Raw genomic sequence first — 63,458 nt, 5'->3', positions numbered from 1 at the left:
TATTGCGTGAACAAACATTCCAAATAAACAGCACTGACCGATCTAAGTTTGTAAAAATTTCAAATTTGACAACGGTAGAGTAATTACAACAGAGGCTGCGTATTTAAACATCCCAAATAAATAGCAGTTAAAAAATATAATAATAAATTTCGACTAAGGTTAAATAGTTGAACGTGACTGGGTACTTTTACATCCCTCCAAGATGAATAGAACCAAGCAATTTAAACTAATATAATTACAAAAATTTTTAGAGTTGAGAAAGGTAATGAAATAGAAGCAGAGACTGTAGTAATAAGTAATATAACCCAAATGTAAAGCACTGCGCGAATTCGAACTACATCTTTTCATTTTCACGTAGATGTGCTGGACAATTTAGATTCCGCTATATCTTGTATTGAGAAGAAACGTCAGAATAAAGCCATTTCGTACTTAGAAGATTCCAAAGAGCTACTGAACAAACGGAATAAGCATATAAGGATCGCGGATAAGTCCGAAGGGGGTTGGCAGACGGTCAGTGAATACTTATCTGACGAGCTAGCGAGTGATTCGGAAGATGAGAAACGCATTAGGGCCGCGGATAGCAGGGCAGTCAAGAAAATGTGACGCTAGCGATATAGGTGCAGGAGGTTTTATACAAAACTCAACGCATGTAATGTATAAATCCTGGACGAATTCAGAAAAAGTCAAAAGCTCCACATGGAGAGAGGTAAAAGCAATCGAGCTGTGCTTAGTATCATTTGCACATTTAGTATGCAACAGTGCGGTTGTTTTTTATACAGACAATCAGAACGCAGTGAGCGTTATTGAAAAAGGTAGCAAGATATTAGAACTTCAAAACTTGACTCTTTCAATTTTTAATACTTGTATTGTGAATTGTATTTCTATAAATGTAAAATGGATTCCACGAGAAGAAAACGAGCAAGCAGATTATTTAAGTCGAATCGTTGATATCGACGATTGGGGGACTTCAGATGAATTTTTTGAGTTTGTAGATAATTTATGGGGTCCTCACTCCATTGACAGGTTTGCCAATATGGAAAATAGAAAATTGTCTAGATTTAATGCTTTATATTGGAATCCGGGTTCAGAAAGTATAGATTCATTTACATGTAACTGGCATGAAGAAAATAACTGGTTAGTACCACCAGTAACACTGGCAGCTAAAGTCATTAATCATTTAGTCAAATGTAGAGCTGTTGGAAGTCTGATAGTTCCAAAGTGGTCCTCATCGCCGTTTTGGCCGTTACTGTTTGAGGAAGGTTTACATTACAAACCATATGTTGAAGATGTTATTGAGTTTTTTGAGGCAAATAGAATATTTGTTGCCGGACATAATATAAATTCTATTTTTGCTCAAGGTGATTTTAAAGGAACTGTTTTAGCAGTGAGATTAAATGCTTCAGATATGTAATATTATATATATATTTTACAGATTATACATGTTGGTCACTGGACAACCGTTTTTTACTTGGTAATGATGGTCACTGGACTGTTAATGAATTGGCATAGGAACGTCACTGGACTCGCACTTGTTTATTGTTTTATGTTTGTCACTGGACATATGATTTGTAATGGTCACTGGACCAAGAGTATTGTAGTCACTGGACTACGCAAGTAAGGTCACTGGACCGCTTAAATGGATTAGGAATTTATAAGGTAAATATAGATTTATTGTATTATTACTGTTTAATTACTATTTCATTACAGAAAATTTTTACAACTGGTTTTTGGAGACAGAGTCACATTATTTCTCACCCACAGTTGAAAATACTTTTTCAAAAACTTTCATCAACAGTACTAGATTCAAGGGCTAACGCTACAGTATCAAAGTACATTGGGTATTTCAAAAGATTTGTATTATGGACACGCAAATATTCAGAGATAACTTCGATACTTCCGTGTAATGAATTACATGTCAGTTTATATATGCAACATCTAATAGATACCAGTAGCCATTGCAGCGTCGTTGAGGCCGCATTTTACGGTATTAAGTGGGCGCATCATATTGCAGGCGTAAAGAATCCTTGTGATTCAGATTTTGTAAGAAGTATACTCGATGCATCTAAACGTATGTTATCTAGACCGATTCAGAAAAAGACACCAGTAGATCCAGATATTATGAAAAAACTTTTTAATCTTTATAACAAGAAGTCGAGATCACTTAAAGATTTGCGTTTACTGTGCATGTGTGATTTAGCTTACACTGGGTTTTTCAGACATAATGAACTATGTAATATTAAGGCCAAACATATTTCTTTTACTGTCGAATATGCAGACATTTTTATAGAAAAGAGTAAAACTGATTGTTATAGAAAAGGAAAGAATATTTATATTGCTAAATTAGATAGTCCTCTGTGTCCTGTAAAAATGTTAAAGTCCTATTTGGCGGAAGCTAAAATAGAGATGAATTCTGATATGTACATTTTTAGGTCATTAACATTTTTTAGAAAATCCAATATATTTATGTTACGCTCTAAGAATGAGAAATTATCATATACACGAGCAAGAGAAGTGATAAAAGAGGCTCTTCATAGTATCGGATGTTCCGAAAAAGAGTTTGGCTTACATAGCTTTCGTTCAGGTGGGGCTACCATGGCAGCTAGAAACGGTATATCAGATAGACTTTTTAAGATACACGGCCGCTGGAAATCAGACTTGGCAAAAGATGGTTATGTGTCTGAAGATATGACAAAGCGTTTATCTGTTACAAAAAATCTCGGTTTATAACCACTGCTTTCTTTGTGCATCGACATGGTCACCGTGCTGGACAAAATCAGAAATGTGTTTCTTATTTTATACCAAGAATTATATAGTATACAGTTTGGGTTTGAAGTAGGTTTCAGAAATTAAGTAGCGATGTGCACATAAATACTTTATGTTCGTTTGAACAAGTGAATTAGAACATAAATATATTTATGTGCTCTACGCGTAGTTATTTTTAGTCGCGTAGTACCTAGGGTAAGAACCGGTTTGGATTTCGCGGGTAGTATATAAGAAAAGGATCACGTTTTTTCAGTTATCGAGGTTAGGCGGTGACCACGTTGATTACTACTACAGTGTAGACATATTTACAGTAGTGTAGAATTGTAATGTAATTCAGAGATCAATTAGATGTGTACTAATTATGATAATTGTTTATTTTTAGATATTCTGTAAGGCCAGTGTACCATAAACATTTTTATTTAGTGGACGTTACGTATTTACATTCAGTGAATCCAATGTTTTTGTGGACAGTGAAAGGATGATTTAGCTTGTATAATGTTTAATAAAATGACATGGTCACCGTGCTGGACAAAATCAGGAATGTGTTTCTTATTTTATACCAAGAATGATATAGTATACAGTTTGGGTTTGAAGTAGGTTTCAGAAATTAAGTAGCGATGTGCACATAAATACTTTATGTTCGTTTGAACAAGTGAATTAGAACATAAAAGTAGATTGATATGATTCATTTGACATCCATGATCATAATCATACTGATGAAGGATATCTGTTATCCGAAAAAAATTATAAATAATTACATTTATAGTTTTCTTTTTTTGTTATTGGTGTTGTTTTGTACACTTTTCAGGCGTTTATACAATTTATTTATTGTGTACATGTATCGTTACTCGTAACGACCAGCGCTCTCGTGGGAAAGATCGTTGACTATTATTCAGACGTTTTATATATATATATATATATACAAGTCTAAATTGAAAACAACGTTCAAACCTATGATTGCGTTGGATAAAAATCACAATTTTTATACGTGTGCATGCAAAACAAATTTCTTGGTAGAGGGGTCTAAATACAGCACAAACAACATTTCCAAAAGACCAAAAGAGTGAAAAAGTATATTTTAACAAAATGCATTTGACTAGCAGGTCGAAAAACGAATGTTCTTAAACCCTGCTGACTGCCATGGCGATTGCCAAATAAACTGATCAACAGATGTAACAAAATGGATCTTAATATTTAATTTAATAACAAACAGAAAACAATAAACTTGCAGAAAAGATGGTATATCGCAAACTTGAGGTGCAAAAATTTGTTCACCATATCCGGATTTCGACAATTAATGTCTCTTCAGTGATGTTAGGAATCGAAACGGTATTTGGAAGGCCATATAATTTACCTCAATTTAGGATTGACTCTTGAATTTTGAAGAGTCGAAATAGGATGAACGTATTATATAAACCCGAATGCAAACATAATACAAGCCCAAACGAAAAAATATAAACAAGTCTAAATTGAAAACAACGTTCAAACCTGTGATTGCGTTGGATAAAAATCGCAATTTTTATACGTGTATATAATACAATAGCAAATAAATTCGCATCAATCTACGTACTGTACAAAGCATCACATGCTATACAAGCTCTAAAGTGCTGAGTTAAGCTCTGCTAAGTTTTATATACGTACTGCAATTATTTATGTTACAATATTCCCATCTCGTGTCTTTGTTGGTCGTGTAACACCAGGGTCGATCAGAATCCTGAGCAGTTCGGCAGTAATTTTCCGGCATCGTCCGATCTGGAAAATTTGCCTCTGTATAAAAATGAAATTCGTTTACCCATTTCTGACAGGTGTAATTATTGTAAGTCACTGCTACTGTTCCCATATAATTGTCTGCTTGTCCATTATAAAAGCAGTTGTTTGCTGTTAGTAAATGTAGAAAAATAACAAGGTTTATGTTGCAGGTTTTATAAGTAGTATATGTAACATGAAATATCAGTTATATAACTTAATTACTTACAAAATTTTTATCATAATTCTATTCGAAAAGGTAGCTTTCACATTTCGGCATACGATTTTAAATTTCTTTGTTGGTCACACAAGGGTATATGCAATTAATAAATATGCTGTTTAAAAAACCCTGAAAATCCTGCTGTATATATAGATGATTTGATTGCAATTTTAAAACAACATATAAGTTACAATTTAGGTGTATGATAGCAGTACACACTGTGTTTTCATTGCTAAATGCTCATGAAATTTCCCTATTTTTCTTTTAAATTTCTTTGATTTTCTATTCAAATCTTCGTTAAAGACCCCTTTTGGTTTGATATTCAATTAATTTTGAAGCTTTGTAAAATGAAAGTGTCTCATATTTCGTTTTCTTAGATTATTTATTTGTTACTGAAAAGAAATTTGAAGTCATTTTTTGACTATTGACAGATTACCATGATGAAAAAGAAATGATGAATTTGCACCATGGTGTAATGCATTTATTATATGGTATCAAAATCGATTCTCATACTAACTAAATGTTAACGACATGATTTGAAATGTATATCGATGATGAGCTTACCATTTGGACTCCATACCAAAAAGGTTGAGGCGTCATGCGAATGATTTTCATTTACCATCATTAATTTACAACAGAAACTACTTACAAAGCTGACATCGTGGTCCCCAAAATCCCTCCGCACATCTTCCACTATGGCATTCTCCCGTCTTCTTATTGCATGCTTGGTCCTCATGACATCGACATCGGAAAATACATCTATAACCAAACGTTCCATTCAAACATTCTTCTGACAAGCGGGGCAAGTCGAATTCTGTCGAATTAAATATAAAAACTATTACACACAAGACTATATAAGATATGGTGTGCTGTATTACTGTTTAACTAAAACAATGCTAGTAAAAATATATATACATATGTGTGTGTGGGGCGGGGGGGGGGGGGGTTATATAGCTCCGCGTGTATTCAAGTATTTATCCATCCTTGATTCGGCTTTCAATATTTCGTTCCTTGGGGAAGGTAAATCCAGAAAAAAGCTCCGGACGTATCAAAAATGTGTTATTTTCATTTATTTATAAACAACAAAAGATTATTCAGTGGGAAATCTAATGTCAAAATATTACCTCCCCTGTAAACACTAGAAACCTCATCTTTTCAATGTTTATTCCGTTTTAGCAAGGACGCTATAATTATAAATACACAAGAAAACGTTCTGGTAAGTAATTATAATGACAATAAAAATGAATTGAAATAAAAACAAAATTTCCATATAATATTATCATTTCCCTCCTAAAAAAGCAAACGACGAGTACAGCAGGTTATAGGAGCTATGTGTAAAATTGGTTAAAATGTTGCTATGGTAATAAATTCCTGGAATTTCAATTTGATTTTCTACTGTCTGTATACCTTTTTGGAGCATGCCAACTATCCGTATATGTATGCAGCTAGATCAGTGAAGTTAAGGAGAAAATTCTAAAGGAACCGATTGATATGCAGCAAAGATTAACACTTTTGAAATTAAGTTAAGCAAATTCAAACGGACCCTATCCCGATGGAACTATTGAATATGATAAGGTTGAAAAGACCGGAAAATTATGTAAAGAAATCGAGACAACCTTTTCTCAAAAAAAATTAGTTAAATTCTTTTAACGTATATCCTAATTTGGAAAAATGCTTACCTTTATTTTTTTTTTTGCCTGCAGAGATACAGGCATTTTTTAGACATTGGGCTAGATGTAATGCTATGTCAACAGATAGAGTGAATTATAAAGTATTTCAATGGGCTTTTAGAAATGCTATTGATCGAAAGAAAAACTGGTGTAACAGAATTATGAAAAAATTTAGAGAATGTAATTTAGATTTATACACTAATTTGGATAATGCGTTGCATAAAAATGTTATAACACAGTTAGAAGATTTTTTGTTTGAAAATTATAAGGTAAATTGGCATAATAGAATATTGTCATAAAATGTTGGGAAAAAAATAACGGACTTAAAAATTACTGAAATTCTTTTTGAAACAAAGATTACTTGAGGAAGAACATTACAAGTCGATACAGAAGTGCATTTGCAAAATTTAGGTGTGGTGTTGCCCCATTGCGAATAGAAACAGGTCGCTATGAAAACAAAACTGTAAATGAAAGAGTTTGCTTTGTATGTAATGATAAAATTGAAGATGAGAAACCTGTTTTATTAGACTGGCTTTTATATGCAGATTTGCGTGAAAATGTATTTAACAAAGTTAAAAGAAGTAATGGTGATTTTAATATTTTTTTCTGATGATGATAAGTTTATGTATATTTTTAAAAGTACTGATTGTTACTGGTACTGGTTGCCAAGACCTGCTTTAATATTTTGAGTAGAAGAAATGGTTTTTTATATGCTTGATTGATAGTTATCTTTTTACAGAACTGAAACATTTTATAGATATGAAAATTGATGACCTTAAAGATCCTTCGATTTTGTATGTACATGAAATATATCTAATAACCCACTTTTTCAAATAATTTCTTTGAAATGTACGATTGTTGTTTAGAAATGACTTTTAATCAGTATCGCCACAAACATTGTTTTACTATTAATTGTCTCGTCATTTTCATAAGAAGAGTGACTTTTCTATTGTTCTCGACTCATCGGTTTTGCTACTGTATTGCTCGTCGACTTAAGGTCACAACATCGGTTACAACATAGATAAGTCCGTTTAGTGTAGGTTTTGGTTAGAACATTTGGATTATAAAACTGCCATTAACATGCTATCGATATAAGAAGATGTGGTATGAGTGCCAATGAGACAACTCTCCATCTAAGTCAAAATTTATAAAAGTAAACCATTATAGGTCACAGTACGGTCTTTAACACGGAGCCTTGGCTCACACCGAACAGTTAGCTATAAAGGGCCCCAAAAATTACTAGTGTAAAACCATTCAAACGGGAAAAACCAACGGTCTAATCTATATAAAAAACGAGAAACGAGAAACACTTATGAACCACATCAACAAACGACAACTACTGAACATCAGATTCCTGACTTAGGACAGGTGCAAACAAATGCAGCGGGTTTAAACGTTTTAATGGTACCAAACCTTCACCCTTTTTCTGAAACAATAGTGTAACATCACAACATAGAAAGACACACTATAAAATATCAACTGAAATAGCTTAACTCAATCAAAGGACATATTAACACCATTGAACATACACTGAACGAATAAATTTGACCTATGATACAATGTAAATACAAAATAAATAAACTAAGGGAAGAATAATAAAAGGAACATGTTATATCGGTAAGAAATGTTAAACAATTAAAGAAAAACAACATGCTCGAACAAAAATATCAGCCATTTGCAATAACTTTAAACACAGGTAAATGAAAATAATTTTGTTGTTAGGTATACGTGTACAGTACCAGTAGAGAAAGGAAATATTTTTACAAAATAAATAATTTTGATGTTCATAGTACGAAGTTAAAATTTATAGTAATACCAAACACTTATCAAAGCTGGTATATTGACCAGATATAACCCTGAATAACATTAAATAACAAAAAAGCAATACAATTAGTATCAACAGGTCAAATAAACAAGAAAGTACGATTTGAGAGTACTCGCAGTTACTAACATGAATTAGATCTATTGATGTAAAGAATATATGTGTAGGAATATCAACAGCCAAATCCATTCAAAGACTATATTTTTGCTAAACAGTTAAAACACCTTCTATACAAGGCAAGCCTTCAAGTGCTGACAATGATTGCAATATTTGATTATCCGAATAAACAATACTTTTCTACAAACTTGTTTCTACCAAAAACAGAATAGTTTCCTTTTACTTAAATTAACTAAATGAAAATTGATATCAACGAAAATGAGTCTCAAACAACCGAAAGATAAATGTTTACACAAAATAAAAGAAAATAAGAAAGTAAAGCTGTATAAAATAGATTTATTTCCATGTTTTAATAATTACATATTTCGGACCATACAAACTGTTCACCTAATTATCAAACTTTCAGGAATTTCGTCCTTTAATATTAGATGGTCTTTTATGAAACCGTAATAGGCTGTAATATTGCTGATTGGACGTTAAAATCCAAGAAACAACGACCAATTATATTGTTAGTCCCGAAATTGTTTGTAAATAGCTCAAATCTTATGTTTCTGATATAACAAACAATAATTGTTTGCCAAAAAGGAATCTATGATACCAAAAGCAAATGTCAATCAGCAACGAAATGATCTTCAAATTGTCGATCAGTCCTTCATCTTTAGATTCTTTCAGAAAATGGCCTGTTTTCTTCAAAACACAACATGGTATACTTTTAACTCATATCTGGAATCAAATGGTATTTGTTTTCAGCCTTCTATATTCTAAGTAAAAAGTAAAATGACAAAAATACCGAACTCCGAGGAAAAGTCAAAACGGAAAGTCCGTAATCGATTGGAAAAATCAAAAGCTTAAACACATCAAACGAATGGAGTACACCATTCTCAGTTTAAATCAGTTTTACTGTCATTACATAGCATTAGCTATGAACGAGTAAAAGATTGGTTTCTATGAAATTATAATGAAACATCCGAACATTATATTGATGTTTTATATATATATATATATATATATATGTATATTACTTTATCTATGTATCCAAAATGAAACGTACACAACAAGCTGCGGTGATTAACACAGCGCGATTTGAACTACATATTTTCATTCATCCCATTTTGGTGACAACGTTTTTTATTTTCTTATCCAAAATCTTTCCAGAGCGATTCTCTCCTCCCTAGACCAAGCAGTGTTGTGGTCTATGATGGTAATAGTCAGTTGATTCAAATCTGCTTTAGTGTGGTAAAATCTCAAATCACGACTGAGAGGATGGTCTGGATTACATTCATAGTCACAACGGTGGCCGTTCAATCAATTGTGAAATGGCTGTTCTGCCTCACCAACATACTGATAACACATTTACACTGTAGGAGATACACAGTATTTATGTCTTGCAAGTAACATGCAAAATATGGTGTATATCGTACCCGTGGAGTGACTGTAAGAAGTAGAGTGTTCAGTATATTATTGCAAATCAGACATTGTTTGTTCTCACCACCCTTTCAAGAGCCCGAAGACAAAGAGTATGGTTTAGAGAATAACTCAGCTCTCAGTATCTAAGGCTTTTGGGCCTATAGAAAGCCAGTACGGGTTGCTGGTGTAAGATCTTTGATATTTTATGATGTTTTTTATTTCTTTCCAAATTTTGCGGATAAGGTGTGATAATTTGTCAAATTTAAGATGGTAAGTCAGCACAAACACGGCTTTTTTGCTGACCTTTTTGCAAATATGATAAGCTAGAGAGAAACCTCTATCAATGTATTTTCTTCTGTAACCCCGATTTTTTTAAGCGACCGCGAAGTTCTTGTAATCGCCTATTTATAGTATCATTGGTGGAGCAAATCCGCTTTATTCTGATAATATATACATGTATGTCTTCAAACTACGATACCGCACACACAAGAAAAATCACAAAAGTCAAGAGATGTGTGCAATGATATAAAAACAGGATGAATAGTACTAATTCGTTTATTTAGCGTCTTAAGTTAAACACAATAGGACACTCTGGCGACAGTTCACTGATTTTTGGATCCAAACTATAAGATAATAGCAGTGTCTTGGTGTCACGGCGTCAATAAGGAAATACAAAGAACAGTCGTGGTCTATAACCAGTTCCACGGCAATAATGATAACAAATGTCAGTATCAACCAAGCACTAGGACATTAAATTAAAGTTCAATGAATTTGGTGCGTCCGATGCACTTTTCTGGATTTATTTTCATCAGGAGCGCTTCCTCCCAAACTTTTTTAATCGAAAACTATGACAACTTGAATATTTGAGAAGCTATATAACTGAACCATTGACTACTGTATACGCTGATGATACCCTCGATGAATAGGAGTCCATCAGTAATTTGAGACCTGCGTTTTTTTAAATACACTCACTTTTTGAAATGCCTTCATATAGCGCGATATCTGTACTTTGACGAACAATTATGATCTGTTGCAGTACTGACTAGGCGCGAAAAATGTCTTATACACAACTGTCATCCAGTTTTTGCATTAGGCATATAATAAAATGTCTATAAGAGGTTATGAGAGTTCTGATTCCCTACTATTCCTCGCTGCGCCAGTTTCATATTTTCATTATTTATTATTAATTGCAGAAGTATTTCACAGGCAAATGACAACCTGATTCAACGTTCAAGGTGTATTTGAAACTTTAAAAAATACAAAACATTTTTTGGCAAACTATTCAAAGTTAGATTTTAGCTTTAAGGGTATCTCAATAATTATGGCACTTAAAAAGATGAACAAACCCGTTTTATAATCAAGTGATGGACAGTAAATTCTGTGGGTTCCGTCATTCTTTAAAACACAACATGAATTATGTGCCTTTTATTCCTTGCACTTTTCATAAAAAAGAATGGGTTTTAAACAGCAACTTTTTTTTTCTTTCTTCCTTACTCTTTTTTCCTATAGTACTTTCTGATGTTTTATATAAAAAATTGTGACATAAAACAGTTGTTCGTCAATTTTACTGATATCATACTTATAATCGTTATGCACAGTACTTTGAGTTAGATAGACAGGCTTGGGGTTTTTTTTTCGTAGTTATTTCCTTGTCTGTTGTTTTTATTTTCTAGATTTATTTTTTTTTACTTGCAACTTACATTTTACCTTTCGTATCCCTTAAAAACTGGAACAAATTCTTTTTGATTTAAAATAACCTTGAGAACATCAATCTCCTAGCATTATGGATATTTTTGTCAATTTCCTATTTTCTTTAAACACATTGTGTTTATAATATGTTTATCCTTATAATGATTAAGAAAAGAGTTCTTTGGAATTATAACGATGAAACCTGAGTGAAGACATATTGCCTTTTTGTCTACTTCAACTTTTATCAAATATTAGATTACGAATTTTTAAGACAAAAGCACAACAAGCTTGACTAAATACAATGTGTTGAATAGAACAAACAAAACAACTGTCAAAACTAGTTTATTTAATGTCTTTGGTCAGTACCAAAACTTCCAAATGACATACAATGTACAGACTCCTGTCAAAATCACGTGATCGCGGAACCAGGACATGGACTGTTACATCAAGTCTTTTGTACTGGCATACCAGTATGACATCATATGTTTTGTTCCGGCAACAAAATTTAACATCAGACATTTTAAAACTTTTGAACGCTTCAAAAATAAAGTTTGATAAAAAGAAGATTGTAGATAAAAAGTGTGAGCGTTTTTGTATGTTATTGGAGAAATCGCATATCTCCATGAGCAAAATATATATCGTCTTAACCAATGGCAATGTCGCAATATCGTCTCATGATGCTGAATAACCCAATCAAATTAAACTCATTTTTCGTACCACTTTTTCCTTTCACACTCCTGGAAAATTGATACGAGAAATATCTCAACATGCGTGAAATAAATAACAGGCCACAACCATAAGAGTATCCGTCCTTTTATTATTGTGGAGAAAATAAACAATTCTTTGTTATTATAGTGAATATGATACCAATTTGACGTGTATTTTGCTTTCAGGTATACTTATCTCTTTGTGATTGGTATTGATAGCAGTATAATTGAAAAGTAAACAGAAAAACAACCTGTTAAAATGAAATTTAAATCTGTTGGTAGAAAAAACATCTACTCTCTATTTCGTATTAATTGAAAAAAAAAGAAAAGTTGCTGATGAAAAGTGCAAAAAATTTAATTACATAACATATGAAATGAATCCCAAAAGTCCTGACAAATAGATATAAGAAGATATGGTATGAGTGCCAATGAAACAACTCTCTATCCAAGTCACAATTTGTAAAAAGTAAACCATTATAGGTCAAAGTACGGCCTTCAATACCTATTTTTAATCACATAGACATGGAACTTAAATTGCTCAGTTTAGCTTTGTTCTATAATAAAATTCCTTTAAACAAATGCTTTTTAAAAAACAAAGAAAGCAACTTGTGGCATGAATTTGTTCCTTCTTGGTTTAACTATTATAATCGGGTTTTTTTTCAAGAAAGGAATACATAAATATGATGATAAAACATAGATTTTTCAATGTTAACGTCTTTGTAGTAAGTTTGACAAGTTTCATCGAATCATATTTTTTAGTTAGACTCCATGTTAGCCTCAGCACTGACAGTATAGAATTTCTTTTCTTAGAATCTAATTTGTGTATTTCAGCTTAAGATATTATTACACAGTTTACATCGACGTGTGTGACGAAAAAAAACGTGATGTCTTAAGAAGGGTAACAAAAACCTCAGAAAATATTGTAGACTTGAAATATTTACTCCCACAGCAAGTAAAAATCAGAAAACAGAAAACTTTCAAAAAGTCTGACGCCAGTTTCTTTTTCCGCGAGTGTAAATTAATCTTGCCCCAGAATGGCTATCTCATCTTTGTGGCCTATTATTGTCGTTAAAACATTTTTATGTGCTTGTGATGGCCATTTGAATTCTGTTGACAGTTATGACTTTTCGACTCTGCACACTTCACTTCCACACAATTTTATCAAAAAAGTTTCTTATTTATCAAATGGTTTGAAAAATCTGATTGAAGATCTGATCTATTTGCTGCAAGTCATATAAGGCCTTCGTCTTTAATGAAAAAGGGAAATATGCTAGATGCTAATATACACATATAGTATCCAAAGTTTAAGACATAGTGCACGACACGCAGGAAAGTGCACCGTCTGTATACATACGTTAAAGATACCAATTCTGGCTTTTATCCAACGGGTGAGAGAGACACCTATTGACGGTGTTGGAGAGCTGCACCATGTCATCAACTGAGGATTCTTTTTCGCTATGTCAATGCTATAAAACATGATTCTTTTTATCATACTGACTGTCAACTTTTGACCTAAAAAGTTTAGAAATGTTTTTAAAATATCCTTTATTTGAAATAAATTAAGAAACCGAAGAAATATTTATAAAAACCTTGCAATGATTTTTTTTTAATTCCAAGCGTACAATACGTCAAGTATTTTACACCGGATTTAACTGCAATTCTTCTTTGGATAAAGCGTTTTGAGGAAGCTGTCAACAATTTCGCTTAGGTACGCCTACTCACGTGAGCATACTACTGATTGACGGATCGACCATTTACTGTACAAAAAACAGCTATACTTACTTTAAATGAATCAAACGATTCTTATTTTCATTTTTTATTTCGTCCCTAATAGAGTCTTACCATCATATAAAAACATGGAAAATATCGGAAAAAACAGAGGTATTTAGTTATTAATTAAAACTTTTTTTGAATTTTATGACCGTCTCATATTTTTTGTGTGTGCAGCAAATCAAGTACAAAGTCTAATCTTCCTTTGGAAAATAATTATTAACCACTTTAAAACATACGGAATCCTTCATTTTAAATGATACTAAATTTTAAACTTTTATGAAAACAGTCAATAATCAGTACCGAAATAGTTGCACAAAAAAAACCGCCTTCTGCAGAAGGGAAAACAATTTAGTTGCATTATATTACAAAAAATGTATGAAGTCAATACTGATTTAAAAAATCAAAAAAGTACATGGCTTTAAAATGGCTAAAAAGGGCGGATACACGTCAGTTCTTTCTTTTACTTAGTAATGGCTCATTGTAGCTATTTTGATATACAATATAAACAAGTGTTTTGTACTTTTTCAGTAAATTTCCATTCTTCATGTGAAATAAGGAAGTATATACCCTTTGACCAAATAGTTTAAACTTCCTTCTAACAGGATTTCTTTCTATTTTGAATTATATTGTTATTCATACCCATCCCTGATTAAGTAAATCTAATATGTTGCCTTAAAATGCCTAAAATCGTCTTAGTTTTCATGTTGTTCTTTGTGCTTTTTATTTTTCAATGTCTGTGTTATTGCTACCGGATCTGTTAACCGTTTCAGGGCACCTGAGACCACCCCCTGTTTTAGTTGGTTCGTGTTGCTCAGTCTTATGTTGTTTTTTTTTTTTTTTTTTTTGTTTTTTTTTTTTTTTTGTCGCCTTTTGTTTTAAGCAATGCCTTTGCCAGTTTTTTCGACTTAGCAAAACTTAGACTGGTTAGCATTAAATATTGCAATTGCTTTTGGTCTTAACACTTTTTCCACATATTTAGATCCACTTTTACTGGAAGATAGACTTTTTCCCTCATTTTTTGTGTCTACATCTACTTCATTATACTCCTTTTTTTTTTACCAGCCTTTTTCTGTTTTCACGAAAATCGTGTGGAAATTGTGACTTTTTAAGTATGTCTTTTTTTTTCTTTGCTTATTTGTAGTCGTGGAATTTTGCAACTATAGGACGGGTGCTATTTGGATTTGTCTGAGTCCCATATTCTCTGGGCTCAGTCAAGTTTAATGTTTTCATTTATTTTCAAAACAATCTTAAAAATCATTTTTAATTCCACTTTTACATTTTCGTTTTTTCGTTCATGAACTATTACAATAACATTTTCCCTCATGCTACGTACAACCAGGTTTGCTATTTGAATTTGTTGACAATCAAGTCTAGTTTCTAAATGTACCACGTATGATTTCATTAAATTCGATTCCGTAGACAGTTTTGAATTTTGATTTCTGACTTCGGCTATCACTTTTGTTTGATCAATAGTTTCTGTAGAAAAGGCTTGAAGTATGTCTTCAATGCCACCTTTGGCGAAAATCATTATCATTTTTGATACTATTCATATCTTCATTTTAGGTTTCTAATTTTATTGCAAGACTATTAAGTGTATGTTGTATGCCTATTATACCACTGAGAAGTTTGTTATTGAATGTTTTTATCATCCGAGTATTCACCGAGGTTTGGTTCGAGGGAGCTCTTGGTCTCCGTCATATTAGTATCCGCCATTTGCATTATACTTGTGTTTTGTTTACAATTTTTTAGTTTCTATTTCTCTTTAAGTTTTTGGTTTTCCCTCATTACCATGATAACCTTCACTTAATTCATATCAGAGTAAGTATGTCGTGTGTTGATTCCGGAAAAATATCAATTTTTTATGGTTTATAAGTGTCTGTGAATAATGCTGTTGTTCATTAAACAAGGGGAAACGCATGAATTGGCACATAGAGGATTCAGGTATGTAACTTTTATAACTAATGTTTGCATACAAGTATAACAAAAATCAAGAAACTATAGAGGAAAATGAAGTGTTCATTCCCTACCTATAATAGTTCCATTACTGAGAGGAATTTTTATGTATCACATCAATGGATTTGTTCATATAGTTTATTCAATTACGGGGTGACTAGAGACCCGGTCTAGATAGTCAGACGCTTCACGTCACAATGTGGTAAATCTGTTAAGGGATTCTCATTGGTAAATATTACCTTATTCCGTATGAAAAAAAATGCGTTCTTAGTGTCTGATTGGGTCATTTTGGGGTGCATCTGTTATATGTGAACGTATCCGTAAGTGAGACCGGAAACAAATTATGATAGTAGGTCATGAAAATGACAGTGAAGTGTTCAGTCAAGTCGATCGTCACGGAAGTGTTGAATCGATATTCTGTACCAAGTCAGGAATATGACAGTTGTTTTCCATTCGTTTGATGTGTTTGAGCTTTTGATGTTGCCATTTGATAGAGGACTTTTCGTTTCGAATTTTCATTGGAGTTCGGTGTTTTTGTTATTTTACGTTTTAATGTCGCAAGGTCAAACGCTAAAGTGATTCAAATTAATTAAGTTTTGTTCTGGGTTTATTTTTCAGTTGTGTTTAAAATCAGATTTAAATATTATTTTAACTTTCTTATTCATAATTGACTTATTGATATATTTAAAATCAGTTCTGGAGTTACAAAGCATAAATAAAATTATTATCACTGATGCGTATCGTTAAACAGGATAGTAATACTACACGCTTATCTAGAAATAGTCGAGTCTTGAGCGATTTTGTTTTGTATCAAATGCACCTGTAGTGATTTAACTTGGTAATGCTATGTTAAGAAACACACTGTCGTGATTGTGCAGATCCATTTACAAATGTTACGCTTATTAAAACATATATAGGAATGGTCGCATATGCTGTATATATGTGTGTTTTTGCTGTGCATGTACTGATTTTGTGAAAAATTGATTCATAAAAAAGCTTACCGAAATAAGTACAGGCGAAAACGCAAGTGATTTAGAAATTATACTCTTTCCAGGGGTTTAAAATTACCAAGCACAAAAAGAAAATTCCACTTTTTCCCTCCCTATCACAATTTATATGCAGCGTAATATTCTAAATTTCTAAAACAAACAAAAAAAACAATTTTCAACATAATAAGCTAAAAAAAACGGCAATCATTTTATAAAAGCTATTACTTGTCGTAATTTCCGATCATTTTATATTATTCGGAATTAAATCTGCACTTTACCGTATTCTATTTTATTGTAAACATGGCTTTTGTAATCTACCTTGTTGTAAGATACATTAAAAGAGGAAAATCTGTCATAGAAATTGTCTTCTTGGAAATAGTTTGTGGCTAACTACAGCGGAGTATCAATGAATACATAATGTTTGAACTGTTTATCGTCGTTTGAATGGACATTTCACTATATATATAAGAGCGAACTCCATGTTCACATTCCGGACTGTGCTATAACTTCATTCCATTACATATTGGTATAAGCATCAACAATCATTTAACATATAGTTAAACTGGATTTATATTTTTATTTTCATTTTATTCACCATTTGATAGATTGGTTCAAGGAATATATAAACAAGGAATAAACATTTGCACATAAAAGTCTTGTTCTGTCTAGACCTAGACAATTGTCGGCTACACATAGAGGATTTATGTACTGATTTTCATTCTGCGTTTTAGAGTGCCCTTGTTATTGCCCTTATTGAGGTCAGAGGAACCGTGTCTGGCTCAAATTATAAATCTCTGCAATGTTTTCGTTATTTCATAAGTTTGTCCACTTGGAAATTTTTGGTTTATTACAGATGTTTGCAAATATGTTTAACTCATGCACTTGTCTGCACACATTAAGAGGTTAAACCTTATGTTTTATCATTGTTCTATTTATTTATTGTTTGATTATTCAGCACTGTTGGCTATTTTGCAGCGGCCAGTTTTTACTGGTGGAGGAAGCCGGAGTGCCCGGAGAGAACCTTATGTTTAATGAATACTTGTCTATAATTGAGGACCGTATGTTGACGGCTAAATTTCAAATCTACACTAATATATAAATTGATATAATCCAACTGTTTGGTTCGGACAAATGACGTCATCCTAACCCATCATTCTCTTATTACTGGAACTATGTGAATTAGAGATAGGTTACTCAAGATATGACCTCGACACTAATTTCAAAGGACAAAACCACTAATATACATGTGCATGTATTTACAATAGCGACCACTATAAAACCTTTATAGGAAAATTCTAGTTCAAATTAAAGAACTGTGTTTGCCACCCTTCAGGCAATGGTTGCATGTATCTCAATACGGACTACTTAATCCAAAAGAAGTTGTCTTAAAGTCTATTGATAGAAAAAAAAATTGAATTTACGGTGTCTTCTGGCGGTTCATTCAACCTATGCCAACATTTTGAAATTTAGGTATAAAATTGTATGAAAAAATGTTGGCATAGGTTGAATAAAATATAACAGATTAAGTGTTATAAAAACAAAAAATAATTAGAGGCCAATCAATTTACAACCAGTTTAAAATTGGCGTTTAAGTGTACCCAAAACTATTTTTGTTACTTGTAATAGTCAAAATGAAGGCAACTCTATGTGTTGTTGATCTCTTTTGTATTAGGAATTAACATAATAAAACAATTGATGATTGAAGGTTGCTTAATGTCCAGTGGCAAATATTTCATGCATGTTCAGGATATACCAGTATCATGTGAATATCATACAATATATGATAAAAATATTTGATGATATTTTTCTAAAACTAGAATTACGTCAAATGCATGGAAATAATGAATCTAGCACTATTTAAAATCTGCTTCACATTGAAAAGTGTATTTTTTCACAGTTCAGTATTTATGAAATAATTGTGTTTTTGTATATATTTGTGTTACTTCTTATTACAATAGTGCTTTGTTCTGCATTTCCATGTATTCTAATATACAAAAAACATATTTCATAAATACCGACATCAGAATTAAATACTATTTTACAATGGTCACTATTACATCATTCTAGAGACATATATATATACATATATAAAAATATATCTGATAATACTGTAAGACACCTGACATCACCCCCGGTTTATGGTGGGTTTTGCGTTGCTCAGTCTTTAGTTTTCTATGTTGTGTTTTGTATACTGTTGTTTGTCTTTTGGTCTTTTTCTTTTTTTCCCATGGCGTTGTCAGTTTATTTTTCAATTTTTGAGTTTGAATGTCCCTTTGGTATCTTTCGCCTCTTTTTTTGAATAGTCTGATAAACGGATATAGTATTCGTTGCGAATATCATACATGTCAGACCACACTTCTCAGAGTGTTAGAAGATTGGCGTGAAGCTCTTGATAAAAACCAGTACATTGCAGCGGTATTAATGGATCTTTCTAAGGCTTTTGACTGCCTGCCTCACAATATCTTGCTAGATAAATTATCAGCATATGGTGTATCCCCCCATGCAGTTGCTCTTTTAAAGTCCTATTTATCTAATCGTAAACAACAAATTAAAGTCAACAATGTTCTGAGTGGTTGGGCTGACATCCATAAAGGCGTACCACAGGGTTCTATACTAGGGCCATTGTTGTTTAACATATTTAAAAATGATATTTTTCTTTTTGTTAAAAATGGTAGTTTATATAACTATGCAGATGACAATACTCTGTCTTTCTGTACTCCAGATTTTGATTTATTTTTTTCAACTTTGGAATCTGAGTCAAAAATACTTATTGAGTGGTTCCGGGTGAATAAAATGCAAGCAAATCCCGACAAGTTTCAAGTTTTGGCTGTTGGCAAAAAGACCTTTGAACAAAACCCATCTATACATATTCAAAACTCGAACCTTACATGTTAAAAAACAGTAAAATTATTAGGCATTGAAATTGACTATCAGTTAAATTTTGATGTTCATATCAGCTCAATCTGTAGGAGGGCATCACAGCAATTAAATGTTTTAAAACGTTTGGGCTCAGTTTTGGATAGATTTAGTAAACTTACTATTTTTCATACTTTTATTCTTAGTAATTTTAATTTTTGTCCTTTGGCATGGCATGTTTGCACTGAGAAAAATTCCAAAAAATTAGAAAAGGTGCAGGAAAGAGCACTCCGTTTTGTATATGAGGATTTTACCAGCCCCTACGAGGACCTCTTACTTAAAGCTAAGGTGCCCTCCTTGCAGATCAGACGGATTAGAACAATGGCTCTAGAAACTTTTAAGATTATAAATAATATAGCTCCTGTGTGCTAACAAAATTTGGTGAGTGTCAAAAAATCTAAGTATTCTTTCAGGTATGTAAATATTCTGGATGTTCCACAGGTAAAGTCAACCCGTTACGGTAAAAAAATCTTTCAAATTTGCTGCCGCTACTTTATGGAACAGCCTTCCAAACCATTTCAGGACTGACAATTGTTTTTCACATTTTAAAAGTCTTGTTCAGTCCTGGAACGGTTTGGAATGTCGCTGTTCTGCTTGCAGATAATTCTTGAGATGTTTATTATTTATGTTGCTTTTGCATGGTTGCTCTGGTCTAGCATGTTTTATTTCATTTTAAATTTGTTGCTAAATTTGTATTGCCTGCTATGTAAGTGAGATTTAACTTCGTATTACAGGTTGTTTTATATGTCAAATTAGACTGTTTTTATGTTATGTATATGTTTTTATATTCGGTCAAAAGCTCCTTAGAACTTGTGTTGTGTCTTTTAACTTATGCAGAATCAAAATAAAGTTTTCTTATCTTATCTTATTCTAGAAAGGACAAGTCTGGCATTTCCAAATCTGAAAATTTCAGAAGCAGTCTGACATATTACCGTTTATACATATTATATACATTTATATAATTATGCCGCTACTCATATGTGCTTAGCAAATTGTAATTCTCTGTGTATAGATTTCTTTAAAAAATATATTGTAAGATTCAATGGGGAATTATGTTTATAAGTCATAGAAATCATACTGAATTAAAGAGCTCTGCGAAAACTAGTTAAAGCCCATTTTTATATATGATTACCAAAAATAATAAAGCACCTTTTCTAAATAAAATTTGAATTTAGATATAGAACATGAATCAGATTTAATACACTATTTTAGCTTGGATACTCAGCAACAAGTCATAAGTGAGCAAATCTTGTATATTAAAAAAATCCAAAATAAAATGATTTTTTTATTTTAATTCTTTTTATTTTTTATAATTTTTTATCTATTCGTGTATTTTTGTTTGTTAGTTTGTTTGTTTTGTTTGTTTGTTTGTTTTTTAATTTGATATTTAGAACAACAAAATTTTGGAAGTATTTTACCATACAAGAGTTTTCTATTGTAATATTTTTATCTATTTTTTCAAATATCATGATTTTACTACAACATAATTTTGCAAATATTTAACTGTTGTTTTTTTTATTCTAAAAGAGTGATTTTTAATGCTTTAAGATACTGACTGTATTTTATCTGTAATTAATTATTAATTGTTATAACAACACACATTGTATTTTGTTTGTAGGCATAGGTTGGTTTATTCCTGGTTTGCCCACTTTTAATTATATCAATTATCTATTAGTAAAGAAAACAAAATAGACAAAAGGTTTAATGAGCATACAATTGTATAGTCTGTTCCAACTTAGGTATTTAGTTTATTAGTGTTTTCTATATATTCAGGTATTTTTTTATTTTGTAATTCCATTTTCATTTGTATAGAAAAATAAAAAATAAATCAAATATTTTTTCTCAATAATTTAATATCAATTCAATCGATTCATTTAACAAACATGTACAACTAATGACAAAACAATGAGATTCAGTTATAAAAGTGTCTTTATAATTCATTAGTTTCTGAATGATTTTCATGATATAAATACACCAATGCAAGTTCTCTTTTATTTCAAACATAATTTATGTAATATATGAATCAAGTTTATAAATACATTGCATAAGGAAATAAATAAAGCACTATGGTAAAATAAGTAATATGGGGCTCTATGTGTATAATGATGGGAAATACAATCTTTTATATATACATCAAAAGTCACAAAACATTATATTTACAAAGTCACAAATTACTTGCGTAGCTTGACAAATTCATCCTCATAGATTGATTGTATAGGAGTAACTTCTTTCTAAATCTTGGCCCGTTGTTTCATAGTCTGCATTATTTTTATCACCTCTATCTTAGATTGGTTGGCTTGATGGTTGTGTGGTGGAAATAATTTGACTAAATGATTGTAAACTGTTGAAGGGCAGGCTGGAATAGAACATCTCCAGTAAACTCTGTTGTTTCTTTTGATTTTCACTCTGTAACGATGGCCTCCTAGGACCAAACTTTCTCTACCAAACTTATTCTGTACATACTGAAGTTGTTGAACTTGTGCATTTGCCATACTTGGTTTGAATGATTCGAATCTAATCTAATCTAAATTTGGGTTAATGACGACTACCCTGTAGGGTATTGCGCCAGATTATCTTATAATATAAAAATTATTAAATTTAATTTTCATGTTTACAAATACTTAGTGTAAAAAGAAATTGCTTGTAGTTGTTTGTGAGTTTTTTTTTCCTTAATCCATTGAGTCGTACTGATTAATTGGTTAATAAAAGTATCGGAGTATTACTTTTAGTATATTTAATGATTTATGAAGAGTTAATTATCTGAGATAAAAATAGTCAAAAATAGTAAATATGTTAAAAGCTTCAAATTGATCAATTATTGATATGATTGAATTAGTAAAATTTTGGTGGAAAGTTGAGTGCTTTATAAAATGCATAATGCAAAAGATAAAGACTAATATTTTTATATTAAATTTATCTCTTTACCTGACATGTTCTCAGAAGTGCGCATATTTGCATTAATACAAGTACATCGCGGCTCATACGTCCTTAGTGAATTGTGATTATCTGCATGCTGTGGATTTGACAAAATACATTTGAAAATGTGCAAAAATATTCTATATTTGATATGGTTTTTAGCAGGAAAATGTATTTAATTTGACAAATAGAAAAAAAAATAGAAAAAAATGTGTACAAAAATGTTTATTATTTTTACAATTTATCAACAAATAGTTTTAATTATTGGTACATTTAAAAAAAAAAGTAAAAAGTAAAATAATGAAACTAAAGATAAGAATAAATGTCATTTGAATTTGTATTTTATTTATTCAACTTATTTTTTCAAATTTTTAATAAATACACTGTTCTGAAATCTAACAAATAGAATATAAATGCAACTGTTCGGTAGCCAAGCTTTAAATATTACACAATTTGAACAGTAATCTGCATCCATGCTAGCATTTTCTTCTTAAAAAAAAACAACAATAAAATATCTTTCAAATAATAATCATGATTGTTAAGTTTTTAATCAATTTTTACAATTTTTACAATTTACCCAAGCTGTTAATAATTTCTGACACTTTTGTAAGCGGTTGTCACAAATTATTGTATTATAAATATGAAATTGTCTTACATTCGAATCAATGTTTAAAATAATTCACACTGCACACAGCAGATACAAAAAGATGTCAATAAATCCTTGAATAATAACTAAGTAAGCATTAACTACAAACCTCAACAGTATCATAAATCTAAATATATATATGTACACGCATACACACGCACTCTCACACACACACACACACACACATATATATTTTTATATATATAATAAAGGTATAATTTTGTCAAATCCACAGCATGCAGATAATCACAATTCACTAAGGACATATGAGCCGCGGTGTACTTGTATTAATGCAAATATGCGCACTTCTGAGAACATGTCAGGTAAAGAGATATTTTTAATATAAAAATATTAGTCTTTATCTTTTGCATTATGCATTTTATAAAGCACTCAACTTTCCACCAAAATTTTACTAATTCAATCATATCAATAATTGATCAATTTGAAGCTTTTAACATATTTACTATTTTCGACTATTTTTATCTCAGATAATTAACTCTTCATAAATCATTAAATATACTAAAAGTAATACTCCGATACTTTTATTAACCAATTAATCAGTACGACTCACAAACAACTACAAGCAATTTCTTTTTTACGCTAAGTATTTGTAAACATAAATATTAAATTTAATAATTTTTATATTATAAGATAATCTGGCGCAATACCCTACAGGGTAGTCGTCATTAACCCAAATTTAGTTTAGACTAGATTCGAATCAATCAAACCAAGTATGGCAAATGCACAAGTTCAACAACTTCAGTATGTACAGAATAAGTTTGGTAGAGAAAGTTTGGTCCTAGGAGGCCATCGTTACAGAGTGAAAAACAAAAGAAACAACAGAGTTTACTGGAGATGTTCTATTCCAGCCTGCCCTTCAACAGTTTACAATCATTTAGTCAAATTATTTCCACCACACAACCATCAAGCCAACCAATCTAAGATAGAGGTGATAAAAATAATGCAGACTATGAAACAACGGGCCAAGATTTAGAAAGAAGTTACTCCTATACAATCAATCTATGAGGATGAATTTGTCAAGCTACGCAAGTAATTTGTGACTTTGTAAATATAATGTTTTGTGACTTTTGATGTATATATAAAAGATTGTATTTCCCATCATTATACACATAGAGCCCCATATTACTTATTTTACCATAATGCTTTATTTATTTCCTTATGCAATGTATTTATAAACTTGATTCATATATTATATAAATTATGTTTGAAATAAAAGAGAACTTGCATTGGTGTATTTATATCATGAAAATCATTCAGAAACTAATGAATTATAAAGACACTTTTATAACTGAATCTCATTGTTTTGTCATTAGTTGTACATGTTTGTTAAATGAATCGATTGAATTGATATTAAATTATTGAGAAAAAATATTTGATTTATTTATTATTTTTCTATACAAATGAAAATGGAATTACAAAATAAAAAAATACCTGAATATATAGAAAACACTAATAAACTAAATACCTAAGTTGGAACAGACTATACAATTGTATGCTCATTAAACCTTTTGTCTTTTTTGTTTTCTTTACTAATAGATAATTGATATAATTAAAAGTGGGCAAACCAGGAGTAAACCTTCAGAAATAAACTATAATTGTTAAAACAACAATTCCCCCTATGTTTACATATGCATGTAATTAAAAGTGGGCAAACCAGGATGACACCCATAGGTTGAATATATATTTTTCAAATGTTGGCATACGTTGAAGACACCCTTCTGGCTATTCCTACATTTTGTATTTTACTATTCTGGCTATTCCTACATGGGATTATGGGAAGAACAATAGATGTCATTGCAAAATATGTTGTTTTAGTCATTAGTGTCTAATTAGGTCACAGGTAACTTTGCCTGTGGAAATTAAATAAAAATAGTTATTCATATGAAATTTATGTATAAAAAATGGTTGTCTTTTTTTTTGTTTGAAAACATGAATCAAGTGTTAAAATTAAGTGTTTCTAATATGGAATTTCTAGAAAATATTTTTTTTTTTTAAAAGGTAGTAAAAGCATTTAGTAGTCTGGAAAATAAAATTATTTAAAAGAAAAAGTAGTAACAGCATTTAAAAGTCTGGAAAAAACTATTTAAAAGAAAAGTTAGCTAAAGCATTTAATAGTTACCTACACTTTCAATTTTATCTTCAAAGATTTAATTAATTTCATTATTTGAATAAATTATGATTTTTTAAACAAAAACAGAAGGTCCTAGAACAACAAATCATTTAGAAGGTTGGCATAGTAAACTGAAGAAGTTAGTCAATGCACCTCACCCAAACATCTTCAGCATGATCAAGTTGTTGAGACAAAAAGAAGCCTTCCATTCTCTCACACTTATCCAATACAGATCCGTTGGAAACGTGTTCCAAGAAAGAGAAAATACAGAGAAATAGATGACAGACTTTATGACGTCTTTACTCTAAATTCATTGGATGTTGGATGTGTACTGATTGAAATTTTAGTCTTAGATGCATGATTTTTTTATTAGTTGTTATTGGCTTTGAACTAGCTGTCAGTAACTGCGAGTTCTCTCAGATCTGTACTTAGTGTCTTTTTGTTGTTGGGATATACAAGTACCCTGCCACGTCCACGCTGTGTTTTTGTTAGATGTATTTCTGTTTGTATCCATCTGATGAGTTAAGCCTTTTCAATTGATTTTTATCGTTTGTTCTTATGTTGTACTGTTACACCACTGTCCCAAGTTAGGGGGAAAGTTGGCGCCTTCAAACGAGTTTAACCCCGCCACATTCTTTATGGCCGCACTTTGTCTTTGATCTCCAAATTTTGAACTTTTAGTATATCTCTGTTTTCAAGTCTTCGTATAAACAATAACTCGCTGTCTTTTTGTCTACCAAGACTGTGGAATAATGGTTTCCGTTAATTTGTTTATTTTGTTTATAATTTGATTTTTTGAAAATTAGTTTTTTCTGTAATTCAGTGGTTGTCGTTTGTTGCTGTGTAACATATTTGTTTTTTGTTCATTATTTTGTACATAAATAAGCCGTTAGTTTTCTCGTTTGAATTATTTTACATTTGTCATTTTATTATTTTGAATATTATTTACACCAAATGTGCTATGAAATTATTAAATAAAATATTGTAATAGAAACTATTCTTTTTCTTTATTTTCCACAAGATTTACCTGGATTTACCTTGGTTCATTAGTTTAGTGTTGTTACAACATAATCCTACATAATCCCATTGTTTACATGAAAATTCTGGGAACTCAAAAATAAAATCTTACTATTTTACCCATATTTTCAAAATGTAGGAATAGCCAGAATAAACCGAATTTATCTCAATTTCATCAATAATTTTTACTAAATGATATTACAATGAAAATTATGTCATAATGAGTTTTATAACTTACGTTTCAGATAGGTATCTACTGATATTATCCAAAAAATCATCAGAAAACATAAATATTTTGAGTATGTTAAATCCATTTCCTTGTATACAAAAAACAAATTCAAGCCCTGTAAAAGTTTACAAGAGTGTGTTCGTAGAGACTACGTTCGTTCACATATCATAATAAGTATTTGAACAACTTTTGATCAAATCTTAAAAATTTAATCAAATATTCACAAGGTTTAATTTCCATCAATTCAAGTTCAAAGGCTAATGAAAAGTACTTCCTTCTTTCAAAATGTGGTTACAACAATTGGAACATTTCCGTGGTCATCCATGACACATATATTCTATAACCGGCAATAAACTCTTGATAGCGTCCGTAAAACTTTGGAAGGAAGGACTTCAACTTCACCGCTTGCAGCACTTTGCTCAATAGGTTCGACATAAAGTATCAATGATACGTTCATTTTTTATAAACTAGAACACTACCGCGACATCGCGGGTCCGTGACTGAATTAAAGTACTTACTTATTTCTAGGCTGGATTTTTAGTGTTCGTATTGTCATCTGATAAAGTCATGCTGATTATAAGATGCGCAGTTTTTTTCTGCTTTCAAAATCTTTCTTTTTGAACCCGTCGACCCGGAACTTGTTAATCAATGGTAATATTAATTTTGTAGAAAACAAAAGGGCCTGGAATGGTGTCATTCTAATCAACACCGACGTTTCTTCGTTTCGTTCTTTCCGAGAAGCTTCTGGTTAAAGGAACAAGTCGTTCAAATTCGAGGGCAACAGTTGATTTCCATAGGAACGTCCTCATAACGTAACATATATATTGTCAATAAAAAAAAACAAGCATCTCGATGATGTCAGTTAGGGAATATTTCATTTGAATCAAGTTGGACTAATTCTTGGACGGGTAATATTAGAATAAAGTGTAGAAAAGTCAAATGTTTTATACTATTGCAAGTTGAAAGAGACTTAGATTGTATGAACTCTAATAGATCTTTGGAATTTTGTAGTAATTAGCAACGATTCACAGTTTTACAGTTACTCTAAAGACTAGCTTTGATTGCTGATAAAGTTGATCTTGGTAATTTGGAAAGAAGTTTCGTTGAGCACTTGACAGATACAGCAATGTAACATTGTTTTTTAGGAAACATATTTAATTTTTATATCCAACAGTGAAGGATTTTCCAGTTCTTCTTTCAAAGGAACATATAATTGACTTATGATAGTTCAGGATGTCCTCTATGATTGGTGTCGTGGGACATAGACCTGACTTATGATAGTTCAGGATTTCCTCTATGGTTGGTGTCGTGGGACATAGACCTGACTTATGATAGTTTAGGATTTTCTCTATGGTTGGTGTCGTGGGACATAGACCTGACTTATGATAGTTCAGGATTTCCTCTATGGTTAGTGTCGTGGGACATAGACCTGATTTATGATTGTTCAGGGTTTCCTCTATGGTTGGTGTCGTGGGACATAGACCTGACTTATGATTGTTCAGGGTTTTCTCTATGGTTGGGTCGTGGGACATAGACCTGACTTATGATTGTTCAGGGTTTCCTCTATGGGTGGTGTCGTGGGACATAGACCTGACATATGATTGTTCAGGATTTCCTCTACGGTTGGTGTCGTGGGACATAGACCTGACTTATGATAGTTCAGGATTTCTTCTATGGTTGGTGTCGTGGGACATAGACATGACTTATGATTGTTCAGGGTTTCCTCTATGGTTGGTGTCGAGGGACATAGACCTGACTTATGATTGTTCAGGATTTCCTCTATGGTTGGTGTCGTGGGACATAGACCTGACTTATGATTGTTCAGGATAACCTCTATGGTTGGTGTCGTGGGAGTATAGACTGAGTTCCCAAATAAACTGTCAATACCTTATGGCGTTATCAAGAATTTTATGTGATGTGATTAACACACACAAAAGCGATGTTGTTGGGAATTATCTGCAGGGGAATAACAGCATAGTTGTCATGCAGGAAGGACAGGTTCTTAGCAAAATAGACAAAAGTAATTATAAACCATATGTCAAGCCCTTAATCGTCTCGAGTCATCAACAATAGACAGGACTGGTGTATAAACCATATGTCAAGCTCTAAATCGTCCCGAGTCATCAACAATAGACAGGACTGGTGTATAAACCATATGTTAAGCTCTAAATCGTCCCGAGTCATCAACAATAGACAGAACTGGTGTATAAATCATATGTCAAGCTCTAAATTGTCCCGAGTCATCAACAATAGTCAGGACTGGTGTATAAACCATATGTCAAGCCCTAAATCGTCCCGAGTCATCAACAATAGACAGGACTGGTGTATAAACCATATATCAAGCTCTAAATTGTCCCGAGTCATCAACAATATACAGGACTGGTGTATAAACCTTATGTCAAGCTCTAAATTGTCCCGAGTCATCAACAATAGACAGGACTGGTGTATAAACCATATGTCAAGCCCTAAATCGTCCCTAGTCATCAACAATAGACAGGACTGGTGTATAAACCATATGTCAAGCCCTTAATTGTCCCGAGTCATCAACAATAGACAGGACTGGTGTATTAACCATATGTCAAGCCCTAAATCGTCCCGAGTCATCAACAATAGACAGGACTGGTGTATAAACCATATGTTAAGCTTTAAATCGTCCCGAGTCACCAACAATAGACAGGACTGGTGTATAAACCATATGTTAAGCTCTAAATCGTCACGAGTCATCAACAATAGACAGGACTGGTGTATAAACCATATAATAAGCTCTAAATCGTCCCGAGTCATCAACAATAGACAGGACTGGTGTATAAACCATATGTCAAGCCCTATATCGTCCCGAGTCATCAACAATAGACAGGACTGGTGTATAAACCGTAGGTTAAGCTCTAAATCGTCCCGAGTCTATTACGGTTTCAATAAATGTACCTGAATAAATGAAATATCTGCGAAAACACTAATTCTCCAAGTACCAAACACCATTAAGATACGACACCTTCTGACGTGGTTCATGTCTTGGGAGACAGCCACATGAAAATATGGTTGGTTTTAACTCTTTCTTTTTTAATATCAAGACTTTGTGTACCTCAATCAGTAGACTAAGGAAATGACCACAAAAGAACATACAATAAACACCAATACATGGAAAACATGTAAATGTGTATGTTATTTAGGACATTGTTTCTAATTTGTTTAAAATAACATCACTTAATACTTCATTCGCTCCAAAGTACTGAATTGTACATGAAAATGAGTTTTATTTTACATAAAGAATATTTCAAAATGAATTATTTCCCTGTATATAACGGTTTATAGTTAGTAAGTAGATAACTATGTAATTAGGTCCATTTTAGTTTTTGAACACACCTTCTGTCATAGTTTTATTTTCCCATTACTCCTTACAAGCCCATTATTGTTGTTTTGAATTTAAAGAATGTGTTTAAATAAAGATTCTAATATGACGTCCTTATTTCTTTATTAGCACAACATAAATTTGACACATGCGCACAAACTTATTGTTTACATTCTTGTTATTATCATGTGTACACTTATAAAATACATATATTTAAGCTGTTTACATAAAATTTGTTATATATTGTTATTCAAACAACATATATTTACCCTGCAATTATTGTTTAAACTTATAAAATATGAAAATGTAACGTACATAATTCATGGGAGGAAACGGGAACAGTGAAACATTTGTGAGGTATTTTTGTACGCTTAGACCTATAAAAATACCGTTTTTGTCCTATTAGAATCGAAATAAATCCTTTATGTCATGCTCTATGCTCATTTAAAAGTAGGCAATGAAATGTGCATAGAGCATGACATGAAGGAATAATTTCTTAAATAAAGGAGATGAAGATATTGTTAATGTGAAGGCAATCCAACAACACAAACAACCAAGAGACATCTTGTAGTGAATAATAGACATATTGTGGTGAATAATAGACATTTGTGGTGAATAATAGACATCTTGTAGTGAATAATAGACATCTTGTGGTGAATAATAGACATCTTGTAGTGAATAATAGACATCTTGTAGTGAATAATAGACATCTTGTGGTGAATAATAGACATCTTGTGGTGAATAATAGACATCTTGTGGTGAATAATAGACATATTGTGGTGAATAATTTACATCTTGTAGTGAATAATAAACAAGTATCTTTTAAAAAATGTCAAGCTCTAAATTGTCCAAAGTCGATTAAAAAAATTGTGAATAGATTTAAGACAATTTACTTAGATTTTACTCAAAAGTCATGTAATGGCTTATTTCAGTAAGTAAATTTGGTCGCATTACCATAGGGTTGGTAGTCGATATATTGATTGATCTTCTTGCTTATTTAGATTTGCAAATGCCCATAAAGATGCTTATTATTAATACTGTTGCATATAATATAAGATAAGTAGTTGTGGTATGATTACCAATGAGACAACTATCAAGAAGAGTCCAAACGAAGCGGATTTAAGCAACATTAGATCACATTACGGCCTACAACAATGAGCAATGAAATACAGACTCCTTATTTGGGAAAGGCACATATAGAATTTGGTGGTGTTAAACATGTTTGTAAGCGCTCAGTCCCCTTACCTAGGACAGTGGTGTAACAGGACAACTTAAGAATAAACTTTAAAAATCAGATGATTGGAGTGTAATACCACGGTTCGTTATGATGTGTTGCACTCAATATTTATCTGAAGAACATAACAGTAAGTATGCAATAACCCCCCCCCCCCCCTTTCCCTTTATCCCCTTTCCTTATCATTTTACTGTTCACGGTACACATTGTTTAATCAATAACAGTCTACAGATGCTACTTCATGAGTATCCATTGATATCTATTAAAAAGATAAAATACCTAGAAAAAAATTACAATGTAGCATCTATTAAAATATTTATTCGAACGGATAACTTCAACCTTAAAAATTGACGATTGCAATATGCTTTTAGCTATAATAACCTTTCGTATCGGAATTCTAGGCCTGTTTCTTTTATGGAACTTTGTGTTTCCAAGATAAATAGAGCATTAAGTGTTCGTTATAAAATGACTGAATTAATTAACTTATTCCATATTCATGCTTTTTTAGAAAAAAATATTTAATTAGTATATCCAGGTTACATATGAAAAATCCATTTGTTGATACATCAAAAGAATAACAGGTATTACCAAAACACGCCCCACCCCCTGTTTTTGTCTATCTTTTCTATATGCCGTAATACATTTTCATGTTTTGTACTTGAAAGAGTATTTAAAAACTGTTTAAACATTTTATGCCAACAGCTTTATAAATATGACTTTGGAAAAATGCCTCTATAGAAGATTCTGTTTTCTTGTAAAAGTGACCATGCATGACTACATCACGGCGGCCAGCTTTCTTTGGTGGGAAAAACTGGAACAAAACCATCGATCTTGTAATTTATATGCGTCATTGTATCCGATACTAGGGACTCTGCGGGATTTACAGAAAACCATCATATCATACAAAATAAATATATCATTCGAAATCTTATGAGACGTGAAATTGAAAAAAAAATGCATTTTTACAGAAGCAAAACGTGCCTATGGTCATTATTCCAATCGGAATAGCATCAGATTTTCTTTTTTTGTTTTAATCGTGTAGACAGAATGATAAACCTACATTTAAATGATTATCTCCCTTTGATATTTCGCAAATTTACGTTTCAAACTTTTTTCACCTTTTTCACGTTTTCACCTTTAGGAATGTTAATTTCGTTCGTGTTTTTTTTTGTCATCACTTGAAATTATCATATTTGTTTTGGAAGACAATCAGTCTTCCCATATAGCGTGTTGTAAACCTCCTGTATGCAAAAGTTCATGAATGATATCCTTTTATAAAGCCTTACATTATCATGATTATAGTCTTAACTGTTTAAGTCGCCTCGGATTCAAAATAGCGCACATGGTGTTACTATTTCAAAATACATGTTTCTATACGTATACATGTGTGATGTATATATTCAATGTTACAATAAAGGCAACCAATAAGCTATGATATGAATTAAAATATGCTAAAACAAAATGTTTGAAAACTCAGTATTTTCTTCAGTATGCTCCTTTGAAAATCACTTAATATTCTAAAATATAATGAGGAATTTTTCGTGTCAACAGGAGAGAGAAAAAAAACAACAATACATATTCTTTCTTTTGTTTGTTTAACGTGAAAAAAACTTGGTTGCAAATAACTTTTCCTTTAACCAGCGAAAGAAGCGTTCCTTTATATCCCTTTAATAATGTTTCTCAAAATAATGTTCGAGCAAGAAATCAAAATGTTAGCTTCCACGATCTATTAAATGGCAATCAAAATTTGAATTATTACCTGAAAATATCATGATAACAAGCCCATTATATACTCAGAAATAACTGCATAAAAAAACTTTATATGTGTTACGTATAAAGCGATGCGCATGAGGAACTTCATCATGTTCGCCCATGTTCATGGTTTTAGTGCAAAACAATGAATCACTAGAAATCAAAACAATGGATCACTAGAAGCCATGACAATGAATCACTAGAAACCATAACAATGGATCACTAGAAACCATGACAATGAATCACTAGAAACCATAACAATGGATTACTAGAAACCAAAACAATGGATCACTAGAAACCATGACAATGAATCACTAGAAACCAAAACAATGGATCACTAGAAACCATGACAATGAATCACTAGAAACCATAACAATGGATTACTAGAAACCAAAACAATGAATCACTAGAAACCAAAACAATGGATCACTAGAAACCATGACAATGAATCACTAGAAACCAAAACAATGGATCACTAGAAACCAAAACAATGGATCACTAGAAACCATAACAACGCTTAAACAATTATAACATTACTCTAAAGACGTAGGCTTAATTTCTCCTGAATTTATTTTACTCCACGGTCATATTCAAAAATATTTTACTAATATTTATAGTATCACAGTTTTAACTGTGTTCTTTGAGATTTTAACAACATGACAACGTATTTCTGAATATATAAGAAAATTATAAACGTCTAAAGATGGCTAAAAACTGCAACTTTGATGGCTTTTGACAAATTTTGAGTATTTTTTTCCAAAACCGATTAGAGAGTCTTAACCAAAACAAAAAACTACTGGAAGTAACGAAATGTATTGTCTTTCAAGAATAATTAGTTCATATTGGTTAACGATGCCTTATAAATCTTTTAGAAAAAATACAATATTGAAATTCTAGTACTTTTCAACAACTTCCAATTTTCAACCTCTGAGTGAAACGAATACAAGGGAATTAGGTCCTACCTCTTTTAATTACCCCCCCCCCCCCCCTCACACACACACACACACACAGACACACACACACACACACACACACACACACACACAATCCTAATAAAAACAACAAAATAACGACAACAAAACAACAACACAAAACAAAAACTTAATAAAAATAAAGGTAAAAAAAAAAAATAAAGGAAAGAAAAATTGAACTAAAGTAAAGCAAGATTTTCTAGTAAATAATATGTACATGTTGTATGCAAGAATATAAAAAAAATGCAAACACCCGCGCCGTCTGCTGTTGGACGCTGGATGTTGTCATCTAGATGTCCTTTGGTTATTTTTGTCGTTGGATTGCTGGCTCATTGACGTGTACCCACGTCTCGTTTTATTCATGTTAACATATTGAAGCCATATGCAACAATTTGAGATAAAGAAATTGAATAACAAGAAATAACTACTAAAATCTTTAAACAAACACTTCAAGTTGAAATCGTGTCAATGCATTTGAGTCACTCGACATATTTAAGACAGACTAGTTATTTCTTATATAAATATATTCATTCAAACGTAAATTAATGTTCTTCTTTTCATATGTATACATTATTGAAATTGATTCATTGTTTACTTGATAGCACCTTACTTTTACAATTTGTTAATTTATTGCCTCTTGTCCAGTGACTAGTATTACAGTTACAGTTAGAACCATAGTGGTTATTCATTTGTCCCCGAGAGAGAAAAATAAATCAATTTAATTGTTGTTATTCAAGATTGTATTGTATGTACACCAATCAGCGTGTGTCAAAAATCTTGTATCAAGAAGAAAATCCGTTGATATTTTTTTCCAAGAAAAAGATTAAACTAATTTTTCTCTCATGAATTAATACACCATATCCATTCTTCCCATCAAAAGATGGAATCTCTTTTGAACTTCCTCTTAACAGGACATTTTTCTCTTTACAATGGCAGACTACTTAACTCTACTTACGTTGGTCAATTCTGAATAATATCCCTTCATGTTTATAGTGTATGTATATCAGTCACCGAAAACGCAGCACGAGGTCAAAAGTGATAACATCTAAAGAATAGGATTATTTTAGTTTTACTTCAAATTTTGTGATTATGATATGAGATAAACATTCGGTTTTATTGATGTTTTCTGAATGACATTTTTCTGGTTTTTTTTGCATTATGACAAAATAAGTTGCAGAATAGTAAAGCGTTCCTCTTTGCACAACGAAATCCAAAACTGTGATAAAAACTGAAAACAACACTTTATGAATTGTATGCGTTCAAAGCGCTTCCGTAAACTACAAAAAAAAAAAGGAGTGGGGGAATAAACACAAAGTGTGCTTATAAAAGAATGAAAACATAGAATTCATTAATATGAAAAGAGGGATGCTAAAAAAAGTTTTGTAGGATGATTTAAATTTTTTTTCTAATTATTTGATTTTGATAATTTATATACTGGTAGTTTGCGAATTTGTTTGAATTTGCTGGGAATACGTCAATGAGATAGAAACCGACAACAGAGTTTAATCAAACTTAGAATTCCAATACGACCTTAAGTCGTTTATAATCTTTTTTTTGTATGCTGATTATCTTTAAAAGTAAATGTAGGATGTCTACATAAAAGCACATGTCATATTCTGAATCAAAACCATGAATATTCTTTATATAATGATCTTGTTTTTGTTTTAAACTTGACGAAATATAGGAACGAATCAACATAATCCGGAGGCCGGAGGGGTTTCTTATCCAGACACGCAGTATCCCGAAGTGTATAACTAACTTACACCCGATGCTAAACCCTATATTTGTTTACATGGAATATTAGATGAAAAAGAACAGACAGCATTTTTATTGACAATATCAAACCATGATTAAAAAAAAGATTTTTTTTTTAAATGATTGAAACCCCACTAGTAACCTTACTTTGACGATCTTCATTCAAACTTTGACAAGTGAGTAGATTTTACAAATGTCAAAGTTGCTGTTTTGCATATTCCCGTTAATTCCATGTGCTAATATGGATAAGCAGGTCAAGGTTGGCCGTATCGTGCATTCTTATTATAAAAAAAATACATCATGATCCTTGTATGCAGTTGTCAATATGGACGGGTATAAGACGGACGACATTTTGAGTCAGGCGTTGGATTTTGCAGAAGTGCAATATTTATAACCCCAAAGTACTTACATGTATCAGTTTAATGAAGGTAATCAAATTCATAAATGTATTTCACATGTTAGGGTTTTATCAAAAAAAGCCTCCTTCTTCTCAACATTACACAAACATTCATACTGAGGGATAGGTGTGTTTGGATTAGAAACCCGACGACCGGACACGTTAACATACAAAAATACAGATTGCATATGTAGGAACCCCCTTTTTTGGACAATCCAAAAAGGGGGGGGGGGGTCCGGGGGTACCGGGGGTTGAAACCCCTCTTTTTTAACAATCAATGCTTTTGAATGGGACAAATGGCTGAAACCCCCCTTTTATCCTGGGTTGGCACCCCCTTTTAAAAATGGCTGGATCCGCCCCTGGTTGCCATCATTAGTCTTCAACAATCCAAACATTAATATTTATTTTATGATTAAGACTTCTTGTATGTTTTTTTAATTTTAGTTCATTTATATGTTTTGGCGTTTAGTGTGACGTCCATTTTCACTGAACTAGTACACAATTTTTTTTAGGGGCCAGTTGAGGACCACCTCCGGGTGCTGGATTTTCTCGCTGCGTTGAAGACCCATTGGTGCCCTTCGGCTGTTGTCTGCTCTTTGGTCGGGTTGCTGTCTCTTTGACATGTTCCCCATTTTCATTCACAGTTTTCTTAATCCAAATGAAAACTATATGTTTTTAATGTATAATTCAAATAAATTTCTTTACATGTATATTCTTTAAGACATTGCCTTATGGGATTAAAATTGTAGCTTCAAGCATAGGCATATTTAAATGGGTTTTTTTTTAATTCAAAATAGATGCTAAATTTTTTTTTCGCTATTGGAATTTCCTGAAAATGTGTTTTTTTATATGTTTTGAAACAACTTGTAGTGAACACTATTAGTAATCTCTTATGTTCATGCAAGTAAAAAAAAAACAATTGCTATTGTTATGAATAACAATGGACTGTGCATTCGGGATGTAGAAGCAGGGGTTTCCAGAAACCCCGCTGGTCACACCCTGTTGTCAAAATCCATTGTTATTCGTAACAATAGATCTATTCAATATACACTTGTTTCAGAAATAGAAACTATCAAGTATAACAATAGAACTGGGGTGTAAAAGAAAAAGAGTTAACTGTTTTTTCTGTCATGAATTAAGTTATATAGATACAATGGATAAGCGTGGATTCTTGAAAAAGTTTTGTTTTTCTTAAATCTACGTAAGATTGTCAATCCTGAATAATATCTCTTCATGTTTATAACTGTATGTATATCAGTCACCGAAAACGCAGCACGAGGTCAAAAGTGATAACATCTAAAGAATAAGATTATTTTAGTTTACTTCAAGTTTTGTGATTGATATATATGAGATAAACATTTGGTTTTATTGATATTTTCTGAATTACATTTTTTCTGACTTTGTTCATTATGACAGCTTGATTGCAGAATAGTAAAGCGTTTCTCTTAGTAAAAGGAAATCCAGAACTATGATTTACTACAATAAAAAAATCTAAATAATTTAAGGGAAAAATATAGTGTGTATAACAGAAAGAAAACAAAGATAACATTAACATAAAAAAGGCGATGCTAGAAAAAGATTTGAAGGATGAATTACATTTTTTTTGTAATTATTTGATTTTGGTCATGTTTATACTGGTGAGTTTGCGTATTGTATAAGTTTGAATTAGAAAAGACGTATGCGGGGTATGCGCCAATGAGATAGAAACCCGACAAAGAACTTAACCAAACTTGAAATTACCATACGACAATTCAAATCGTTTATCATCTTATTTTTGTATGCTGATTCTCCTTCCTTGTCCCGGGAGAGAATGTTGCATCCAAAAGTATATGTAGGAACTACATAAAAACACACGTCATATACCGAATCAAAACCCATGCATATTCTTAATGTAATGTTTTAAACTTGATTGATATTGTTGGTTACAGCAATCCGATGAAATACAAGGAACGAATCAACATAGTCAAAAGTCTTCTTAACAGTTGTTTATCTTGATAAGTTGCTACGGAAAGTATTTTTGAGAACATTTACATTAATGTAGACTATTTGTTTGTAATTACTAGTTTATCATTGATTTAAAGATTTTGCATTCATAATTTATCAGATCATGAACTGTAATTTATTCATACTTCCGTTATTTGAATTTCTTTAAATTTCATAACGAGTCATCTTTTGTTTTTTAGATCCCGATTGTTCACATATTTCTCCTAACATTTCTACATTTTTATACACGAGGTTCTTGATGGGGTATACATAATAGAGAATAATGGCCGAAATAAAAAATGAATAGAGAAAAATGAGAAAAAAATTAAGAATAAAAAATAATAGGGTGCTGAAATATAAAGAATAATTGTGCAAAATAAAAGAATTAGGAAATAAAATTCTGAATACAGAAATGAATGATGTACAGAAAAAAGAAATCATTTAATTATAGAAAAAAGTAACAGAAAAATTATTTTCATGAGAATTTTACAGAATAAGCGTCTCTTTAAAGATAAAGAAAAATGTCCTAAATATTTAAAGAATAAATAAATAAAGGACCCCAATCAAGACCCTCGTACACCCCTGGCTTTCAAACGTTGAGGATTGAGTGTTTCTGATGAAGGACTGACAAAATAGTATACCATCTCTCCTTATTTCTATACGATATTACCACCTGAACAAATGGGCGCCAACAGTGATGCGTACAAAGAACAAACAAATACAACATGAATGTGGATACATTTACATATAATAATGGTACTTGTTAAGTCATACACAGATAGTGTAAATTGTTGTTAACGATATCTAACAAGAATTCTACCACATGCTTAATAATACTACTGGTATATTCTTTGGTTGACAAGTGCCTATGAATAAAGTTGCAGTTCATCAAACCAGGGGGAACGCATTCATGACCTTATAGAGGATACAGGTTTACTGTGACTATTACCTAAACTTTGCATAAACATAGAATTATTATATCTCCATATGTTTTTTCTATACAATGTATTCCACAGACTATTTGCCAGTCAAAAGTTCCAAAGACATTTTCTCCGGTCAATAGTTTTATAATCATATTTCCTACTTTTCATATTTATTTTTCATTTGACAACAATGACTTCATAGACTATTCATGTTGCTCGGACATTTGCGCATGGTAACGTAAAATTCTGAAATATCGAAAATGGTATAAATGTGTCTGGCATCGCCATTTTAAATTTATATATTACTTACCAGGAGCAATTACAAAATAATTAAATAAATGACTTAAATATTTACAAATACCACACGGGCCAAAAAAAAACCTTATTTTTTAATAATTTATGGGGGTCATCTTGTGAATGCATATGTGGCTATTTGTTTTTTCCAGATTATGTATGTAGATTTTTAAGGAAGTTGTTTTGTTCGGTTTAATAAAACACTTAATGACTGGTTATGAGGGTAATATCAAGTTTGCTGTCCCTTCGATATTAACTATTGCCCTCGGCTTCGCCTCGATCAATAGTTGGTATATCAGGGAAAACAAACTTGCTATTACCCTCATAACCGGTCAATAAGTGTATCCTATGACACGGCGGGCGCTACATTGACAACAATTTCGCCAGAATTAGCATTGTTTATATAAAACTTTACGACAAAAGAGACGATTTTTTTATCAATTTTCTTTTTTTCCCTCTTACGATGTTTATATTTTCCAACTCGTTCGTTACATGCTCATACATGTAGTGACGTTTAAGATTTCAATGAACGTAATCACTCCAGTTTTTTGTTGGGTTCGTGTTGCTAGGTCCTTAGTTTTTTATGTGGTGTGTTATGGACTTTGTCTTTTTGTCGTCTTTCGTTGTCAGTTTATCATCCGGGGACTTATGAGCTTTGAATGTCCCATTGGTACCTTCCTCCTATATGTTTAGCTGGTCAATTATACCGACAGGAATTTCATTACCACAAATTACTTAAAACATTTACTAAATTCTTTCGTACATACAAAAATTTGTTTTTAAAGTTTTACTGTACATATAGAAACCTTATTACTAACAGGACATCACACCCTCGTTTTTACGGTGATGTTGTTTATAGAACACGTAAATGCAGATATGATAGATATAAGAAGATGTGGTATGAGTGCCAATGAGACAACTCTCCATCTAAGTCAAATTTATAAAAGTAAACCATTATAGGTCAAAGTACGGTCTTCAACACGGAGCCTTGGCTCACACCAAACAGCAAGCTATAAAGGGCCCCACAAATTATTAGTGTAAAACCATTCAAACTGGAAAACCAATGGTCTAATCTATATAAAAAACGAGAAACGAGAAACATCCATGTTAACGTATTTATCCTTTGAATAAACTTATTCTGAAAGGATACCAATTTAACACTATTGTAAGATCTTTGAAAATTGGCTTCATCGGTACTTACATTGATTTTGATTGGCTTCATCGGTACTTACATTGATGTTGATTGGCTTCATCGGTACTTACATTGATGTTAATTGGCTTCATCGGTACTTACATTGATTTTGATTGGCTTCATCGGTACTTACATTGATTTTGATTGCCTTCATCAGTACTTACATTGATTTTGTTTTTTAAAACTAAATATGTACGGCTATACAGTTAAGGACACAATCATTTCTGATTCAGGTCTTGTCTTACTCCAAAAACTGCTCGAACAGAATTATAAAGATTAACGACTAAGATCGACAATATGTAAGTTTTACGGTCAAATTCACGAATGTGGCGTCTGTGTCATAATTCACTAGCATCATGTTTTCGCGGTTAACTGTTGTCTCAAACTTTCAGTTAGTAGGTTCTACATGGTATGTCGACGAGGATGAAAGGTGAAAACTTGAACCGCCGTTGGGAAATGAGGTAATGTTGAAAAGGGATACTAGTAGATATTTTGCCTTGCCACAAGACGCCAATGGATCCATCAGAGTTTTGTAACAAGGGTTCTTTTCATATGTAAATAGCGCGGCACCCTCCCAACAATAGACATCGGATCACACATCCCAATTCTGACTGGAAGTGGTTGCTCATTTATAAATCCACAGCCAAATGGACGCCACACTTAAGCAAAGGTAAATGCCTAATGTGAGAAGTTCAAGGATGACCATATTTTTATACCCAATCCAACTCCTGGAGATCTGGATAAAGGGGTGCTGCTTACAAGGACGCACCAATGGTTCTAAACTGTTTTTTGAACGTTTGACGGGTGCCTTTTTGATTTGGTTGAACGTTATGAAAATCTAAGATGACCAAATATGTTCCACCTTGTTGTACCCACAATCCCTTCTACTTTTTCTCGTTTATGACATCATCGAATGCGCTGTATAAACTGATTTTGTACCTGACATGTGTAACACGGCGGGAACAATAAGTGTAGCAGAAACTGCTTACGTTCAGGAGAATCTGTGCTTGTCCCGGTTGTTGTGGGGTTTATATTGCTCAATCTTTATATTTCCGTGTAGTGTTTTGGACCTGTTGTTGGTTTGTTCGTCTTTTTTGTTACGTTGCTGGCTGTCTTTCCTTGATTTATTGTTTGAGATTCCTTTTGATATAATCTCCTTTTTGCTATTTTACAGATATGTAATTATCTTTATATCTTATTATTCATAAGCTGTGATATACCAATTCATGTCACGTATTTTATGATAAAAGCACTTATTGACGGGGTCTTTTTGAAGATAAATACATATTGACCTTATACTACTAAGAATAGATCCTAAATTCAAGTTTTAAACATATAGAATTTAATTGGAGGTTGACTTGGAAACTCAGTCAACCAGAATCGAGCTTTCATTTGAGTTTGGTTTTCTCTGATTAAAAATGACGGAAATCGTTTAGATTTGACATAGAATATTTAAACGATGCTTGTCCAATGAAAGTCTTGCACGTCTCGAATTTTACATGCATTTAAGAGGGAAGAAATGTGCAAATATGTATTTCGGTCTCTGATGGAGAGTTGTCTCATTGCAATTGGCAATTATACCACATCTTCTTATTTTTAAATTGACCTCTGGGACGATTAAACACAGTACATAGAATAATATGGTATTATAATGATACAATTGCAGCCTTTTTACGTGCGTCCTTTACAAATATATTCGGTTCGATAAAAAATGCATTTGCCTTAAAGAAATAGACAGGAGATACCATAGGAAATCTAAAAACTCATAAGCGAAGAGCAACTGACAACGCCATAGCCAAAAAAAAACGAAAAAGACGAAAAAACATTGTCCTAAAAACATTACGCAGAAAACTGAAGACTGAGCAATACGAAACCCACCAAAAACAGGGGCGGATCTCAGGTGCTCGTGAATGGCTGGCAGATCCTGTCTTCCACATGTGGCATCCGTCGTGTTGCTTGTGACAATTACAAATTCGGTGATGAGTCTCATTCGGTGATGCTACAATCGAGGTTAAGAGAACAGGAACAGTTACGAACATATCCGTGGTTAAAAGTGCTATAATTGTATAGAATTAGCTTATAACAAAATATTGAACTTCAAAGTCAGCTCATTTCCACTTTATGACTATTGAACAGCGATATACTACTGTTGCCTTTATTCATTCATTGATCTTCAAAAGTGACAGTTCTCTAAGCTATATCTATCACTTGTTTAAATATGATGATGTTTATCTTACTGAACTATCGTCAAATCATGTTTTACATTTCACTTGTGTCAATATTCATCAAATATGTGTTTTAAAGACGGAACACGTTGGAGTGATTCATTCCTATCTTGTAATGTCTTGTGGTTGACTTCTTGATATCCTAATGTCTCAAATACTGTGTGACACAACTTATTTATTTCTATAACTTCATCAGGTTTTATAGTCTTTCTCCAGTTGCTTGCTATCATATTAGCATTTCCAGATTTTGTTAAAAATGCATTGCTGCCTCCGGACGAATGGCCTAAAAGATGACTTTGAATGAACATTTCTACTTTCTGTGAATAACTGAGGTTTGTGAAGTTAAATATTCTCTTAAAGACCGCCGTCGGGTTCTTTACAAGGGCTTCATATTTCAACAGGAAAATTGTATTTGGATATAAAGTTTTAAGTTTTGTAGTCGATTTTATATCTGATAATATATCATTACAAATTTCTGATGCCTTAGATTTGAAATCATTTACGCCTATTAACTTTGCCCTCATTAGAGAATTAAGTATACCTCTTGGGTCTCTGACTAAATGTATTATTTTTAGGTTCGGCAAAGTATTCAAAAGTAGTTCCGTAGTTTCCATTCGCAATCTAACTACTTTTAATATTTTGTTCTTCATCTGTTTACACACTTCTACTAGGTGTCCAATACAGGATGAAATGTTTGACCTTCGCTGACATTGATAATATTCCCGTGTCATACGAGAGTGATATTGCAAATTAGAACTTCTTAGATCACTTAAATTAATGTCAGATAATCTGCAATTAAACCAATTAGCTAGCATGTCTGCTTGCACTGCAGGTAGTTCCATAATTTTATCAAGTAATCTAAAATGAAATTATAAATGCACAAATATAACTAACAGAATCTACAAACACTAAGTAAATAACTAAAAAATAGTAAGCTGTAAAGGAAACTTGTAATGTGACACAATTCAAAAGAAAAAATACAGCAGCCTGATTTATGCTACAACAAAGAACGAAATACAAATAAAGCAGACAGCAACCAACGACAACCACTAGATTACAGGTTCCTTTTCATACACATTTCTATTGTATGTGTCTTGTTTTGTTTTACAATGGCTCTTAATGCTTCAGAGGAGATATTCTGAGTCTTATTGCATTTCAGTTATAGGTATGTAAATATACGGTAACCATCACGAATTTGTTGACCGATACTGTGTTTGTGTCTCAACTGACTAGAAACATGTTTTGCGGTCTTTAGATACCAGAATAGCCTTCGGATCTGTACATCTACCAGTAGTGTCCTATTCCCGATTGCGACATTTTTACTGAATGTTGGTTGACAAAGCAGGATACATTTACCCTGCCGACGCATCCGGTCTCGCTTCGTTTGGAGTTTCAACGATTCTCTAAATTTTGGTTTCTTTTGTTTTTTTCCTTGATTTGTATTTTATAATATTTGATAATCGGTAAACTGCTGTTGCCTCAAATCGAATCAGAAAAAGTACAAAAGCAAAATAAATATTTTCTAAATAATAAAATAAATTGAAATAAAAATGAAAAATAACTTTACGTCACAGTGACCTAAATACAAATAAATCGAAAATGACAGCATATACAAACTTCCTTCAGAAATAAAGAAAAGTATGTACATTACGTTCAGCTCCAAGTAGACCTAACTCGAGCTGCGCTATAAATGAATTTAGAGAAACTATCAGAATTTGCCCTTCAAAAGCGGATAAAGATAAAGGCATCCACTGTCGACGGTACTGCCTTGGGGAAACATATGGCGTGAATATACTTAATAAATAAGGTGTTAACTTTGTTCAATAAGACCAAAGGTGTAACCAGGCAAAAAAATGCAACATCATATTATAATTAGTGTATTCATTATTTTGTAATTTTAAATAAACGGTCAATGATTATGTTGTGGTTTTTTTTTATTTATGAAATAATTTTCAATCGTCGATCTATTATTATTTTTTAGAGATCGTTTTGTTAAATTTTAGTAGCTTTTACGTTCATTTCTCACTCTGTTTTGAAAAATTCTGTGTTTACCTTGTATCGTTCATTTTGTTTTCGATTTAAATTTTGTGTCTGTTGTAGTCAATTTGAATCATCAGCATTGTTTTAGTGAACGAACACAGCAATAACTGCAAAAATCTTAAACAATTAACAAATAATCTGATGAGTCCATCCCTTTCCCAACCACTTATACAGTGTGTTCTAATGTTGTGTTTTTAAACCACTGTCTCAGATTAGGATGATGATTGAGTGCTCATCAATTTGTTTAACTCTGTCATATTCTTTATATGACTGTCCTAATGCAAGAGATTGTAGTTCAGTGGTTTTCGTTGGTTGCTGTCTACTATTATTGTTTTTCGTTTATTGTGTAAGCTTAAATCAGACAGTTGATATTCTCGTTTTCAATTTTTTTTTATGACCTCAAAATACATTTTTCTCTGGTGAATAATTATTCCACTTGTCCTATTTTTATATTGCTTATTTTCTCACAATTCTATTCAACTTTTTTTTCTATCAATTAAATATTGATAAAATAGCACTTACCTTGAAGATCCATTTAAGAATGTAATTGCAGTATTTTCATAGGTATCAAATGATAGGAAATTGATTGGTTCAAATACATAAAAACTGTTTTCAGTGGTACTCAGTACATCTAGCGTCATGGTGGAACCTCCACGGAAATAACCGACAATTAGAACGAAATTGTCATGTGCTGCAGTGTCTGAAACTGATTTAAAGAAAACGAATGATAAAGAAGTATTGGATCACACTAAACTTTTTAATTCAGATACGCCACAATTACATAATTTTATGATATGTTATAACCGATGGCTAACGAGCTCTTGAATTTCTCGTGCACTGATCGGATCTGCCCTATATGTGAAGAAGACGATATTAGTGATGAACACCAGTATCTCCTCAAATGCATTTTTTACAACAGAAAGATAATAATACTTAAATAACAAATTCTCGACAAATTGTAATATTCTTAAGTTCGGGTAACTTACTAATCCATCTAAATAATCTGAGCTTAGAAATTTGTGTTAGTTATTAGAGTTATAAACGATGAAGTGGATTCTCCCTCCTCCCCATATGTTAAAGTCCTCCGTTTAATATACACTGCACATTTTTAACATGTAAACATTTTTATGTATCTTTTCATATCTATCGAAAGTATTGTTTGTTTCCTCAACATATGCACCTTTGTACTATTGTATAATATTAATGTTCTTCTGTATACCATTGTATCTACAATTCTACGACCAGGGTACTAACCCAGTGATTGTTAAACAAATGATACATGAGAGATTAAACGTTTTTTTTTTCTGTTAGAACATGGAATTATAAGATTAGAAATGGCTATTGTAAACTACTGAGTTCAATATTTGCAGCATTTCGAAAATATTTTGTATTCATAACAGTGAATATTCACAATCATTGGGTGACGTATTCTTTTTTATAGTTCAAAGGAAGACAATTTGAAAGGCTAAAGAGTTAGGTTTCCTATTACTAAAGCCATGTTATGTTGCGTCGCATCCTAACAATTCTGTTTTATGTAAATTTCATTCAATAAAGCTACCTTTTACTAAATGTCTCTTCTGATCTTGTTTAGAAAAGTCATGCCGAGTTTGTTCTGAAAAAAAAGATGTGCATATCTTGAATTTTCATGGAATATTCACGTAAATTTCACGTTTAATGCTGATTCACGTGGACAAAATTTGACTTTGTATGAAAATGTAAGAGCATCAAAAATGAATTAATTAGTCAGTTTAGGTTTAGGTGGAAACTTTTGTTTTATTTTAATTTGTATTCTCTCTTGTTCAAGAGTTGTTCTGAAAAGTCCCTTTCAATGTCGATATGTATTTATTTTATAAAAGAAATTTTCTATGCAATAAACCGTAAAAAGGTGATGACCGTATACGTTTAAAATGAAGTGTATATATGCAACTTAACTGAATAAAACACTTAAACACATCTAGAGGTTAATAGATATTGCAGGTGCTATATATCAGGTATTAAATCGTTTAATCGTTCAAGTCTGGAAAAGTTGTGATTCATTCAATATTGATACCAAAACTACCCAAATATTTCACTTATTGACAAAGATACAGCTATTCGTAGGAACTATTTTGTTTAAAATATGTACTACTTTCTTGTATGTTCTTTCCGACCGGGTCCGAATTAGTGGTTCTATACCTTTAGCTAGCTATAAAACCAGGTTTAATCCACCATTTTCTACATAAGAAAATGCCTGTACCAAGTCAGAAATATAACAGTTGTTATCCATTCGTTTGATGTGTTTGATGTGTTTGAGCTTTTAATTTTGCCATTTTCTTAGAGACTTTCCGTTTAGAATTTTCCTCGGAGTTCGGTATTTTTGTTATTTTACTTTTTGCGTTATGAATTATGACTGGCAAAAGTAGTTCTCATTATTATTATGTATTCGTACACGTAATATGAAATATGAAATATAAAATAACTATAACCTTTCACTGAATCTTCCTTTGTGTCTTTTCCAGAAAAGTTATGCAGGGTATGCTCTGTAAGAAACAAAATATATAAAACAAAATATGTTTTATAAATAAAATATTGTAAAAAAAAATGTGACAGAACCACATGTAGATTTATGCATCCATGCGTTGATGTACATTGTATGTGTAACAGAATTTGACAAATATCAACAAGCCTCCTCAATGAAGAGGCAGTTTAACGATCAGATAGACGGACATTTTTCAATAGACATCAAAGGAAGCAATGATCTATGATTTATTTTATGATTTCTTTGTTTCATGAGTTTGCAATCATGTTTTTTCAAGTCTACAAACTTTCAGTTCTAAGAATGTTTGAGGAAAAGTTATTGCTTTCTTTGAGATACATTTTGAAATACTATGACGTACTTACTGTTTCTTGTATTTAAAGAATCTGTGATTTCGCTAGGGGAGACAACTTTCTCCAATTTGTTGTCAATTTAAAAGGAGATAAATAAAATGGAGATGACTGACGATTAATCAAAACTTCAAGTATTGTTTTTAAGTAACCAACTTTTCTTTATTTTCATTAAACGACTTTTACCAAAAAATATTTTGTTAAAATTTAAATAGATGTAATATTGTTAATCTAGAACCATATATTTCTCAAAAAAAGTACAGTGATCAATACTATGTTTAATGTTTATTGTCTAGAATACGCTGTCTTTGAAATGTATCGTTAACATATTTAGTGATCAGTTTGTCTCGACTTCGACAAATGTCTCAGAATGTGTGGAATCTTATTTTACTAAGGCATCAAGCATTATATTTTAAAAGTTAGAATACCGGGATATTTTATATTGGGTATATATAAATGCCTTATGATCCTTGTGACTGGTTTTTGTACATTGTTCTTATCCTCATTTTCATTGTACAGCGACTGCTACAAAACTGATTCGTTTTTTTTTTTAATTTTTTTGTATGTGATTTTTTTCAGTAATTGTGTTTAACTTAACAATTGTAATTGGTATATTGGATCATTGTAAGGTATACATGTCCGTCAGAGAGGCTTCAGTAGATGGTGTATGACATGATTGTAAGGTGTTAAGCTTACATTGACCTAATTTTCTTGGTTCATTGGTAAACATTATTTTTTCGTTGTCATGTCCGTTTCTCAGATAGTATAAAAGGAGGTGCATTTATATTTGTTGAATGGAATGATTGCAAGGTGAAGATGTTTATCAAAATGGGTTCGTCTGACCTTGATTTTTTTAATATTTTATTGGTTATCGTGATAAGGACTGTTTCTTAGATACTATAAGCAAAAGGTCAAATATAATTTGCGAATGGAATGGTTTTACGGTGTACATGTCCGTCTGATAGGGTTATTTTAACATTAACCTCATTTTCATGGATCATTGATGAAGTTTAGTTTATGTGATGTTTGTAGTAAGACCTTGATTGAAGACTTTCAACATAAAATTCAGTCATAACAACAAGTAAAGCAGAAGAGGACATGGTAGTCTTTGCACTCCTGTTTTTCAACAGTATTCCTATTTTGGAATAAACTTGCATGCGGATATTTATATTATCTTTCTTCTGCTTATTGTATACACTCCAGTAATTTGTTATATAATCAAATTGTTTTAGACATAAAAAGCTCTTAAGTACCGTATTTTAATTCACCTTCTAACTTTTGATTTATTCTAGCGTCATTGATGAGTCTTATGTAGACTACGCGCGTCTGGTGTACAGTTTTAAGCCTGGCATCTATGATTATTTCATTGAAAACAAAATATGTAATGTCATCATAAATTCATCATAAATTCACGTTATCGTACAACATTGATTTAAAAATCAGATATTAAAAATCATTGTTTCCATGAGGTTAATATAACGTCACTTTAAAAAAGTTTTATGCATACAAAATTTATTTCTATAAAGATTCGAAAACAAAAGATATAATCAATAGAAACGTTCAACTTATTAGATATTTGTATAATCTACAATTCAACCTTTTAAGAATGTAATATCAAGAGCTTTTTTTAATGCCACAAATTGTTCAATGTATGATGATCACGATTGGTTTCCAGTTATCAATAATGTAAACATGTACGCTATAAAAATAAGAGCCAACATGATTTTCTTTAATAATACAGATAGCCTATAGGACTGCAAACGCTATCTTGTAAAAAATAAAACAGCAAATTTTATATACAACGTCTTGAGTAAGTCAATATAATTGAATTTGAGCTATATTCTTTCAATAACCTAATAAAACCAATATTCATGGAAGGATTTGAGATCGGGTAGTTCGAGAAAATAAATAACATTCTTAATAAGATTCAGATTAAATTTAGTAAATGACTTCTAGGTACACCTACTTCGATTATATACGGCGAACTCGGTCTTTTCCATTAAATATAGATACAAATGTTTAAAAGATTTAGAGTTAGATAAATTTAATTATAGGAAAAGATGATCAGATATGAAGTATCACAGACTTGATCTATACACCATGCCATTGTAGGGCCATTGAATCTAAATTGTTTGTCCAATGTTAGTAAACTTTGTTGAGCCAATGTTTTTATTGTACAAGAAGGGTTTCCTTTTTTACCTACGGCGTTCGCTGTGTGTAGATGTTGTTTTGAGAAGCTCACTGCAAACATGACATTGTAAAATCAATATCATAATACTTGAGACATCGTTATACTTAATGATGAAATGAATTATTAATATTATTGCAATGTACAAAATAAGTTGCCTGACAGCCTATATGAAATATTAAATAAAACATATAAAGTGTAAAACTTGTACAATTGTTTCCAAGCAAAAATCCTCCGTTTATTATTTCAGAAGGGGATGTTATGAATTTAATACGAATATTGTTAGGGACATGAGAGATGCAACTGAATAGAATAAGACGCTGTAATGTGATGAGCTTATGAGCGTTGGAGAAAAACAAAGCTAAAGAAATTATTTCAGTTTATTATGATATTTACCAAGAAGTGAATTTGAATTCTGGTGGATAGTTGTCTCATTGGCAATCATACCAAATTTCCTTATTTGTATAACCATATTTCGCATATATCGGACTCTGATCTTCAGAGATTTTCATAATACAATTGTTATAACTAATTAGAAACCAATTGTTCAGAGAACACTTGAAGGTCTTTCCACATCAATTTTTCTAAAATGTTATTAAGAAGCTACTTCCGGTTTACTCAAATTTTTTTTGGTGTCCAATCATAGGTTTCTTCATACTGATTCAATAAATATATGGTTTCTATATACTTTTAACTGGAACAAGGGAGATAATTGTCAACTTCCGGTTAAAAAAATATCTCCATTGGTCTCATATGATAGCTGTATTTACACTGATTCACAAAATATATGGTTAAGGTAGCAATAAACAGTTAGGAAAAAATTTTTAAATTTACTCTCATAAATTTTACCATCCCCTTTTTCTTGCTTTCTTGCAAATTAAGCTTACTGTTTTTGTCATATATGTGCATATGTATGTAATCAGTATCTTCCATAGATTTGATTTCTAGTAGTTAAAATGGTAGATATAATTTCTTTTTGGTGTATCCATGCCAACTATCTGCATTTATTTGCTATAAAATATTGCAAAAAAGGGGAAACAAATGTCACATATTTCCCAAAATTTAGCCAGAAGTAGAATTTCAATCCCTTGGAGTGATACCTTTTCTGAAACTGTTTATATATATCTATCAGGAAATCAAATAAAAATCATATGTCTTTCATCTCATTTGTTTGTAAAATTGCGCCAAAAACATCGTGTAGAAAAAAGTGTTGTAAACATTACATTAATTTCTAGACCTACGGCCGGTCTAGCTATGAAAATACGGACAGTCAAACAGAAAATAGCCAATAAAACATGGAAAAATACTCTTGATGTTCTTATAAACCACCTTTGAAGGCTAAATTAGTACTCAGCTGTCTAAAAATGAATTTTTATTGCACAATAACTTTCATATTTGAAAAATCCACAGGGGCCAAAATGAGAAACCAAACTCCTAACTGTGTATTGCTACCTTATGTATACATTTGCCTGTAAAAGGGAGAAAATTGGCTACTTCCGGTTATAGAATGTGACTTCCGGACTCAAATGATAGGTTTATCTATGCCTATTTAAAATATATATGGATTATAGGTAATTTTCCATGAAATAAGTGCAATAATGACTACTTTCGGTTCACTCAAGGTCACTTCCGGTTGACATTTTTTAAGGTCATATGTCACCTAACATTTTACAAAGACATTATGGCTTTATCAAGTACAAATCTAAAGTAATAATCTTAGAATAAAACATTCTTGGGGCAATAACTCCTATAAGATGTCATTGGATTGTTTCAGACCAAATGTATCATATCTTCATCTCAATAAAACAAACATTTTGCACTAGTTCTTTTATATATTATTTTAAAAGTATCGGAGAAAATGCAAATACAAGCAAAAGACAAAATTCAGAACATGACCTTGACCTTTGAACTTGACCTCATTTGTCATCAAGTTAGGACCCAAGGACCTCAAATAAAAAGACTATAGGTTTATACGGCTTACGGTTTATGAGTTACAAAAACATAACGACAAACTTATTTGATAAAGGTAGATAACTCCTATAAAATTCCACCGGATCGCTTCGATCCAAATCAGTTATAAATTTATAAGGATGTAACGAACAAATATTTTGTCGTTGTCTTTTTTGGTTCCGGAGGAGATACACTAACAAGAAAAAACAGTGTTTGGGGAGATAACTCTTACAAAAAGGGTTTGGCGGAATGAGAAAAAAAATAATAATCAGAACAAATTCAATAGGTCTTTCCACAGAAAAGTGAAAAGACCTAATTAAAGATACTTACGAATCTGTCTATATGTTTTGTTTCTATCCACCAGAACATCCATAAATATAATTATAACAATAGCAACACATGTCCACATGAATCGGGTTCTTCGTTTAATATACAAATAAATTCCTCTGATGTTTGCCATCTGTATTAAAACAGTATATATATTTCAATTAATTTTCCTTGTGATATTCACTATGACAAAACGTTTTTAAAAATCACAAAACTATGACTGAAAAAAAAGAACGATTTAGCAATCTAATTTTTCAATTGGTTTTTTCTTTTCAATGTTATCTGAATTAGATGAAATTTTGCGAAGACACATTTAAGATCAATATTCATTTTACTTAAACGGTAGATCAATTAACGTATATTTGTATGTATAAACATGGAAGCATTATATTGTCAATATAATACTTCCATGGTATAAACATGGGTAAAATTACTAATAATAACATTAAACTTTGATAATCAATGGCAATCGATCCGATCAAGATCCTTTGAGGGTTTGAGTTCAAAAATCATTATCCACATTACAATGATGAAATAAAATAGAATAGAATAGATATAGAATAGAACATTTTATTTTAAGTCGGGTTTAGATGAAACATTTCAAACATAAGCTCTGTAGAGCATTTTGTCGACATGTATAACCAATATGAGGACATATAAAACATATAAAACATACACATAAGACATACAAAGTAAGACAGCTATATTACATAAACAAAAATGTACATATATAAAAGCATAGCAACAACAAACAAAGCCCTTAACTAGAGTATAAGCACATGCAAAGCAGACGAAATAAATAAAGCAAAACTAGTTCATCAAGCTGCATGGAAAACTCAACAGAAAAATCAAAACATTAAAATCTGCAGGAGCCACATCTGCATGAGTTGGCATTCCAGTTGTTGGTCAATCATACTTGTAAACTGGTTCAGGTTCAACTGTACATAGATCGCGTCAACAAGCTAATTCCAGAGTGTCGCTCCAGCATATCTTAATGAATGAAGACCAAATTATGTTGTTCTCACCCGTGGTACTTCAACAGTTTGTTTCTTTCTAAAAGGGTAAGGTACATTTTTAAAATTTATAATATCATGGAGATACTCTGGTGACTCTTTCTTTGTGTAATATTTCAAAAGTTTCTATGGCCATCATTCGTATACGTCTTATTTTTAAAGAAGGTAAACCAAATTTAACAAAAAAAATGTCATAGTCACTACAAACATCTGCATAGATGGACCTCGAGGCACACTCTTGTACTTTTTTCCATTTCCCCTTTTTTTATATAGATACATTAGATATGACATTAAAGAATAATAAATAGACAGCGTAAAATATTCTATGATCGTTCAGCAGTTGATTGTGATTAATAAGTGAGTGAAAAGTATAACAAAAATACAGAAATCCAACGTAAATTCAAAAACTTTAAGTCCATAAAAACTGACAAAATCGAACGTTATCAATTAACGGAACGAGTGAAAAACAGCTGTCATATTCTTGACTTTCTACAGGCTTTATCCGAGGAAAAGGTGGTTGAAACCTGGTTGTATAGCTACAGCTCAATCTCCCATTTGTATGACAGTTGTATATAGTTCCGTTATATTGACAAAATTCGGTGAGCAACCCATTGGGATCCAGCAGCCAAAACTGTGTTAACATACATCACAACTAATTAAAAGATTCAAACAAACATATTTGATACCGAACCAACTATTTGAATATAGTACGAGGGAGGTACGTCATGGAGACAGCAACTGAACGAACAATAGAAGATTGTCATCAACCACTGAGTGGAAACAAACCGAACATCCTGTGTGGTCTAAGATAGACTTCGCCAAAAAGGAGCTGTTACCTTAACTTTGTTATTCAAATTTATGAACTGGAAATGTTCAGTGCAATCATGACTTTTTAAGATCACTGCTATGCGGGATTAATCATTAGACTGACAGTCTATAAAATGCTCTGTCGCCCCAGATTTAGTACATAAACGCACGTTTTCTTTTTCAAAACTACCATCATGTGACAAATCTGATAATGAGTTGATTTTTATAGGGGAGAGAGAGGCGAAAGATACAAAAATAATTTTCAAACTCAGAAGTCAAAACAAACGGGCAATGCCATGGCAGGAAAAGACAACCGATCAAAAACAAATAGATAACGGCATACAAAACACAACTTATAAAACGAAAGACTGAGCCATACGAGAATCCCACCACAAACCGAGGGTGAACTCAGGTGCTCGGGAAGGGTAAGCAGATCCGGTTCCACATGTGGCACCCTTCGTATTGCTCATGTTAGTACGAACCCGGTGATAAGTCTGATTCGGTAGGACACATTTGAGGAAAAGAGGACGGAATATAGTAACAACAATTGGAGAAGATCTGTCGTCATCAGAGAAACAGATATTCCAACTAATGATGGAGTCCGTAAGATTTTCAAAGGGATGATTTCAACTTATCCCCTTTGAACTCTTGGTTTAATAGCTTCCCTGTAAGCATCATTACAATCACGTTAAGAAATTCGAGCTCTTGGATATCATATCAACTCGGATATATAGAATCCATATGCAGGCGCTGCTAGAATGATGCTACATTGAAATGGAACGTTCACAACTGGGAAGCTGAAATCATCTCTTTTGTCGTAAACTTTTGGTATCTGCCGACTCTCATTGTCAATTTTTAGATGTAAGTCAAGATATAAGACAGACTTGGCTGTTTAAAGATTATCCTTATTTCAAGTTTGATGGAATAACATTAACGGTACCAATGTTACTGCATCAGATGCACATTTCAACCAAAAAAATCTCTTCTGATCACGGCCAATATATTTGAAAATCCAAACCTTAATGTCCTTAATATAACAATGAATAGCTGATAACCCAAGAATGACAAAAAGTAAATCTTTGCCTGATGGAGATATATTTAAAATTTTGAAACAGCAAATGTTAGTAACAAAATATCATTTTTACCCTTCCGGAGCACCTAAGATCTCCCCCGGTTTTTGGTGGGGTTCGTGTTGCTCATTCTTTGGTTTTCTATGTTGTGCTTTGTGTACTGTTGTTTATCTGCTTGTCTGTTTTTCTTTTTTAGCCATGGCGTTTATTTTCGACTTATGAGTTTGAATGTCCCTCGGCGACTAACAGTCCACCAGCAAAGGTATCGATCCAGTGGTAGAAATAAAATTAATGGTACCAATTTTACTGCACCAGTTATGTATTTCGATAATAAATGTCTCTTCTGCGATGCGCATGGCCAAAATATTTAAAACACAAATCCAAACTTAAAAATACAAAAGTGAAGAGTTGATAAACCAAAAAAGGACAAAAAATATAAACAAATCCAAGCAAGAAATTGCAGCTGTGCACGTGGGAGATATATTCCCTTATTTAAATAATTTTTGGATGAGAGAGATATGTTCCCTAATTTAAATAATTTTAATATTTTTTTCCTTTATTCATATGTGGTTGACTCCATACAATTAAGCAATTGAAATTTTGTAACAGCAAATCTTATTAACACATCATCCGTATTTTCATGCCAATACCAAGGTACTGGCTACTGGGGGTGGTGATACATTGGGGGACTAACAGTCCAGCAGCAGATGTATCGACACAGTGGTATAAAAGAGGGACGAAAGATACAAGAGGGACAGTCAAACTCACAGATCGAAAACAAACTGACAACGCCATGGCCAAAAATAAAAAGACAAAAAGACAAATAATAGTACAGATGACACAACATAGAAAACTTAAGACTAAGCAACACGAACCCCACCAAAACTGGGAGTGATCTCAGGTGCTCCGGCAGGGTAAGCAGATCCTGCTCCACATGTGGCACCTGTCGTGTTGCTTATGTTATTACAAATCCGGTAAATAGTCTAATTCGGTAGTTCACATTCGTGAAAAGGGAAGGGTATTGTAGTTACGACATAAGGATCACATCCGATATCATCTGTGAAACGGTTATTCCATAACGGACAACCAACTCGTGATGGCGTCCGTAAAATTTACGAAGGGATGATTTCAACTTCACCATTTGGAACTCTTGGTATAACATTAACGGTACCAATACGGTCAACATAGTCACCAATTTTGAATTATTTGGTGATAGGACATCATCTATATAACGGGAAGTTAAAGGTTATTGCTAGCTTCTTTTCATTCTTCCTCGGATGCCCTTGTATGGAGTCAGCCTCATATGAATAAAAGAACAAGCCGACAAGAAAAGTAGCACAGGTGGTTTACATTGGAATGCCAATAGTTTGTTAAAAAAGCACGTCCTCCAAATGTAAAAAATAGGTTCTCGATCAAGAAATAAAGCACCTTGATAATGTTGGTTTCAGAGCTTTTTTTTTGAGTCAGACTGTTGATTTTGTAGAAATATCTACTGTTCAATTTTGATCAACTGGCGAGGTAACAATCAAACAATGATTGAAGGCTGTCGTTTTTGCGTAATAATATCAATGTCGGAACCAATCACTCAAATTTGGATATGAATTTTCGGAATGGTGTGAAATTCAATCTTTTTTTCTTTTTTAGCCATGGCGTTGTCAGTTAATTTTCGACTTAAGAGTTTAAATATTCCTTTGGTATCTTTCACCTCTCTTTTATGCAAATAAAAAAAAAGTCTTTTTGCAAACAAAAACAAATTGCTACAGGCTTTGACTCCTGAAACAATAGTATATTCGTGGTGAAAAGGGAATAAAGCATGAAGAAGATTAGGCTTCACGAAAGGGATGGACACCAGTGTGCAACGTAGTTTTCTGGTGCTCCCCTGAAAACCGTTAGTTGAACGGCATCTTTGTTTTCTTTTTCTTTTTTTTATCAAAATACCACCACGTTTCATCATATTTTGGATTTTGACCCCGCGAGTTACACAAATTAGGGGATTACCCTTTTAGGGAGATTTCTCTTTCTTACCAAAATTATCTAAATAGCAAAGGATCAATTATCCTTTATGCTAGTAGTTAATTTCGATCAGAATATGAAGAAAGGAAGTTAATTTAACGAGGATTGAACTATATGCCCTTTATGCTAAACTGTGTGCTCTTAAATTAAACTATGTAATCTTTAAGTTAAACTGCGCTCCCTTTATTTAAACTACATGTATGTGGCCTTTGTGTTAAACTGTGTGTCCTTAAGTTAAACTGTGCTCCCTTTTTGTATTACTATGTGACTTTTAAGTTTAACTGTGTGCCCTTTAGATTAAACTGTGTAAGTTACGTGTACTTACCATTATGTTGGGCAATAAACAGCGATAATCTAAACTTTGAAAATCCCTGTCAAACAAAAGATTAATATTTAAATTGTACAAATATTATACTCAGGAAGTCACAAACCATGTATGAGTAACCATAGGTTTCAATTATTGAACAGTCTGCAAAATGTTATAAACATAACTGCATTTTAAGCAATAAAGTCCAAATTTATTTTGTTTGATTTAAAAAGAATTGTGTCTACATTTTCACATAAATAAACGTTTAGATATGCAAAAACATATATTCAATCTTTCGGAACATTTGCTTACAATAAATTAAAAAAAAACACCCAAAAAATCCTCGGTTGGACGATTAAATAAGTATAACAAAACCTTTCTTTTGACTAGTACTAAACCAATCAATAATTAATTAGCATTGTTAACCTATTTCATACCCGTCTGTAATTAAATATTTACATTGTGTAAAATATTAATGAAGTACTTCATTGTATTATGGGTATAAACACCTGTAACGATTCATTAATGTGAAGGCCTACGTTTAATAATAGTGGCTAGCAACTATCGGTTATTAGAATAATTTTTTGCCGTATTAAATTTAGATAAAAAAAACTCATTAAAGACACGAACACATTATTCCTCACAGAAGCGCGTTTTGTCCACACAAGACTCAACAGCGACGCTCCAATCAAAAGAGCTCAAAGGTCAAATAAAAAAACGCCGGAGAGATTGAGGTCTCAGGTGCTCGACGTTTCCCTTTGTATTATGTAAAAAATGATATATCAATTGTTTCAGTATATTTTTTGTTTTGATGTATCACAAAATTTCGTAATACACATAAAAATGTCATAAACCTTAATTAAGGTAAAATAAAGGATCTTCTACAAGTTAACAATCGTTTTAATTTCATTCCTAAATTGCGATCTATTAACGAAAATAAATGTCTTTTTTATTCAAATGTAATCTTTAGACAGTATTTTCGTTGTTTGAACAATAGAATAGAAGCACAATTAAATTGCGATCTATTAACGAAAATAAATGTCTTTTTTAGTCAAATGTAATCTTTAGACAGTATTTTCGTTGTTTGAACAATAGAATAGAAGCACAAATGGCTATTATGTGCTTGTCCTAAGTCAGGGGTCTGTAGTTCAGTGGTTGTCGTATGTTCACGACTGTCATATTTGTTTCTCATAAATTGTTTTGTTATAAAAAAATGTTTAACAGAAATACCGAACTTCAAGGTAAATTCAAAAAGAGAAGTCCATAAACACTGGAAAATCAAACTCTTTTTGTTCAGTGTACGTTCACTGGTGTTAATATGTCTTTTGATTGAGTTTAGCCATTTCAATTGATATTTTATAGTGTGTCTTTCTATGTTGTGATGTTACACTATTGTTTCAGATAAGGGTGAAGGCTTGGTATCATTAAAACGTTTAAACCCGCTGCAATTGTTTGAACTTGTCCTAAGACAGGCATCTGATGTTCAGAAGTTGTCGTTTGTTGATGTGTTTCATAAGTGTTTCTCGTTTCTCGTTTTTTATATAGATTAGACCGTTGGTTTTCCCGTTTGAATGGTTTTACACTAGTAATTTTTGGGGCACTTTATAGCTTGCTGTTCGGTGTGAGCCAAGGCTCCGTGTTGAAGACCGTACTTTGACCTATAATGCTTTACTTTTATAAATTTTGACTTGGATGGAGAGTTGTCTCATTGACACTCATATAACATCTTCTCATATCTATTTATCAACCATCGGAACAAGAAGAAAACAACTGTCATATTCCGGTCTTGTTACGTGTATTTTCCGAAGAAAATGGTGGGTTTAATCTGGTTTTTGTAGCTAGCTAAACCTCCCACTTGTGATCACTTGTACAATTCCGTTATAACTGCAAAATTGGGTTAGTAACCCAAATAGAAATAATAAGTTAACTTGACAATAATTGGGACTCAACAGCCAAATCTGTGTACACAACCGACTAAAAAAATCAAACAAATATGCAAACAAAAAAGTAATTATAGTTGATAGTACATACCGTATATAGTAAATACTTTCTCAATAAAGTACAAATTAAGTTGAATATAATAACAAGGGTAAACAAAATGGAAACAACACTCTTGCGTCCAAAGCGAACTTCAGGACCCACTTCACCATGAACGACCAAAGACAAAAATCCGATAGCGGAATGCATAAATACCGAGTCACGTCCAAATTATACGACAAAAGAAACAACACAACAGCACAAAGAAAAATAAAGGGAAAACTGTAAAGTAAACAAAGATACATAACTTCAACACTTAGAATCTATAATTTAAAACCATCTTGTACTATATGTGAAGTAGACACTGAATATTTATCTATTAGGTCTTGGTACTTTCCGATGAAGTTTTTGAGAAAAAGGACGAGACGTTCTTTGACAAAACCCTGGTTCAGTAATTTTTTTTTTTGCTCGGACACCAATGACTTTTGACAAAGTCTATGTAGTAGCTGCATGCTCTTGAATATCGTAGGTGTGGAGACATCTATAATCCATACGGGGAAAAGAAAATATATTGCTACTAAGGTGAGGAAAATTTATACTTTCATAATTTAAATTGTCTTGTTTGTCATATATCCTGATACTGAGATGACCGCTGTTGACAAATTCGAGGTAAATGTCATGAAATGAAGCGATGGATGATGTATCTGTGGTTTGTTTAATTTCTAGTTCTGAAGGATATCTTAATGGAATCCAATCAGAAAAGTTTGGATTGTAAATAGAAAGACCTTGTCAATTAACCTGTATGTGAAATTAAATTATCTAGCTTCTTTGGTCTTCCTGTTTTTACAAGTGTTTGAAGATCGAACTCCGACTCATATAGTTCGGCCAGGTAACCATTTGCAATCTGTAATGTGTTTATGGTCAAAGTGACCATATACAATCATTGATCTGTTCAAACTTCCCCACTTTTATCATTCCCCATTGAACCATATATCATGCATCAATACTTTGAAGAATATACGATATTGGTCCAATCAAAGTAACCTATAAAGCATTTTATGGACTGATGCATGGTTCTATTGGGAATGTCACTTAGTATTTACACCTGCGTTATGTCTACGCCTTTAAATAATGAAACATGTGGTAGCAGGCTTTTTTTATTTATTAAGAATTGCATGATCAGTTACTTTGATTGGACCTGTATCGTATATATTTCAATGGGAACATTGGAATAGTAAATTATGTAGAGTGTATGCTCCAAGGAGCACCTGATTTCATCCGGACTTGATTTGGTTCGCGTTACTCAATTTTAGGTTTTCTGTGAAGTACAAATATAATGATATGTGGTAAGATAACCAAGAGACAACTGTCCACCAGTGTTCAAATGAGTGGATTTAAGCAACTAATCCAACAATCACCAAAAACACATACCAATATACATGTAGCGTTAAAAACATTCTCGAAATGACAAAATTGGAATTGACTCAAACGGAAAACCTACAGTCTGATTTATGACAATCCAATCAATAATCGAAACAAATTATGACTGTCAACAACCAAAGCAACCACTGTATTACAGACATCTGATTTGCGATTTGAGGAAGTTTATTGGTCTTTCTATACTTTTTCTTTACATGGCGTTGTCTGTTTTTATTCGACTTATACTTATGTACTGTTCTCTCACTTTTTCAATGTAAATTATATTCGTTATCTCATCATATTCTTGTTTCAAATTTATAAAAAATTTGAAATCGGTGAATCAAACCTTTGAGATGTATGTGTAGCAATTATTTCAATTGTGATGTCAACAACTTACGATGCTGTCTGGTTTGTTTTCGACCTATGGTTTCGTTTTGCACCTTGGTATCATCTCGCTCTTTTAGAGAAAATTCTGTTCATAATTGAAACATCGTATGAAACACAGAAGTTCTGACAGTACTTTTAATAATGGTTGACTCAAATCAATAAACAATAATGCCATAACAACGAAACGTAATAGTCAAGATTTGCGAATGTGTATAAGGCAAGTTCCCGGGGAAACCCTGGATATTACATTCCTCTTTAATTTATAAAAAAAATAGAAGCTTGAATTTAAATATATAAAAGTATTACACTATGTGTTTATTGTTTGTGATTAACAGTCTCTTGTGTTTTTCTTATGGAATTTTCACATTATCATTATCACATTACATAGTCATTGAAATGTTTCGGTACCCTATGTTCTCGTTGGTGTCTCTCATTTGATAATTGTCTATACTCACACGGATTTAAATTTTGTCCATTGTTAATCTTGTTCTTGTATTCTGTTTTGTGAGTAGTTCCTCTCTCCATCTGCCCCCTCCCGCGCCTGTCTTGCGGGGGAGCCATATTCTTCATCCTCTGCCCCCTCCCGCGCCTGTCTTGCGGGGGGGGGGGGGGCATATTCATCTTCTTTTAAAAGTGTGTTGGCTATTTTAAACTTGCTAGCATCTATACGAATCTCCCTTCCATCTGTCACCCTTCTATCACCTACGGTTGAGCCGTTTACTACAAATACTATGTAGAATGCTGATTTATATGCTGTTGACCATTTGTCTCTTTTGTTTTGCTCCAATAAGACGTAGTCGCCAATCTTGAAATTGTGTTCCCTTGTATTTCTATTCTCAGCTTGATGTTTGATTTTATCTTTGTAACATTTGTCTCTTTCGTTCATCTTCTTGTTATCAGTTATTTCTTCATCATCGTTCGTTCACGGAATATATCCTATATATATCACTCGTCTTTTCATGAGTGCTTCGTACGGTGATACACCTGTAGCTGGATGAGGTGTGGAGTGATATCCTACAAGCATTTCCTGCACAGCTATTGCACTATCCTTGTTTTGTAATTTTGTAATTGTTCTGTCTTATTCAATACTTTCATGAAGGCTTAAGCTATTCCATTCGCTCCCGGTTGTAAGTGTGTAATTTTATGATGTTCGAATCCTTGTTCCGTGGCAAAGTTGTCAAACTCCACAGCATTGAAAGGTGGTCCATTGTCACTCTCTAGTCTTCTTGGTATTCCATATGTTGCGAAGATCCTCATTAGTTTGTTCTTTGTTTGTTTGCAAGCAGTTGTTGTCTAGCTTTTCCACTTCAAGATACCTTGTTCTTTTGTCAATTACTACCAGATTGTAGTGTCCATCTGGATATGGTCCTCTTAAATCTACTTGAAACAACTTCCCATGGATTCTCTTGTATATCTGTCATCTTCAGTGGTTCCTGTCCGTGTTGTTTTGTCGTTATATCAGGACTATTATTGTCTCGTAAGTGTTCTAGACAACCTGTAACTTTGCCGTAGTTTGGCTTTGGGTGGGACTGTCTTGGCTGTGAATAATAGAAACGAAGTTTCTAATATATTTTAATATGCCGCAACACCGAAGTCATATAATACAATTAACAATACATAATGATATATACAAACATAGCAAATATAGATAAAGAATAATTGAAGAAGTTTTCATAATATGTGAATATTTAAAACAGTTTTTAATTGTTTCCTTAACCATAGAGTTCATTGTTGGAAACCAATATTTCTTTCTCAATATTTGCTTTGTTTTTGTCATTCCAAAGTGTCCCATGTTGTGTGCGGCATTTATTACTTTTTCTTGCAATGTCTTTGGAATTATTATTTGATTCAGTCTGAATACTAGTCCTTCTGCTACGTATAATTAATTTCTAATATGGTAATAAGGTATAATGTCTATGTCTTTCTTATTTCTTTCCCAGTTAGTTTTCAATATACAGTCCTTTAATTTGAGTGATTGTTCATCCTTGTTTGTTTCTTCTTGTAATCGTTCTAGTATTACAGCATGTTCATTGTGAATGATTGCTTTAATCATCCTCTCAGTTTCATCATTTTCCTTTTCAGGCAAAGGATGTCTTGATAAAAAGTCTAGCTGATCAGCTTCATCTTTTCCTGGCTCATACATTATATCTAAGTCTACATCCTGCATATCCATAACCCACTTTTCTATACGTGGCGGTAACTTTATCGTAGTCTTATTGAACATTGGTATCAACGGTTTATGTGCTGTGATTATCTTGAATTTTGGTGCTCCCAAAAGATATATACTGAATCAATTCTTTTCCCATCGG

General features: G+C 32.2%; 1 protein-coding gene and 1 long non-coding RNA gene across 4 annotated transcripts; both read right to left on the bottom strand.

The window, feature by feature from the left end:
* Positions 1 to 4,410: 4,410 nt before the first annotated feature.
* Positions 4,411 to 26,897, bottom strand: LOC127726353 (uncharacterized). Its single transcript, XR_007993505.1, has 3 exons — positions 26,721 to 26,897; positions 5,379 to 5,543; positions 4,411 to 4,641 (listed from the first exon to the last, which is right to left on the bottom strand). It is a non-coding gene; the product is annotated as an uncharacterized LOC127726353 (long non-coding RNA).
* Positions 26,898 to 42,672: 15,775 nt separating this feature from the next.
* LOC127726344 (carbohydrate sulfotransferase 5-like) lies at positions 42,673 to 57,613 on the bottom strand. Of its 3 annotated transcripts, none has more exons than XM_052233705.1 (7): positions 57,385 to 57,613; positions 53,073 to 53,209; positions 52,160 to 52,289; positions 47,292 to 47,345; positions 46,385 to 46,438; positions 45,349 to 45,532; positions 42,673 to 43,644 (listed from the first exon to the last, which is right to left on the bottom strand). In XM_052233705.1, exons 3-7 carry the CDS (start codon positions 52,287 to 52,289, stop codon positions 42,837 to 42,839), a joined length of 1,230 nt encoding a protein of 409 aa, XP_052089665.1. In that variant the 5' UTR covers positions 53,073 to 53,209; positions 57,385 to 57,613; the 3' UTR covers positions 42,673 to 42,836. The 3 variants fall into 3 exon arrangements, with proteins under 3 accessions (XP_052089665.1, XP_052089664.1, XP_052089666.1); XM_052233704.1 differs by having other exon boundaries at positions 53,182 to 53,209; XM_052233706.1 differs by having other exon boundaries at positions 45,349 to 45,526; positions 53,182 to 53,209.
* Between the last annotated feature and the right edge of the window lie 5,845 nt (positions 57,614 to 63,458).

The sequence above is a fragment of the Mytilus californianus genome, unplaced genomic scaffold (assembly GCF_021869535.1).
Source record: "Mytilus californianus isolate M0D057914Y unplaced genomic scaffold, xbMytCali1.0.p SCAF_17, whole genome shotgun sequence".
Taxonomy (NCBI): domain Eukaryota; kingdom Metazoa; phylum Mollusca; class Bivalvia; order Mytilida; family Mytilidae; genus Mytilus; species Mytilus californianus.
Note: the sequence above shows the minus strand (reverse complement) of the source record. Positions and strands in the feature narration are given on the sequence as shown.

What these genes read in the sequence shown, in the direction of transcription:
- LOC127726344 (XM_052233705.1), bottom strand. Translation starts at nt 52,289, where the DNA reads ATGGCAAACATCAGAGGAATTTATTTGTATATTAAACGAAGAACCCGA. An exon ending in CAAAACATATAGACAGATTC is followed by an intron (nt 47,346 to 52,159) that starts GTAAGTATCTTT and finishes TGTTTCTTACAG; the next exon opens with AGCATACCCTGCATAACTTT. An exon ending in AAAGGAAGATTCAGTGAAAG is followed by an intron (nt 46,439 to 47,291) that starts GTTATAGTTATT and finishes CTTTTTTTTCAG; the next exon opens with AACAAACTCGGCATGACTTT.